General features: G+C 38.4%; 2 protein-coding genes across 9 annotated transcripts; one reads left to right on the forward strand and one right to left on the reverse strand.

Annotated features, from left to right (window-relative positions):
- Window positions 1-18,162: 18,162 nt before the first annotated feature.
- On the reverse strand, window positions 18,163-29,955 carry LOC114287232 (uncharacterized). Its single transcript, XM_082895092.1, has 2 exons — window positions 28,503-29,955; window positions 18,163-18,542 (listed from the first exon to the last, which is right to left on the reverse strand). Exons 1-2 carry the CDS (start codon window positions 29,953-29,955, stop codon window positions 18,163-18,165), a joined length of 1,833 nt encoding a protein of 610 aa, XP_082751218.1.
- A 2,072-nt stretch (window positions 29,956-32,027) lies between these two features.
- LOC114261220 (uncharacterized) lies at window positions 32,028-52,412 on the forward strand. Of its 8 annotated transcripts, XR_014343976.1 has the most exons (5): window positions 32,028-32,368; window positions 43,556-44,333; window positions 44,431-46,325; window positions 51,698-51,762; window positions 51,857-52,412. XR_014343976.1 is itself a non-coding variant. In XM_082894053.1 (4 exons), the coding sequence occupies exons 1-3, from the start codon at window positions 32,222-32,224 to the stop codon at window positions 46,305-46,307; spliced, it is 2,802 nt and encodes a 933-aa protein (XP_082750179.1). In that variant the 5' UTR covers window positions 32,028-32,221; the 3' UTR covers window positions 46,308-46,325; window positions 51,698-52,412. The 8 variants fall into 8 exon arrangements, 7 of the variants coding, with proteins under 7 accessions (XP_082750179.1, XP_082750178.1, XP_082750181.1 ...); XM_082894053.1 differs by having other exon boundaries at window positions 51,698-52,412; XM_082894052.1 differs by lacking the exons at window positions 51,698-51,762; window positions 51,857-52,412 and adding an exon at window positions 46,686-51,569.
- The last annotated feature ends 9,868 nt before the right edge of the window (window positions 52,413-62,280 follow it).

The following is a 62,280-nucleotide window of genomic DNA, read 5'->3' on the forward strand; positions in this document are numbered from 1 at the left end:
CAACTCAACGGGAGCAAGTGTAGTCTCTTCCCTAGCGTCGGGTGGAGGGGACAGATGTTCATTTCGCTCGGCCATGGCTCTCAGATGGTTAGCCATCCTCTCGGCATTTCTCTGCCTGGCCATTTGAGTGAGCGACTCGCCAGCCATGTTGTCAAGACACGAGCCGGGTAGGTCTCCTAAGTCGGTGAAAATGTCTTCAAAGGACACGTCCTCTCGGCCAAAAGTGGATGGAGGATTAAGGTTGGCTTCGTCAAAAGCCAAATTTAGAGTCGCGTCAACCTCTTCCTCTGATCCGTTAGATCTATCCTGGGGTGGTTGATTCGGCTGCTCAGCGACCCCTTCGGCTACTTGTTCGTCCGCCAGCTCTGAGTCTGATGCCTCAAAACCAATCTGTCTAAGGTTCTTGAAGCTCAGAAAAATAAGCGTTGTAAGGTGTTGTTCACCCCTCGGAATCAAAATGTTATCGGCGGCCGAAAAGGTAGTGTAGGTCGGCTCATATCTCAAAAGAATGTGGGCCGCCCTCCCCTGCTTTTGAAGATTCGGATGGCCGAAGAGATGAAGTGCGGCTTTGATCTATGCGAGTATAGCATCGTCGGCAGAAACGAGAATTTTTTTCAAATCATTTCCTACACAAATAAAACGGTAAGTACGTAGAAATTGAACCACGTAAACATTTAATAAAAATGCGTGGGGGATCAAACAGCCACCTGGTTTGCCCCTTCGCCTAGGCACTAGATCTTGACAAACAACGACCATGACATCATCAACACGCTTACCAGAGCTGGCAAGCATTGTCACCAGATGATGGTCGGTGTCCTTGGCCCTGAGGAAATAGCGCCCCTACCAACCAATGGATTCGGCCAAAGCATAACAATGCCAAATGGTAGGGATTCCAAGGTTAAGCCTAAGGCGCCGATTTAGTTCTACAATCCCCATTATTATTCTATAAAAATTCACGTTCAGTTGGGAAGGGATTAAACCCTAATGGTGAAGGACAGCCCTCAAAAGTGGATAAAGGTGGAAACGGACTCCTCCCTCAGCAATTAACAGGAAGGAAAGACGATTGTGCTTTCATCAGTCCTCTCTGTGTTAATCATGTTCTCTGCCAAGAGTGACAGATGGACATCGTCAGGAATCAAAAAATGACGACGGAAACCAGAGACTCGGTCCGCCGAAAAAAGGGCTCTCAAATGTTTCGCCATCATAGCAGGTAAAGTGGACACTCTTAACAGTAAACAAACAAGGAAAAGGAGTCGAAATGGAAGAGAGAGAAACTTACAAGAAGTGAGGACAATGAAGAACGGAAAGAGGTTGCAAAGGGCGTGAAGCGAGGGAGGTGAACTGATAGGCAATGAGAAACCTTGTGCATTCGAAAAAGCATACAAACGAAGAGACAACACGATTTCAAATCGTATTAAATGAATGAGGCGTACGAAGGGGCGGGAAATTGTAATCATGCCTAAAAAGAGTAGGCGTTCTGACGCTTGCATTGGAATAAGGGAAACCGCCGTATTTTTTGACCCTCCAAAACCAAATATGTCGGCTAACTGACAATAGTAGGATGTTTAGGGGGCAATTGTGGTGGCCGAGTAAATTATTACGTAGGTTAGCCGAATAAATTAAAGAAGGAAATCAAATCATGTACAATACGGTTGAGGGTCACAAGCGTCCTACTGGATCCAAAGAGTATTTCCGAACCACCTTCTCCACATTGTGATTTTAAAGCTTGATTAAATGATTGAGTTGGATTAAACTTTGGATTTAACAAAAAGGGACGTTCTACTCACTTGTTATTAAAATGTGAATTAAATCTACATAAAAGAGGAATATTAATGTTGAGAATTTATATATATATATATATATAAAACTAGAGGGAAAGCCCCAAATTTAACTAAAAGCCCTAATTTCCAACTTAGTAGAGAGTAGTATTTCAATTAGAATTTCCTTTAAATTTTGGAATCTTGTGAACAATAAAGGATAAAAGATGTGAATTTTGTGATGACAATGAAATTGTGGCTTGGAGATTAATTCTTCTTGAGTGTGGTGTTGTGTTTCATCTCGTATTGTGTTGAAGACTTGTTGAATAAATGAAAATTTGGCAAGTTAAACATGAGTCCCGGGTTAAGAGTCAGTTTTGATGTAATGGTGCGAGTGTTGGTACCCGTGTGGGGAGTCAAGGTACCCAATTGCCTTATCTTGAGCTTATCGCCAGATGAATGTGGGAAAAATGTTTTTGGTATCCATTGGTCCAGTCGTATTATAGTTGGTAAAAGTGGAAAAATGGATAATTTTGGGTGCCCATGTCCTGCCTTATAATAGTCGATAAATGTGGGGTTGGTTTTTTTTTTAAATAGAAATGACTTGTATTTTGTTTATATGGACTCTTAAGGGGGACCATTGGTGCGTTTTCCTTTCCAATATGATGATGTTTTGGTATGAGATAGAAATGTGATTTTTCAACTGGGCATTAGTTACTTAATTAACTATGCTTATAAATGTTTGTTAATTACTCACCTTGTCTTGTCTCAATGGTGTCATGGACTTATTCAAATGATTAGTTACTAGAGATACAGCTCACCCTTATTTATTTTACTAGAGATAATGACATACTACTTTAGAAATGACTTGGACATAGTAGTGGTTCAATTTGGACTTGATAAATCAAGAACTTTTTGGTTGTTAAGACTTAGAATTTTATATTAAGACTTTAAAAACTTACTTTGTTGTACCAGGCAAGTACTTTGGAATGTTACATGCCCTTGCGGGCCTTTCTCTTTTGTAATATCGTCTAGATCATTAAACTTGGAGATGAGTTCAAGGTATTTTGGAAATATAAACTTTGTAATTGTAACCTCTTGAATCTTAGTTCAATGAGAAAGATGGCTATTATGTATATTACTGTGCTTGTGGTGGTGTATTCTAGTATAAATTTGCAGGGCGTTACAGTTGCCAAGCCGATTTTGCTTGCCAACTTTCAGCGAAAAACTGATAATTTGTTCAGTTGCAGAGAATTATAACCAAGTAGTGGACACAGTCCAGGGGCAATCCATTTAGCCTAGGTCACTGCTTTGCCTTTGTAAGTTAAGGCAGGACCCCAAACTAGGGGGAAGTTATAGGGTCGATCTCAATAGCTTGATATTTGTTCATACTGCACGGTCAACATCATGCATCGTTTGTCCGGCTAACACTTGCATGAAGTTTACAAGGTTGACATCCAACCTCCGTTTGCCCAGTAGACATCCAAGCACTGTTTGCTCGATCCAACTTGTTAAAAGTCCGTTTGCATGGCCCATTTGCAAGGTCGCTAGTGTTAAGCCTAGCAAAGTTCGTTTGCAAGGTCGCCAGAGTTAAGCCTATCAAAGTTCGTTTGCAAGGTCCGTTTGCATAGTTTGTTTGCAAGGTCGCCAAAGTTAAGCCTAGTAAAGTTCGTTTGCATGGTCCATTTGCAAGGTACATTTGCATGGTCTGTTTGCAAGATCCGTTTGCAAAGCCGCTAGAGTTAAGCCTAGCAAAGTCTGTTTGTAAGGTCCGTTTACATGGTCCGTTTGCAAGGTCGCCAGAGTTAAGCCTAGTAAAGTTCGTTTGCATGGTCCGTTTGTAAGGTTCGTTTGCATGGTCCATTTGCAAGGTCCGTTTGTAAGGCCGCTAGAGTTAAGCCTAGCAAAGTCCATTTGTAAGGTCCGTTTGCATGGTCCGTTTGCAAGGTTGCTAGAGTTAAGCCTAGCAAAGGCGAGCCCATGGCATTAAGTGTCAGGCCAAAGTGGTTCATGACTAAGCAATAACTCGTGACCGAGATGGTGACGAAGCAAATCAAATTAATGCCAACTGAGTTATGAGATCGCTAATTGCAACCAGTCGAGCTAAAGAGTAAAAGAGTTAGAATAAGCTCTGCATGCATAACTCTATCGACCAATCACTAAGATTAAGATACATAGTCACCCATTCTACTCTTGGCCCAAGCAAGGCACGACATAACCGAGCTGGTCTTAACACAAGTTGGGTTCGAGCGATAAAGAGATAGAGCCAACCAACCTCAGAAGCTCTCAAGACTGACCAAGATAGGCCATCACAAATCTACAAAGACCAAATCTAGACACGCTTGAGGATAACTAAGCTAAAGTTGTCTGTCATATGTCATTGGCTGAGCAAGGATGGGTCCATAACTAATGTGTCCAAATGAGGTAGGCCAAACTCAATAATAGCCTAATAGTTGATAATGTTCATCCTGAATATCGCTAAGCCTCGCACGGGTTAGGCCAATGAGTTCTCTAGCTAAGCTCGAAGCTCGAACGAATTGTGTAGTGAGTTCAGAACAAACTAATTTATGATTAACCAAGCTACCGAGTCCGGCACATTGGAACGATCAAGGTGATTTAGATTGGACAAATGACGGAATCAGGTAGAGGTTAGCTCGGCAAAGAAATATAATCTCAGTCATGCTAAAGTAGAGGGGATTAAGGGGCAATTAAGAGGGAAATTTGTGCCAAACAAATGGGCTGAGCTAAACCCACTGGCCTTAATGTTAAACTGAGCCAAATCTACACCAACCTTAATGTTAGGCCGTGCTAAGTCCTTGCAGGTCTTGATATTGGGTCGTGCCAAGATGGAACCGAACCAACTCAAGTCTTTGGACCAGCTGAGCTAGGCAGGGTTTGGCTCGCGAGCACAGATCAGACAATATGTGGGCCTAAACTATACTAAAGAACCATGCCTAGGTGATGAGCCGAGCTGGCTTGAGAGCGAAACTATAACTAAGTACCAAGCTGAAGGTCTACAGGCGGACTGAAAATCAATGCTGTAAGGATCTTGGATGAGATAAGAAGATGTTCATGAGGCTGACCTAAATTAGCTCGATATATGAACTTGCGGAGCTAGCACACTAAAGGATTTTAAAAGTGATTGCTTGGTTAGAGCATTCCACGTGGCCCAATGGAGTATGGCGAGGAATTCACTAGAAGTACACATCAATATCGTTTGGTAATTTGGCCAATATTGTTTGGCGGTATTGACGCACACACATGTAAGGAAAAAAGAGGGCAGTACAGCCACGCGTCCAGAGAAGGGCAACGAAAGTGATGCATGTATAATCTTGGGTTGCATGACCAACCTAGATAAAAGGCGTGACCAAACTTTGAGAAAGGTAAGCAAACTTTAGTAAACCTCTCTCTGCATTCCTTCTTCTTTATAAAGTGAACTAACTTGACCATCAGAGGAGTTTGACAGCAAACCACCTGACAGCAAACCAACTAACTTGACCATCAGATGAGTTTGACAGCAAACCACCATTGTTTTGTTTGTAGTAAACGAGACGCCGTTCGGAGCAACAAAAGCTTGGTAGCAAAGTGTACAGGCGACAATGAATATTTCTCCCTCGTACATATATATTTATACAATTGTTCAACACTAATGATAGAGGATTATTTTTAGCATTTTTTATAATAATGACTAATTTTTTTAAGAAAATTACAAAATATTTTGAGCAACAGTACAATCTCAAGAAAAAAAAAAAAAAAAACAAATGCAAATTATGTGAATGAGATTAATTCTGAACGTGGCCCACAATATAACAACTCTTCATGTATACCACCCACTTATTTTTGGACAATTTTCATAATTGATAAACCTAGAACAATAGCATACCTAAATGGTGTAACTTATTTTAGAGTCCAACCATTACTCTTTATTTTTATAAACTATAATAGTGTCACATCTATATATTATATAAGAAAAATGGGTTTTTAAGGAGAAGCCTTGTAAGAGCTCCAAACCCTCATTCTAAAATTATTGAATTTTTTTAATTTTAAACAATTAAGAAAATTCTCATTAACTAACTTCTATTTATCTTTTATTTTACAATCCTACATCAGAAAAACATAGAAAAAGTGAATTGTTTCATTTATATAAAGTGAATCTTATACTCCCATTTATATAAGCAAAAGTAGATTTTTAGTGAGGGGGTTTTGGGGAGAAGCCTTCTAGGAGCTCCAAACCCTCATTCTAAAATTATTGAATTTTCTTAATTTTAAACAATTAAGAAAATTTCTATTGGTTAGCTTCCCTTTATGTTTTATTTTATAATCTCACGTCGGGAAAAGAAAGAAAAAGTGAATTGTTTCACTTACATAAAATGAATCTTATACTCCCATTTATATAACAAAAATAGATTTTTACTGAGAAGCCTCATGATTAATATCTCATACTAATTTTTTTGATATTTTTAATTTTAAATAATTAAAAAAATCTTTATTGGCTAGCTTCCATTTAACTTTTATTTTACAATCCCACATAGAGGTTTTGATTTTAAAAATAATTTTGTATGATATTTTGAAAGTCTCATAATATCTCTCCTTAAAAGTATTCTTTTGTAACTGTGGGAGCCGAATAATGGCAAAATCAGAAGGTGCGTACCTTAGAAAACTGATATTAATCGACTGTATCCTATAAGAATGGGAAGCCGAATATAATATATGTGCCAAATAAGTGTAGATCCTTAGAGCCAAATAAAAGAAAGGACAATGATTAAAAAGTAGGCCTTGGCCCCGAGGATCAAAAGGAACAGGTATAAATACAGAAACAATGGATTGAGAAAGATATGTAACAATTACTTTTTGCTTAACTTAGAAGACAAGCTATTTTGAGTACAAGAACTAACTTGTCCATCGGAGTGCTAATTTCGGCACCCCCGACCGGAGTGTTTGTGTCTTTTCAGGTGACTAGTTGAGGATCACTAGCGTCTCCCAAGATCTGAAGAGTATTTCCAAAACCAAATCTCCACAATTGGTGCCGTCTGTGGGAATACTCAAATACATCCATGGCAGGCGTGACTGAAAATCCTCCGATAGCCACCGACGAGACCACACAAAGAGATGACCTCACTCCAGCAAATATGCTCGGAAAGGAAACCATCGCTGTAAGACGCGCCTTGAACTTCGATTCACCAACGACTTCAGAACAAGAGACAATGCAAGCAATCATGGAACAAGCAAAGCAGAATGAACAAAGGTTGGAGAACATGATCGCTGAAAATGAACGTCTCTGTCAAGACTTGGCCCTAGAAGTGGCAAAATCCAGAGAAGCCGTACGCCAAGATCCCGAACATCCTCCGAAAGCAGGTGGACAACGACCTCGAGCCCAACCAAGGGATACCGATAGTGACTCCAACTCACTGTCCTCGGAGCTAAACAAGAGGGGATGATCCGAAATTTCTAGCTCCTCCAAAAAGAGTCTTCGTATAAGGAACAAGCGCAGAAGAAGTAGTTCAAACGAAGATGACCAGCATGATCCCTTTGTCCAACGGATTGCAAGGGCGGCCCTACCCAAGAAGTTCAAAGCTCCGTCATTCACTCTCTACGATGGAAAATCAGACCCCACTGATCATATCCGTCACTACAAGCAAGCTATGACATTGCATGCAGACAACGAGGCCCTCATGTGCCGAATATTCCCCAACAGCCTGGGGCCATTAGCTGTCAGGTGGTATTATAAGCTGGAGCCGGCTTCAATCAAAAGCTTCCATCAAATACAGAAATCCTCCAGGGCCAGGTTCATCACCAATGAGGTACAACCGAAACAGGCCGACTCTCTCTGGGCTATGCAGATCCAGTCAGGAGAAATGCTCAGAGCATACTCGGCGCGCTATTGGGAGTGCTTCAATCTTGTTGACGACGCTTGCAACGACTCCATGGCCATTACCGCCTTCAAAATGGAACTACACCCTGATAGCACTCTTCGCAGTTCCCTGACCAGAAGACCCCCCAAAACAGTCTGGGTGTTGATCAAGAAAGTTGAGGAGTACTGCAAAGTCAAAGACGATGCCTTGAGAATTAAAGCCGGACAAACATCCAACAAAACAGCACTCCCTGAAATTGTTCAACCAATAAGTTTCGTGCCACCTCCGAGCCCTGAGTCACGGCAATGCACTAAAAGAGACAAAAGGTGGGACTCTCACCGATCAAGCAATGAATGCTCCCACCGGACGAATGAACAACTGCAAGTCGACAGCAGGCGCTTGAGGCGTGCCGACAAGAAGTACACAGAATTGTCCGAACCAATCACTGCGATAATGACCAAGGTCCAACACCTTCCATTCTTCAAATGGCAGTCGAAGATGGTGGGACCACCCGACACACGAAGAAGGGATAGGTGGTGCGAGTATCACAAAGATCACGGCCACGAGACTAAGAATTGTTATGCATTAAAGGATCACCAGGAAGAACTGGTGCAAGACGGCCGACTGCAACAGTACGTGAAAAACGACAAGCCAATCAAGGCACTAGCCTTGAGGCAGGACTCACCCCCACTTGGCGTGATCCATATAATCTACAGCCTGCCAGCGCCCCCAACCGTGCACACAATCTAATCGCATCCAATCTCCCAAAAGCAACATATTCTGACCGAATGGCCCAGAGAAGCTCCGACAATCACTTTCAATGACTCCAATCTTAGCGGCGCAACAGTCTCCCACGTCGATCCGTTGGTCATCAGATTACACGTAAATCGGTTCACCATTGAACGCATTCTCATAGACCTAGGGAGTACTTCAGAGGTTATGTATCACAAGACTTTCATCAAACTCAGCTTCAACAAGTCAGATCTGTCTCCAGCTCCTCACCCATTGTTCGGCTTTAACACGAACCCTGAGTACCCGTTAGGAAAGATCACACTACCTGTTCGAGCGGGCTCCAGAACGGTCGAAGTAGAATTCCTGGTCGTAAAGCTCTCTTTGCCGTATAATTTCATCATAGGGCGAACCTGGTTACATATTATGAAGGCCATTCCAAGCACTTATCATCAGCTTGTACGCTTTCCGATAGCCCACGGCATTGAAGAAATCTGTGGCTCCCTGCAATCGGCACAAGCAGAGATTTTATGAAAACCTTATCACTGACCCGACCTGTGGGCTTTGATACTTGTATACATTTCACTTCTACAATGCAAACCATTTTTCTTCATCGCTCAAATTCATTTCCCAACTCCCATTGTAGCGTTCGTCATATCGCCGATTTAAAGCCCCCCTTTTTGGTGCATGACACCTTAGGGCCGATTAAAGTCTCCGGATTCGGAGCGCCCTTCGTGGATATCACGATTGGCCAAACTAAGCCTCCGAATTCGGAGACCCCTTTTGGTGCATGACACCTTAGGGCCGATTAAAGTCTCTGGGTTCGGAGCCCCCTTTGGTGCATGACACCTTAGGGCCGACTAAGACTTCAGATTCGGAGCGCCCTTCGTGGATATCACGATTGGCCAAACTAAGTCTTCGGATTTGAAGCCCCTTTGGTGCATGACACCTTAGGGCCGACTAAGACTCCGGATTCAGAGCGCCCTTCGTAGATATCACTATTGGCCAAACAAAGTCTCTGGATTCGGAGCCCCCCCTTTTGGTGCTTGACACCTTAGGACCGATTAAAATCTCCGGATTTGGAGCGCCCTTCGTGGATATCACGATTGGCCAAACTAAGTCTCCGGATTTGGAGCCCCCTTTTAGTGCATGACACCTTAGGGCCGATTAAAGTCTCCAGATTCGGAGCCCCCTTTGGTGCATGACACCTTAGGGCCGACTAAAACTCTGGATTCGGAGCGCCCATCATGGATATCACGATTGGCCAAACTAAGTCTCCGGATTCGGAGCCCCCTTTTGGTGCATGACACCTTAGGGCCAATTAAAGTCTCCGAATTCAGAGCCCCCTTTGGTGCATGACACCTTAGGGCCGACTAAGACTCCGGATTCGAGGCACCCTTCGTAGATATCACGATTGGCCAAACTAAGTCTCCGGATTTGGAGCCCCCTTTTGGTGCATGACACCTTGGGGCCGATTAAAGTCTCCAGATTTGGAGCCCCCTTTGGTGCATGACACCTTAGGGCCGACTAAGACTTCGGATTCGGAGCGCCCTTCGTGGATATCACGATTGGCCAAACTAAGTCTTCAGATTCGGAGCCCCTTTGGTGCATAACACCTTAGGGCCGACTAAGACTCCGGATTCGGAGCGCCCTTCGTGGATATCACGATTGGCCAAACAAAGTCTCCGGATTCGGAGCCCCCCCTTTTGGTGCATGACACCTTAGAGCCAATTAAAATCTCCGCGTTCGGAGCGCCCTTCGTGGATATCACGATTGATCAAACTAAGTCTCCGGATTCGGAGCCCCCTTTTGGTGCATGACACCTTAAAGCTGATTAAAGTCTCCGGATTCGGAGCCCCCTTTGGTGCATGACACCTTAGGGCCGACTAAGACTCCGGATTCGGAGCGCCCTTCGTGGATATCGCGATTGGCCAAACTAAGTCTCCGGATTTGGAGCCCCCTTTTGGTGCATGACACCTTAGGGCTGATTAAAGTCTCCGGATTCGGAGCCCCCTTTGGTGCATGACACCTTAGGGCCGACTAAGACTCCGGATTTTGTGTGACGCCCCGATTCTACACTCTAGGTTGCAGTCAAGGGAGAGTCACTAATGAGTCCTATGGTCAATAACCAGTAAGATCCCAGATCGCCGGAGGAGTCAAATTAGCCTCCCTTCTATGTCCAGCTTTCTTAGGCAGCGCACTACCCTTTTGACAGATCTTAACCGATATTGACACAAGGTCTCATAAGCAACGATAAGGTGTGTACATATAAATAATAGAATATAAGTACATAACAACCACGAATACTTAACTCAAAAAGCTTGTTCCATTACATTACATCCCAAAAGTAAGTTTAAATCTTCACATGAGTCTTACAAAATATCAAAAGAACATCTAACTTTTCTAAGATAACCAAAAGTCTTCGAAGGTTTCAGGCTCGTCGTCTCCAGCTATAAACTCCTCTTCGGCACCTGGCATGATACGCCGTGAGCTTTGAATGCCCAGTAAACACACACACACCCTGTCCCTTTTTCCCAAATCCAACACACAATCACAGGTATAACATAAAGCATGATACTCAAATGAATAAATAAAAGGTTAAGTTAGATGTCAATAAACTAGAAATCCCCCAAAGAGATTTCGTCCTCCCAACCACAAGAATCGGACGCGGATTATTCGGTATGCCCCCTCTTTTGCTGCTTTGTTGCAGACCTAACCTCGGATGCCTACCAACAGTTATATACCGTGTAGCGCCAACCGCAGGGCCTCAAAAGAGACGGTAAAACAGGGCCTTGCCCGAATCCCTCCTCACACCAAACCACCTAGGGTCTGAATACAACCACTCCGTTCAAGGGTTTCGAAAACCACTTGCGCAAGACTTTAACTTCCAAATAGGGAACGCATCCCAACAAACCATATATCACAGATTCTCATCTTTTCATTCCTCAAGTGCTTGAAAACCCAACACCCTCCCCATTAGGTTTCCCGTTGAATTAAATATTTTACAACAAGGTTAGTCCAACTTATAAGTCAACGATATCCATATAAGCATGCATTCTTAAGATGAGAAAGGCAAATAACATAACCACAATACATATAATATGATGCCAAGATATGATCATAAGCTAATAAGCAATCTCATGAACTCAAGGGTATAAAACATCCACACATAATAAAATTTCCAGATTTAAAGATTAACATGAAAGGTCTATTTTAGATCCTTTACTGGACTTGGCCTTCCTATGGTTCGTAGGGAATTTGATCTAGTTTCTAGAACATTTTTCGGAAATGGGATTGATTTTTTTCCAGATTTTAAGTTATTTAGAAAATATTCAAGCGCTATCCAGAATCTGTCCAGATCCGTCGACCGTTACGAAAATTTGTTTTTCTTGCAAACCGCTTGATGTTTTTCGATGAAACCAATTTTATTTGAAAGCTAACATCTCAAGGAAGGTTTTGACATAAAATAGAGGTCCATAATAATTTTGTACATTTTTATAGAATTTCTGGAAGTGGGCTGCAAAAACAGATTCTAAGGTACTTTGCCCAAAACAAGAAGATTTATGAAAAAGGTATTCCACCAAGGGAAAGTTTCATTTCTTTTGTGAAGAAAATATGCTAACTATCATATATTTAACTCAGAAAATTTGTTTGAAGGAGTGCCTTTGCAAAGTTGAGAGATTGGTATAAAAAAAGATGGTTTTGGACCAAAATGGGGAAAATACAAGAGAGATGGAATCCATACTCAACCCTTAGCACTTTTAACATAAGAACTTAGTAATATCAGTTCTAAAAACATTATTTAGAACCTTTAGAAACATATATTTGAAAAAGGAAAATGAAAGAGAAGGTTGTGTTGTGGCTTACCTACTAAGCTTTGTACAAGAAAGCTCTCTTCTTTCTTCTTCTTCTTCTAGACTTCTCTCTCTTGCTCTCCTCCCTCTCTCTAGCTGAATGTGTGTGTGTGGGTGTGGTGTTTGTGCTTGCCAAGCAAGGGGGGGTGATATATATATATAGGCAATTTGGTATACAAGGACAAAAAGGCCCATTAGTTGAAAATGGATGGAAAAGTTGGGATTTTGCTTGGTGTCAAATGGGATAGGAGTAACTAAGGTGCTAAATCATAGGATTGGGCATCATTTAGTTGGTTCTTGGTTGAAAGGTAACTAGTATGGAGATTAGCATCCTAGGTCTAGGGTACTAGGTTTGTAGTTTCCTAGAATTTCATAATCATGATTCTTGAAAATTGGCTCCTCTCTCTTCCCTAGGAGTGTGATGGGTTATTATTTTATTTGTTTTAGTCCTAGAGCACACTCTTCAAGGTGTATATATATATATATATATATCTTACAAGATTGATGGTACTAATAATATTAGGGTACATGTACTAGTTTTTGTGGTTTATTTTGAATTTAATGAAGAAGCAAGGTCTTGGTGTTAAATACATGTAATTTATGTAGAATTAAATTAGGTTAGGGAACCTAATCCGGCTAGGGTAATTCTTGTTTCGATAAAATAAATAAATAAATAAAATAGTAATGCTAACCGACAAGATTCGAATTTATTCAAGTAACCGAGGGGCTTTAAGAAAATAATTCAACCTTAGGGTTTTTAAAGAGAACACATTTTTCAGGGGCCTCACATTCTGAGCGCCCTTCGTGGATATCACGATTGGCTAAACTAAGTCTCCGAATTCGGAGTCCCCCTTTTGGTGCATGACAACTTAGGGCCGATTAAAGTCTCCAGATTCGGAGCCCCCTTTGGTGCATGACACCTTAGGGCCGACTAAGACTTCGGATTCAGAGTGCCCTTCGTGGATATCATAATTGGCCAAACTAAGTCTCTGGATTCGGAGCCCCCTTTGGTGCATGACACCTTAGGGCCGACTAAGACTCCGGTTTCGGAGCGCCATTCGTGGATATCTCGATTGGCTAAACTAAGTCTCTGGATTCGAAGCCCCATTTGGTGCATGACACCTTAGGGCTGACTAAGACTCGGGATTCGGAACGCCCTTTGTGGATATCACGATTTGCCAAACTAAGTCTCCGGATTCAGAGCCCCCTTTGGTGCATGACACCTTAGGGCCGACTAAGACTCCGGATTTGAAGCGCCGTTCGTGGATATCACGATTGGCCAAACTAAGTCTCTGGATTCGGAGCCCCCTTTGGTGCATGACACCTTAAGGCCGACTAAGACTCCGAATTCGGAGCGCCCTTCGTGGATATCACGATTGGCCAAACTAAGTCTCCAGATTCGGAGCCCCCTTTTCGGTGCATGACACCTTAGGGCCGAGTAAAGTCTCCGCATCAAAACGCCGATTACGGAGCCCCATCGGCACAAGATGTCTTTGGGCTGATTGAGACTCCGAATTCGCAGCGCCTCTGACGCGTAACACCCTAGGGCAGATCATACCTCCGAATTCAGAGCACCCTTCGGCACGAACAAAACGAAACAAAACATGCCAACATTCGAAATAAGGTGCTTAGCTAAACAAAACATGCCAACATTCGAAATAAGGTGCTTAGCTAAGCATATAAAAAATCCAGAGTAAGACGCAAATGTTTGAAATAAAACTTTTTATTTGATCAAATAGTTGTTACATAGACGTAATCCGCATTCAAACAATACAATATCTATCTTTAACTTCTAAGGCGAAAAGGGGAATTAATCACGTTGATACAACAGAGGCCCCGAATCAATGCACGTCGTTTGGAAAGCCTCCGCGGCTCAAAATGCCTTGATCGAACCGCGCCCAAATTAGCGTATCTCTGGACCTCCCTCTGATACCATCAACAATGTCAAGGCTAAGATCCAAGACAAGGAAGGTTAAGGGCAACAGTCGTTGTGTCTCCTTTCGGGGCGATCTACTTCGACGACTTGGAGGCTGCCGCGCCTCCCGTTTCTTTTTTAACGACCTACCTCCCACACCAGAGAATTCTCCGCTGCGATCCATTGCGGCATCAAGCTCGGCCAAAGTTCGAGTTTGGCTGATTAAAGAAACTCTGTTTTATATCCACAATATTATATAACCCCACACAACAAATGGCGTTATATTAATGAGGTCACTGGCACGAAGAGTCCATTCCATTTATTTTTAAATACTGGCAGTGACCCCAAGGCAATTTCATTAACGCCAAAACCCCAAGAGACGAACATCGACTGACATTCACCACGGCCTAGGTACCCAAACGGCTTCTTGGAACACATGCACTGACTGGGACAGGGGCAACGTTATCAATCCAACCAGCCAAGCATTTAGACCGCACGCCGACTGGAATTTGCCACAGCTACTCCACGTACTGGCTTTTGGCCTCTTGAAATTACGGTGGCCACATTCAAGAATAAACGGCCATTATGATTAGGCCGACCCCGCCTATAAGCCGGAGTATCACTATACGATCAATGTTTGTACATTCATTCAAACATCCATGTAATAAAACGAAACACGTATATGCCAAATACGATCTACGATGAAATATTTATAATAGAATGTTTTTATTCAATCCAACAATAAATTACATAGTTTTTATTATGTTTCAACCTTACAATGCGTATTCTTATACGGCGTCACCCTCATCCTCACTCTTCTCGACTTCAAAAGCGAAAAATGAAAAATGTTTACTATGGTAGAGTAGCGATGCTGAATCAATGTCTGATGCTCGAAGAGCTTCCGCAGCTTGAGATGCCTTGATCCAACCGTGCCTAAATCCACGATTTTCACATCGGCAAACTTCTTCGGCAAGTTTCTCCTTGGTCTTTTCGATTCCAACTTTTCGGCCTCCATGAAAACCTTTTTCATAGGCCCTCCCCTTTGTAGTCTCTATTGCGAACATACTCACTGTCTCACAATCGGCGAGCGCGGTACTGATGAGCCGACTGGTAACCCTTTCTTCCACGATTGGATTTCCCTGCCCTGTGGGTTGTGCCTGAGCCGCCTTGGTCTTCCTTAACTCGCGCTCAGCCGCCTCCGCGCGAGCCTCCAAACTTCGAATACGTTCCTCCTTCTTCTCCATTTCTCGGCAGGCAGCGCGCAGCCGCATGCCGATTTCATAGGCAGTGTAAAGCCCCTTCACCACCCCGTGAATGCCTTCACGAAATACTTCGTAGTCCTGTCAACCTACCATTGATTGCTGAACCTCAAGAGAAAAAATTTGTCGAGCAAACTCGACCGCTACATTTGGGTCTCGAACGATCGAGTCCGCCTCTGTCATGGGTCTATTCCCCACAAATATCGCAAAGCTTAATGGGCACGGATTCGCGTCAGATCTCCTCTCGACTCGAGGTTGAGGAGATCTGCCCTGCGACTGCTTGTCCCGCTTAGGCAACCTGCTTCGACGTCGAGGAGACTGACGCCTCTCTCGATCCCTGGAACTCCTATTCCCTGTGCGCGAAGGGTTACCACCTCGATTCATGTCTCCACCCAGCTCAGTTAATGTCCTCGCTTCCCCTCTGCTGTTAAAGAAGAGTCTGTTCGACATTCACGATACCTTCAAAAGCTGGAGTCAGTTGCTTACGGTGCTCATAAAAGTTGTACCTTTAATCATTTATCCTTTACAGAGGCAGCACCCTCGAGGAAATCTCATTAATTGTAAAAACCTCAATCGCCCGGCGCTGACTGGATCGACCCACTTGGGGCAAGGGCAAATAGATTTATCAATATATTCGACTCAAGTGCTCCAGCCGGCCCATGAATCGACTTCGAAACTCCTGAGTTTGTCTCATCCGGCGCCCGAATGATCATGCACCGCCTGGGGCAAGGGCAGATTAATCAATCTATTCGGCTTAAGTGCTCCAGCCGGCCCATGAATCGACTTCAAAACTCCTGAGTGATCATGCACCGCCTGGGGCAAGGGCAGATAGATTTATCAATATATTCGGCTCAAGTGCTCCAGTCGGTCCATGAATCGACTTCAAAACTCCTGAGTTCGTCTCATCCGGCGCCCGAATGATCATGCACCGCCTGGGGCAAGGGTAGATTAATCAATCTATTCGGCTTAAGTGCTCCAGGCGGCCCATGAATCGACTTCAAAACTCCTGAGTTCATCTCATCCGGCGCTTGAATGATCATGCACCACCTGGGGCAAGGGCAGATTAATCAATCTATTCGGCTTAAGTGCTCTAGCTGCCCCATGAATCGACTTCAAAACTCCTGAGTGATCATGCACCGCCTGGGGCAAGGGCAGATAGATTTATCAATATATTCGGCTTAGGTGATCGAATATATTCAGCTTAAGTGATCTAGCCAGCCCATGAATCGACTTCAAAACTCCTGAGTTCGTCTCATCCGGTGCCTGAATGATCATGCACCGCCTGGGGCAAGGGCGAATTAATCAACCTATTCGGATTAAGTGCTCCAGCCAGCCCATGAATCGGTTCACCAACGTAATACCCACGAACTATTCGGTATACGAATGATAAGTTAATATTGCCAAGATATTCAATCGTAGAAAGCTCAACAGAGTAATCATTTTATCTAAAGTAGTGAAAGGCAAAAATTCTTCACCAACATAACATCACAAACTGCGCATAAATAGTAATGAAACGACAAGGTAATTTTCATTAATAAATTAAGCACAGACAGTAACCAATTTATACATGAAAACTACTCGGAACCAACAAAAGTCCTTAAAACAAAAACATACATCAAAAGAGAAAGCATTTTATAAAATTCAAATGACTCTCAGATCAATCCTCGGGGTCAGACTCAAGTGGCTCAACGTCCACCTGCTCATAAGGAATTGGCAAGGCCAATGTAACCCCAGTGGCATCAAGGCCCTTAAGCCACCCATGTTTGAATCCCCGATTCTCAAACTTGGGGACTTCATCTACGTATTCCTTGAAGGCGGCGCCTTTTCCTGCTTCGAATGCGGCAGAAGCCACAGATTCTGCCTTTTCCTTGGCCGCCTTCAACTCTGCTATCTCAGTCTCCACCTTGTTAAGCGCCTCCTCGGCTAGCCTAAGCGATTCTTTGCTCGCGTTCTCTCTATCTTCGGCATCAAAACAGAGATGATCGGCAGTCCGAGCCCTTTCTACTTTGGCTTCGGCTCGCGCAGTCTCCATTGCGGCTCTCATCATCTCAAACTCGGCCCTGCTCTTTTGATCACCCACTTCTAACTGCAAACGGTCAATCCTCTCAAGGGCATCGTGTAGGCGATGGCCCAAGTCGGCGATCCTGCCGACCGTCTGCAAAACGAGTTGGGATCGTTAGATGCCATAGGCAACCAAAATCAAAACAAGTCAAGTTCACCTACCAAAAGGGCCGACTGCGCAGATAGGGCTACGGCCACCAAATCCGGCACGGCATGAAAGGATGCCTTATCAGCTAGTAGGGAGACTGAAGCCGCCAGGCTCAAAGCTACCTCTGGGTCGGTAATGATGGATGCGTCAGAGGAAATCGGCGTGTCTCTGATCTTTGGCTGAACAATGAAAGGAACAACCACGTCTGACTCTTCTAAGCGAGGCCTTTTGTCAGCAGGACTATCTTCCAAACCGGTCCATCCCTCGGCGCTATGCTTCTCGCCCCGCTCTTCCGGAATCAACCGTTCTTCAATGTCCGATTGTTCAACCTCTTTCGCCATTTCGACCGCAACAATATGAGCCGGCTCTTCAATAACGGGTTCGAAAGACTCAATCAAGGCAGGTCTAGAACGGCAGGCCTCGGCCTTTTTCTGGGCGGCCATTCGCTCAGTATTTTTCTTTCGAGCCATCTGCGTAAGGTTTTCCCCAGCCATACCTTCAAAAAAATCGCCAGGTAGGTCTCCCAAACTTCCAAAAATATCTCCAGAAGAAAACTCCGACCGATCCGAAGTGGACGGCGAGGTAGGCTAACTAAGTCTGGCTGCCTCAAACGTCGAGTTTAGGGCCTCGTCAACCTCTTCGGCCTCCTCAGCAAACTCTCTGGCTGGTTCGGCGACTACCTCTACCACTGGCTCCACGTCTTGCTCCAAATCAGGAGCTTCGAGACCAACTTGCCTAAGGCTCCTGAAGCTAGGGAAGATAAGAGCCGCAAGGTGTTGATTGTCGGATGGAATCAGAATGTTGTCAGTGGCCGAAAAAGTAGTATAAGTAAGCTCGTATTGAAGAAGTATGTGGGCCGCTCTCCCTTGCTTTTGTACGTTTGGACAGCCGAAGTATCCGAGTGCAGTCGCAATCTGCGCAAGGACTGCGTCGTCAGTAGAAACCAAAATCTTCTTCAATTTACTACCTGCAAAGACAAAGGGTTAAACATGGAGAGAAGGCCGAGTGAGAGAAAAGTTCAATAAACGCAAGGAGACACACGGCAACCTGGTTCACCCCTCCGTCTGGGAATAGGGTCTAGGCGACCCTCGCCTTCGCCAAATTCCCAGTTCCCTCAGACATTGACCATTACGTCATCCACACGCTTACCAGAACTGGCAAGCATGGTTACCAAATGATGGTCAGTATCCTTGGCCCTAAGAAAGTGCTGCCCAAGCCGACCGGAAGATTTGGCTAAAGCATAGCAGTGCTGAATGGCCGGAATGCCAAGATCAATCCTGAGGCGCCAGTTCAACTCTACGATCCCCATTACGATTCGAAAAAAGTTCACGTTGGGCTGAGAAGGAATCAGACCCCAATGGCGGAGGACGGCCCTAAGGAATGGATGTAGGGGAAAACGGACCCTGCCCTCTGCAATGGATAGGAGAGGAAAGACGATTGAATTTTGATCCTCTCTCTCCATATCCAGAGTATTGTCCGTCACTAGAGACAAATAAACATCGTCGGGGATGGAAAAGTGTCACCGGAATCCGGAAACACAACCCTCAGAAAGGAGGTCTTTCAGCTGTTTAGCCATTTTCACGGGAAATCAAGGGTTCGCCAAAATTAAAATAACAAACAGAAAGTAGGATTGCAAAGAAAAGAGAAAAAGACTTACGAGGAGCAAGGGGGACGAGGGTAGACGGAGAAGAGTTGTAGAAAATGCGAGTCAGAGAAGGGATACCCGCTGGCGGTCCAAGAGTCTCGAATACTCGACGAAATGTGTACTCGAAAGGACTGAAATTTCAAATCACAATAAATGCGAGACGCACGAATGAGGTGGGAAAGTGTAATGATGACCGAAAAGGTGTGCGCATTCTGACATCTGTATTGGGGTACGCGAAGCCGCCTGACCTATTTTGACTTTTCCCATTCAAGACCAAACACGCCGATTAATTACCGTCAATGGGGAGTTCGGAGGGCAATTGTGGGAGCCGAATAATGGCAAAATCAGAAGGTACGTACCTTAGAAGACTGATATTAATCGGCTGTATCCTATGAGAATGGGAAGCCGAATATAATATATGTGCCGAATAAGTGTAGATCCTTAGAGCCGAATAAGAGAAAGGACAATGATTAAAAAGTAGGTGTAGACACCCCATTTTTGACCGACCTTGAGACTCAGACGTCACCAGTTGAGCACTTGGTGATATTGCATGTTGTGCTTGTTCAGAAGTCTCAGAGTCGCGGCTACGAGCCCTGCCTCCGGACTTCCGAACCCTCTTCTGTGCCTTGTCTCGGTTTGCGAACCAGACTCGGTTTTCTCGGTTTCTTTTCCTGAGGGAAGGGAGAGGTCCCGTAGACCATCTCTCAATGTCCGTAGGCTACATTTTGTGGCCGTAGGCCATTTTTCCCATTTCGGAGTCCGGTTTCCGGTTTTTCGGGACCGTTGGCCGTGTGCCTCGGTTCGGGACCGCTTAACCATCTCCATTTGCTCTGATTTTTGGCATACATCTTATTTTCTCCCTTTTGAGGGACACTGGGGTCTGAGAAACCCACTTCGTGGCCGAATGCCACTTTCGGTGCTTAACAGCCCATTTTTGGGACCCCGAACTGCGCGTTCTAGCCCCCGAACATTCGTTTTGCAACGGTTTTTTGTTCATTTTTGGCAGGTACCTCTGTTTTATCACTGGGAAGGCCGTAGAAGGGTGGGAGGCTAGTAATTATCTTGGCAACCAGTTATGTTCCATTTTCGCCCTCCGACACCCGTTTTTCGCACTTCCGGGCTAATGTTGAACACCTTGGAGCCACTTTCTTGAACTTTGGACCACATATTTGTGTTGTACATACATGGGAAGACCCTAAAAGTTCATGGCCGGCCACTAATGTTTCTTGACCCTTTTGAACCCCTCCTTCCGAGCCAATGTTGAACACCCTTGGGCCACTTTCTTGAACTTTGAACCACATATTTGTGATGTACACACATGGGAGGACCCTAAAAGTTTATGGCCGGCCATTAATTCCATTTGAACCTTTTGAACCCCTCGTCAAAATGGCTTGTTCTCTCTCCTGTTTTAGAGTTTCCAAATTCGAACCACAGGGTTGTGAAGAGGGACCTGGGAGGCCACCAATATGTGGTGGCCGGCCACTAAAGCCACTTGGCCTTTTTGACCCTTGGCCGGCCGGCTAGGGGTGGTGGCCGGCCGGCCACCTGCAACAAAAATAATGGGCCGGCCATGTTCCTCTCTCTGCACACTTTACAGCTGTACAGCTGTTTCCCCTAGAAAATATCTATATCCGGGGGATATTTTTTGGGGGAACAAGAGCCTCAATTCCCTCCACTTTGGCCTAAGGGTCTTCTCTCCCTCTCTTGCATAGATTGCTGGCCTCCCAACTCAAGAAAGAGGGTTAGAAGGATTGGTTGGAGCATATACATACATATCACCCCATTTCCTTCAAGTTTGGGGCTCCATTTCTTCATCATCTTCAAGCTCTACCATCACCACTCCATTTTAGCAGCAAGGGGAGGAACTCCAGCAGCTTAAAGTCATCAAAGTTGGTCCAAGAAGCAACAAAAGCATTGGTCTTCAAGGGTGAGTAGCATCTCCCCCCTTTTTGGTCCATTTCTTGCACCTTTTGTAAGCCATACATGCTTATTGATTTGAGCTCCGACCAAAACTGAAAAGGTCATTTTTTTGAGCTCATTTTCTTGTTTCATTAAGGGCTCAACCCGGTTTGAGCCCTCCATATTGCACTTGCTTCAATATCCTCCTTGAATGCCATTTTCTTGCATGCTTTGGAAGCCTATCATGCTTCTGTTTTTGGTCTTTTTACAGGCCTAGAAATAGTCTTATTTTGACCTTCTCAACATGTTTCATTAAGGGTCTTTGGCTGTTTGGTGAATGCTTTGCATACTTTGTGTTATAGCCACCTTTTGAGCCTCATTTTGCATTGCATTTTTAGCATGTTTGTATACTGTTTTTGGAGTTTTTACAGTTCTTTAAATATGCTTATTTTTGGTCCCTATTCAATGTTGTAGAAGGGAATTTTTCAGTTTGGGTTTTGCATATACCACTTGCCTCTTTGGCCACCTTTTGGCCCTTTTTCTTGCATAAGAGCTTAGCTATATCTATGTTTGTTTTTAGGGTTTTTACAGTTCTTTAAATGTGCATATTTTGGGCCCCTCTTCAATGTTGTTGAAGGGCCCTAACCTGTTTGAGGTCAGCAGATGTAAGTTACTTCATAACCTCATGTTTACGGCCATTTTTGCATGCCATTGTTGCCCTATCTTTGTTTGCTGTTTGGCCATGCTTTGAACTGGAAAAGTGCTTATTTTGGGGCTGCCTTGCTTCTGTCTATTCATTGCACGTCCATATTGTGCATATTTGGTATAGCTATAGGCCATTTCGGGTGCCAAAAGTCCATGTTTCGGGACTATTCCATGCATCGGGTGTGTTTTCGCCTCATTTCGGGGCTGTTTTCCCCCACATTTCAGTGCTGAAATCCCGTTAGCATGTTTGCATATCATTTTCATGCCATTGCATTGCGTATGCCATTGCCTCGATTTGCGTGCCCGTGTGCACGCATTTCGAGGCACTTCATTTTCATCCATCGGCCTCTTATGTGAGTGTGGCTGAGGCTCTCTCATGTTAGTATAAGTCCATGTTGCGTCCTGTATGCCATTTTAGCCATATTGCATTGCGTATGTTATTGCCTCGGTTTGCGTGCCCGTGTGCACGCATTTCGAGGCACTTCATTTTCATCCATCGGCCTCTTATGTGAGTGTGGCTGAGGCTCTCTCATATTAGTGTAAGCCCATATCACATTTCCATGTCATTTACATTGCATATGCCATTGTCTCGGTTTGCGTGCCCGTGTGCACGCATTTCGAGGCATCTCATTTTTACAGCATAGTGCATACTAGGTTGTACCTTAGATCGCATTCTGTTATTTTTTCGGTTTGCGTGCCCGTGTGCACGTATTTCGAGGCATGTCATTCCATAGCATTGTGTATGTTAGGATTGTATCTTAGTTGCATTTCATGCATGTCATGCATATTGCATCGTGTTCGGAATAGGAGTTAGCCCAGGCACGGGAAACGAGGTGCGTTTCGTACTCCGAGTGACGGAACGTGTCTCAATTCCCCAGTCACCGACACTCCGGATCATCCATGATGGAGTTAGGTCTTGTTGTGTTTTCATGTGCATTCATTCTATATTGAGTTGTGCAATTCGACTCCTCGGCCATCATGCCTCGGTATGCGTGATTGGTGGCACGAGGATCGAGGCATGCATATATTTGTGAAAATACATTGCTATGCCCCTTTCCTGCTCTCTGTTGCAGCAAAATGAAGAATCAACAACTTTTCGGAGCTCGGCACGCTTTCCAAGAATAACTGCCAAACAGAGGCTAATTGGGGCATCCCGGTGGATTTCCGCGCAAAGCAGCCTAACATACATCATTCATCAGAAGCGAGGCAGTCCCTGGCTTGCACGCCAGTTTTACAGCTTTCTTAGTTAATTTGTTAAATTAATTAAGAATTTGTATATTATTTGGACTGGCAAAGCATTTAGGTGGCGACTCTGTATCTAGCAAAGCAGTCCATGTTTGGCACTTCTTTCAAAAAAATCTGTTTTTCTCAAAACGATTTGCCGGATTTGGACTCTTTGGTTCAGACTTAGAACCGTGACTACGAATTGAGTCCGAACTGTAGCGAGGTCCCCCGCGGGCTGGTTACAGTAGGCCCCGGCCCCGAGGATCAAAAGGAACAGATATAAATACAGGAACAATGGATTGAGAAAGGTATGTAACAATTACTTTTTGCTTAACTTAGAAGACAAGCTATTTTGAGTACAAGAACTGACTTGTCCGTCGGAGTGCTAATTCCGGCACCCCCGACTGGAGTGTTTGTGTCTTTTCAGGTGACTAGCTGAGGATCACTAGCGTCTCCCAGGATCTGAAGAATATTTCCAAAACCAAATCTCCACAGTAACATATATAGATATATTGTTAATCTCAATATCATTCTTGGTGCTCCTTAATACAAAGATTATGAGATAATTATGATAATTTTAAATTTATATTTAAAACTTATAAATCATGGAATAGATTATTATAATTTTAAATTTATATTGTGTTAATTTAAATTTAAATTAATGGATTGCTTTCCATCTTTAATGACAGTTTTAATTTTAATAAAATAAAATTTAAAAGTTTTAATTAATTAATTTTTGTGTAAGCTGGTTGGTATTTTGACCTAACTAATTAAGTTACTTTTTTTTGCTTTGAATGATTTACTGGTTTAACCATAGTTTTCGCGGTTTTACCAAAATATATAGGTTAGTTGTTTGATTCGAAATAAACTAAAAAACTAAGATTGATTGATTAGAAATAAACTTATCTCCCAAACAATTATTAATTTTTATTTTATAATCCCACATCATGGGGGAAAACAAAAAGTAAATTGTTTTACTTATATAAAATGAATCTTATAAATGGGATTTTGAAGGAGAAGCCTTTTAGAAACTTCAAGCTTTCATTCTAAAATTATTGAATTTTCTTAATTTTAAACAATTAAGAAAATTTCCATTAGTTAGCTTTTATTTACTTTTTATTTTACAATCCCACATTAGGGGAAAAAAAGAAAAAGACAAATTGTTTCACTTAAATAAAGTGAATTTTATGTTTCCATTTGTATAAATTATTAAATTTTCTTAATTTTAAACAATTAAGAAAATCCCCATTAGCTAGCTTCCATTTAACTTTTATTTTACAGTCCTACACCGAGAAAAGAAGGAAAAAGTGAATTATTTCACTTACATAAAGTGAATCTTATACTCCCATTTATATAAGCAAAATGAGATTTTTAGTGAAAAATCCTTTGATCAAATATCATGCAATTTTTTTTTTCTTCTTAATTTTAAACAATTAACAAAATCTCCATTGGTTAACTTTCATTTACCTTTTATTTTACAATCCCACATTGAGTTTTTATTTTAAAAATAATTTTGTATGATATTTTAAAATTCTCATAATGTTTAACTTTAAGATAATTACAATCCCACATCGAGACAAGAAAGAAAAAGTGAGTTGTTTCACTTATATAATGTGAATCTTATACTCCCATTTAATATTGCAGTATTGTGTATGTTTTAGTTCAAAATGGTTTAAATTTTAAAATAAAATTTTAAAGTTTTAATTAATTGATTTGTTGTAAATTGGTTGGTCTTTTAACTTAGCCGATTAGGCTGAATTGTTTTCAGTTTGACTGATTCACTAATTTAACAACAGTTTTGGCTATTCTATCAAAATATATTGCCTAGATTTGTTTAATTTGAAATAAACTAAGATTGATCTTATTAAAAATTAAATGACTGAGATTGCTTGATTAAAAATGAATCCGTCCAAACAACTATTAACTTTTATTTTACAATCTCACATCAAGAAAATGAGGAAAAAAATTAGTTGTTTCACTATATAAATCTTACATTTCCATTTAATATTGTAGTGTTATATATGTATCAATTCAAGACAGCTTAAATATTAAAATTAAAATAAAATTTAAAAGTTTTAATTAATTAATTTTTGTATAACTTGATTGGCCTTTTGACCTAGCCGATAGGATGAACCGTTTTTGGTTTGACTGATTCGCCGATTTAACCTCGATTTTAGCGATTTTATCAAAATATATTGGTTAGATTTGTTTGATTCGAAATAAATTAAAGATTGACCTAATTAAAGATTAAACAACTGAGATTACTTGATTCGAAATAAACTTCCCGCCCAAACAATTGTTAACTTTTATTTTACAAAATCTCACATCGGAAAAAGAAAAAAAAAGTGAGTTATTTCACTTATATTATATAAGGAAAAATGGGTTTTCAGAGAAAAGATTTTTAAGAGCTCCAAACTCTCATTATAAAATTAATAAATTTTCTTAATTTTAAACAATTAAGAAATTTTTCTTTGGCTAGCTTCCATTTAAGTTGTATTTTACAATCCCACATCAGAAAAAGAAGGAAAAAGTAAATTGTTTTACTCACATAAAGTGAATCTTATGCTTTCGTTTATATAAATAATTGAATTTTCTTAATTTTAAACAATTCAGAAAATTCCCATGAACTAACTTCCATTTAAATTTTATTTTACAATCCCACATCGAGAAAAGAAGGAAAAAGTGAATTATTTCACTTACATAAAGTGAATCTTATACTCCCATTTATATAAGCAAAATGAGATTTTTAGTGAGAAGCTTTATAATCAATATCTCATACTATTTTTTTTTTATTTTCTTAATTTTAAACAATTAAGAAAATCTCGATTGACTAACTTCTATTCAACTTTTATTTTACAATCTCACTTAGAGGTTTCGATTTTAAAAAAATTTGTTTGAGATTTTGAAATTCTCATAATATCTTTCCTTCAAAGTATTCTTTTTTAAAATATATAGATATATTGATAATCTCAATTCATTCTTACTGCTCCTTAATACAAAAATTATGAAATAATTATGATAATTTTAAATTTGTATTTGAAACTTATAAATTATGGGATAGATTATTATAATTTTAAATTATATTGTGTCAATTTTAAATTTAAATTAATAGAGTATGTTCTATATTTAGTGACAGTTTAAATTTTAATAAAATAAAATTTAAAAATTTTAATTAAGTGTAAGCTAGTTGGTCTTTTGACTTAACTGATTAAGTTAAACCATTTTTTGTTTGAATGATTTGTTATTTTAACCGTGATTTTAGTAATTTTACATGTTACGGTGATTCTTTCTTACTCATTAAGTTTTTAAATTTTTTTTAATTATTTCCCTTTCAAAAACCAATATGACAATTTTTTAAAATTAACATATTTTTATTCTAAAATAATGAAATATTATAACCATATCATTTTTTTTTATAACAAAGTATAATTTTAATTATTAATTGTCAAAACAACAATTTTAATCTATCTATACTACATGTTATAGTAAAGGAACATTTAAAACAAGGGAATGACTTCCCTCTAGTCTGTGATTGAATTAGAGGGTACTGTTGGGCTCGTATGGGCTCATCATGAATCCCGTTTCGATAATCCGAACCGTTAATGTGTAGAACTCGTTGAGTATTATACGCTTGTAAAAAATCACGTTGATCGAATATCGATAGCTATGTGATCAAATCAGATTTTTGTAAACCATTTATTTTTCACCGTTCATTTTTTTCATACAAAAACTGATTTGATCACATGGCTATTTATATCCGATCAATGTGATTTTTAATAGATATATAGTACTCGATGAGTTATACACATTAAACGGTTCAGATTATCTAAACGGGACCCTTAGTGGGCCTCCACAGGCCTAACAGTACCTTCTAGTCCGTGATTGGACTGAAGACCTTAAACAAAACCCTTATAAAATTTTATTTACGAGAAACAAAATATAAAAAAATTAAATATATTTATTATATTTTAATAAAAATATATTATTTTATCTTGTGTATAACGGGTGATAGGTTAAAAAAAAGGGCAAATTACATATACCCCTTGAGGTTTGGTTAAATTACAGATACCCCTGAGATTTCAGAAATTACATCCCGCCCCCTAAGGTTTATATTCACGTAACAATTTGACCCCTGCCGTGAACTAAACCGTTACAATAGTGTGCTGACATCACCAAAATGTATGTTGATGGACCATATTACCCCTATGACCTTTCAAAGTGCCAACACAACCCCCTTTATTTATTTATTAATTTTTAAACACAACCAGACAACCTGTGCCAAAGCACAAACAACTTTTTATTTTTTGTTTTTTATCTTATTATCGTTGAACACAACCCTTTGGTTTGTTGTTTAAAAAAAATTTCAAACTTTTTATTAAAAAAAATAAAAACTAATCTAATAAAAATAAATATGAAGAAATATATTTAATTTTTAAAAAATTAAAGGGTCACAGGTTGAAATCTCATAAAAGATAAAATTATATAAAAATGATAATTATTTTTTATTTTTTTATTTCTTAACCAAATTAATTATCGAAAACAAATTTCTAAAAATCAAACCATACATAGCCTAAAAATCTTTTGATAAATCATTTCGTACGTTAGTAACTTATTTAATTATTTATTAATTTTACGACATTTTTAACATTTGATAAATGTTTTTCCATTTTAATTTTGCATTCCATAAATTATTAAATTAATTAATTTTGTATTCACAACTTATTCAGTTAATTTATTATTTTTTGAGTTTTTTTTTTTGGGTGAATAGTTATTTTTTGGGTAATAAATAAATACCATGGAATCCTCTTCAACATGGAAGGAATGAAAAAAGAGCACTCAAGTAGCTTGAAATTGAAATATTACCTTAAAAATTCAGATACACAAGTCTAAAATATTAACTTAATTACATATTCATGTCCAACAAAATTAATTACAAGTCTGAAACATTCATGTCCACCAAAATACAAGTCTGAAATATTAACTTAATTACATTACATATTCAGATACAAATTCTTGTCCAACAAAAACTTTGCAAGTCAATAAAAGAGTAGTAGCCCACCCAACTCAAAAACCTGTGGTTAGCAAGGATGCATGCCTTCTGATATGTAGTAATATGAAGACATTGTTAGAAAAGTATACCCACTAATTACACAAAAAAAGTATACCCTAGTCTTTAGTTCCTTCCAGCATCCCCTATACAAAAAGCAATTCCTGTACAAAAAACATCACCTGAAAAATAACAAAACAAAGAACAACAAATTAATAAACACAAATGAATATATTTTAAGTGTTATGCATGATGCAATTACATCCATACCTATGGTTCAAGTCATGCTCCACTGAGTTGGAAGCACCCCATCTTGTCGTTGATCCTAAAAAATGAATTGGATTAGTTGGCCTCAAATTTCATGTGGAAAAATAAAATAAAATAACATAATCATTTGTCATTCATACTTACATCAACAGTGCTCCTCTTAGTAGCTGTGAACCTTCCAATTGTGCTCCTTTCAACAACAGTACCAATTCCTCTCTGAGCAAACTCATTTGTTCCCATTTCCCTACCCCTAATAGGTGCCCTCTGGCATGTCCTCTTATTGTGCCCAATCCCTTTGCAAATGATGCACTTCACAGTGCATGATCTTTTTGATGGTGCAGCCTCATCAACTTCCCTTCTCCTACTTTTTCTAGGTCTTCCAGGCATCCTCTTAAGAGGTGGAGGCTTCAACTCATCTCCAAGAACTAGACCCCATAAACTCTCATCATGCATTGGATGTATAATTTCCCCATACGCCTTAAAATAAATGTGTTTGTAGTACATTGTGTCACAATAGTTCTCCAAGTTCATCCTCTTATGAGTAATGCAAGCTGTTGCATGCTTGCAAGGGACTCCACTTATGTCCCATATCCTGCAACAACATGACCTTCTTTGTAGGTTTACAATATAAGACTCCACACCTTCAGCCACTTGATACTCTTCTTGTCCTGCAAAAGTCACTTTACAAAGCCTAGATTGAAGAACCACTTCATCCAATTTCTTCTTAATGTTAGGGGTTATCAAAGATTGCCATGAAGCTGCCTCTTCAAACCTCTTATGTAACTTGTTCATCAGTTTCAATTTGATATTTTCTAACAATGTCAAGATAGGTTTACCCCTAACATTACCAATCCAATTATTAAATGACTCCACCATGTTGCTAGTAACATGTTCAGTTTTCACCCTATGATCAAATGTGTGTCTTGCCCATATTTCAACTGGAAATTTAGAAAGCCAGCTATGTGCTTCAGAAGATAACTCCAACATCTGTCCCATTGCAATGTTAAAATCCTTGACAGTGTAAGCTTTAGCTGCAGCCCAAAAGGCTCTTTTCATCTTTAAACCAGGGAATTTGCCCTTCAACTTGCTGAAAATGTGTCTACAGCACCTCCTATGTGTTGCTTGGGGTATTACTTGTCTCATGGCTGGCTCAATGCCCTTTTGACCATCAGACATGATTGTCAATGGCATGCTTTGGGGGCCATTACCAAAAATGGTGTTCAAGTGGTAAAGGAAAAAGGCCCAACTATCTTTACATTCACTCTCCACCACACCAATTGCAATAGGATAAAGACCATTATTTCCATTAAGACCAACTGCAGCTAACAATATGCCCCCAAATGGTCCTTTCAAATGACACCCATCCATAGCTATGAAAGGTCTGCAACCTTCTTTAAAGCCATGTTGTATGGCTGCAAATGAAAGAAAAATTCTTTTGAATGTTGGTAAGGGAGGAGGTAAGTTTGGCTTAGATGGTGGCTTTCTTTCCCTTTCAAGTTTGACCAAACTACCAGGATTGGTCCTCAACACTTTTGCAGCATACATTGGAAGTTTGGTGTAAGCCTTTGCATGATTACCCTCAATTGCCTCCATGGCTTTCCTCTTCCTCTGTACAGTTGCATCCTTGTAGTCTCCAATCCATAATTTTCTACTATTTCATCATGCATTGCCTCTAAAGTGATCCCAGGATTCCCTCTAAGAGTTTTTTCAAACTTCTTAGCAATCTAAGATGATGTTGCTTCAGTATTCCTTTCTACTCTAACGCATGTATGGTCGGGGTCCAACGTCTTAATCTTATATGTCACCCCATCAGGTAATGGAGAAGCATGAATTCTTCATTCACACATCGAGGAAGCACATATGCAAGTCACTCTTTTCTTGACATTTTTTATTTTAATCAATTTAACACCTCTTTCAATTGCAAATTCCTGGAGCACAGTCCTGAAATGATACACATCATCAAATATCATTCCCTCCTCCAATGTTATTTTCTCCCCTTTCTCTATTTCAAACATTTTCCCCCTCATATATCTGTCAACATTAACACCTTGCACATCTTCTTTATCAGTCGAATATTTCCCTCCTATATCATCAGATTCATAGTCTGATAGCCCCTCATCATTAGCCTCAATTGGTTTATTTGACCCATTACTACCCTCATCATTATCTGAAGTGTCCTCATTATCTTCATCACTAATGATATAAGCATTTTCTTCATCAGCATCTGCTTCACTAAATTCAAAATCCCTTAGCTCAGTCCAATCAACATCATTGTAGTCATCCACATTGCTAAATAAATCATCAAATACTATTGATCTATTTCCAATGTTACTACCCACACCACCTCTTGTACTTGTGCTGCTACTACTCACGTGTCCCTCTCCACTAGTAGGATTATCAGTTACGACAAATGAAAGTAAAAGTTGATCAAGTTCCAGAAAAATATTAATCACCTTAGTACCATAATTTGAACTAAACATTTCAATGACATCCTGATCAGATTTAACCTCCATATTATTCTTAGTGTGTGTGTTTGTAAAGTACAAATTTAATCCCACACCAAAATTCCCAGGTACATTAGTGAGTTCAGCTTCACAAGCATCAACCAACAATTGTATGTAGTCATACTTGTAAGGATTAACATTCAAAATGTGACTTACAGAACCATTAAAGTGTACTAGTATGTCATGAAGCATGAGATCAACCATTGTCCTAAATACAAAAAAAAGCCATCACAAAATTCATGAATATCAGAAGGCATCTACACAACAAGCTTACATTACAACATCAAAATTTTAGTAAATAAAAGAGTAGAAAATAAACCCAAAAAAACCACTTAAACCCAAATTTTAGAAAAAGAAAGAGTAGAAAACAAACCAAATAAATTCCCAAAAATACTAATTGAAACAGACCCAAAATTTTAGTAAAAGTAAGAGTAGAAAACAAATATAAAAAAAATAATAAATTTCCCTAAAATACTAATTGAAAACAAACCCTGTAACCCAAAATTTTAATTAAAAAAAAAGGTAGAAAGAAATCCAAAAAAAAAAAACCTAAAATAGATTGAAAGCAAACCTTTAAACCCTAATTTTTTTTTAACAGGGTAAAATACAAATCGATTAAAGACAAACTCACAAAATTTCGTAAGCAAATAATCCTAAAACAAATTTTATAAAAAAAAATCATGAACAAAGAATCCTAAACCCTTAAATTTCAATGCTTAGTATGAGAGAGTAAAAATGGATCACTTATAGTGTTTCAAAGCAATATAGACATATAAATTTCAGATTTTTGTTCAATCAACGATCTAAACTTCTTTGTGTTGTCTCTTCTTCTTTTAGATCTATGCATCCAACAATAAACAACAATACCCTCACTTTCCCCTTTGCAATGCCTTTTCCGTCTCTCTCTCAGATAAAGAAATGAAAAAAGTGAAGTTTACCTGCTTAAAAAAAAAAAAAGTTTACTTGAACCTATATAAAAAGCAAGTATTGACTTGACATGAGCGCATTTCAGTCAATTTATTGTCTGGGTTAACGGAGTTAATTGTCGGGAGCAGAATATAATTTCTGAAACCTGAGAGTGTATCTATAATTTAACCAAACCTCATGTAATTTGCCCCGCCTAAAAAAAGAAAAAGAAAAAAAAGTGTCATATATTCTTCCAAGCCTCTGGGACCATGCAGCCAACGTGACTAAACCTCCTTGCCAAATTATGCGCAAGAATAATAATAAAAATCCCTAAAAATCCCGACATTGATGGACTTCCCCTCCTCCAAATCCAATCCACTTCACCTCCGTCTCCTCATTCACTCCCAAAACCCTTCCACCGCCACCACCGAAACTTGCCTCGGCGAGCCATGGAGAACTTCAGGGCTCTCGCCGTGCAATTGGCCTCTTCAGACCCGGACAGACCACTGACGGAATCCCGAAAGGCGCTCATCGAGAAACGCCTCCGTGATTTCTTCCCCGACTTTCACACCCCCAATCATCCTACCTATGCCTCTGTAACTACTATTTCTCATTCTCATCGTCTTCATCTTTTTATACATATATGTCTCTGTTTCTATGTGCATTCATTGATATATATATACACATTTGGCTTTCACTCTATTCATTGTGGGTGTTTAGGTAGTTACTATTTTAGTAGGTTATTTTAGTTTTGGCTATTTTAGTAGGTTAAAATTTGTATGCGAGAAAATAGTTGGATTTTTTTTTATAGTTGGATGAGATGTTTGTGAGAGAAAACGTGAAATGATTATAGGTTTAATGTGACATTTTATCTTATTGGTTATTTTAGCCTATTTTGTCTTTTTTGTGAATTTTAGTTCAAAAAGCCAAAAAAGGCTCTTGCCAAACACCTCCATTGTGTGTGTGTTATCAACCATATGCAAAAGAAGCCTATTCAATTGATTGTTTAGGCCATATTTTGCTATACATTGTAATTTTGTCTCCACATTACCTTGTGTTTGGTTAAAAGATTTGGGAAGAGATTTGGAAAGGAAAAGAGAAAGAATGTAGGTGTATTTACATTTCACCGTCATTTTCCCTTTCCCTTTCTAAATTCCTCCCTAAATCCTTCCACCAAACACAGCCTTATTGTGATATTTTCAAGTAAGCCCCTTTTTTGGAAGTGAATTTTTATTACCAAAATAGGAGAGATCTACAACAAAGCTCCAAAAACTTGCCTCTCAAAGGCAGGGAAAAAACAAAATAAAGCCTACTCAAAGAGGCCTTGCGTGTTGTTGGTCTCTTGTGTTTGACTGTCCAAAACACCATAGTTGTTTTGTGTGGGCTCGCAAGCCCTAATGTTAATTAGACTGTCTACAGTATATTGATTTAATTGTATACATTATTATATACTTCTATGCATGTATAAAATGATTGGTGTGCTTGTGTCTCAATGTGTATATCTGCATTGCATATCCAACAGTGATCTGATTTGCGAAATGTTGACTCAGAAACTATTTTCCAAGAAATCCACTTGATCTTTCTCAGAATCTATTGCTGCCAAAAATTAAAAAAATAAAATATAAAAAATTCTGATAAGCTTGGCCTAGTCTCTGCTGAACTTTGTTTGGTTGAAATTTAATTTTCTTTCATGTAAAGCATTGGCGATAAATAGTAATGGGAGCCTTAATAAAAATATGCCATGTTTGTTTCACACAACAAGGGCATGAGATAGGATTCCTAATCCTGACCTGGCCTTTATCTCGTGTTTGGTTATGCTTTAGGGCTTGGATAGTTGTGCAAACCAAATAAAAATCCCACATATAGCGGATAAGTTAGTCTTGTTGGTAGGGGTGGAATGGGAGTGTTGCGATTCATAGTCCGGGATTAGGAAGGGGTTGGGATTAGCAATGAAATTATCAATATGCCACGTTTGCGATATAAAAACAAAGGACAGACTTTTTTGGGATATTCTCTCTCTCTCTCTCTCTCTCTCTCTCTCTCTCTCTCTCTCTCTCTCATTTCTCTCTCATCCTGGCCGACCCAAACCAGCTCATGTAGTTTTTGAAGGTAAGCAGGTTTGGTTGGGTGCAGGGTAGATGAAAAAAATTGATAGGTTGGTTGGCTTGTGGTTAAAGTTGTAAAAGGGGTTCCAGTTTTTCTTTTATCCCATGGTTATTAAAATCGCAATCTGGATCGTAGGATCCTACGATCCTACATTGCCAAAACGATCCAGATCGTTGATCATGCAGGATCATATGGGATCGTAGTAGGATTGTAAATTTTGTGATTTTTCACTTTATTTTTAACATGTATCATTCTAATTTGTATTTTTATCTTTTTTTAATAGAAAGTAGAATCTTACGATCCTCGATCCAATCCTACGATCCGATCCCCGAGACCTTCTCACCGATCCTACCTAGGATCCTGATTTTAACAACCTTGTTTTATCCAAAGATTATAAAGTTGTCTATGATGTTTAGGGCTTTTCTTGATCTTTAATTTCTTGTATAGGACATCCCGTCCTCCTATTTGTGTTTGTTCATGCTTTTTTTTAGCAGTAAAATTTTCTTTTGTTGCTGATAAAAATAAAGAAAAGTTTGTCGCCCTCCCGCATACAAATTGACCCAATTTGCTTATATGTAAAATTACTCTACACTTGCCCACACAATATTATATCCCTAATCCTAATGCCATTAATGAGATGAAATATGGTCTTCAATAGCATCATGCATTTGATTAATTTGTGGATTTTATGTTTAGATGTAGAATAAATCATAATTTTTTTATTTGATATTGTAAAAAATATAAGGTTGTATGTTCATTGATATTCTTTCCCATTTCCCATTTCCCATTTCATATTGCTTATATTTTATTTTTATTTTTTTTATTACCAACAAAAAGATTTCATTTAAAAATGGAAAATGGTACAAGCAAGGACAAGAAGCCCTCTAAAGAAAATGAAAAAAGCAAAGAAAATCCACTAACAAAGCAAAAAAGGGCCTCAAGGAATACAAGCAACCCTCCAATCATTGAAAATAAAAAAAAAAGTGGACCCTCTTTAAAAGGGGCAGACATGTGCCCAAAACGAAGCCAAATGACCCACTTTATCCCATAGTGAATCCAAATCCGCAACCTTATCTTCAAAAATCCTTTTGTTCCTTTCCATCCAAATGACCCAAAAGATAGCAATGACAACACAAGGCCACAATGTATTTTTCGAGTAGTTTTGGCTATCGATCTAGTAATATAGCATAAAGTATTGGTTGAATCAAGGTAAAAAATTAGAACACTCAAATAGAATCTTTTGATATAAGGGTATTAGAGCCCACATCCCCTATAGATTTAAAATTCAATCTAACCCCTTCCGGTTCGAAAGCCTAACCCGCCTAAATTGCTCAAACTGTTGGTTTGAAACTTTCAAATATTAAACCAACGTATTGATTTTGATTATGGGTAGGTTGGTGGCTGGTTGAAAAATACTTAATTCGTTGAGGGTGATTCATAAGTCCCCTCTTGTGCCTACACCCAATGAAAGTATGAAACTATAATCGCGTCATTCTTCAATGGCAGTTCACCATCCATTCACCTCCAATAGTTGGGTACACCTCTTGTCTCCATAGGATTAATCTATCTCGACAATCGATGTCCTCATTAACTATTGTGTTTCTTCCATTGTGAGTCTCGCCTTTGTTTTGATCCATCTTCACCTCTCAACTGTGAGTTAAATATATATAGGTTTGGGTATGTAGTGTGGAGGCAATGATTGAATGTTTTTGGGTGTTGGTATAAAATATATATATATATATATATGATTTTGCCATTTGTTTTTTGGTTTCCATACCATATACATATCATTTATGTGCATTTTTTTTTAAAAGAAGCTTTGCCTTTTTATATGATATCAACTATTTTTTGAGTGTTGATATAACAGACTCTGTGTTTTGTTTCTGACTTTTACTATTTGTTTTTTAATTTATCTACCATATTCATATCATGGCTTTGCAATTTTTATTTTATTTAGGTAAATTACATTTACCTCCCCTGAGGTTTAACATAATTACAGGTACCTCCCTTGTAGTTTGAAAAATTATTCTAACCTCCCTTACTTTTGAAACTAATATCAAGATTTCCCCTTGGGTTAACTTTGGCTCAAACAATATTGATAATAAAATGACTAATTTACCCTCGGTTCTTCTTCATTTATTTTGCAGCCACAATTTTTTTTATTTTTTTTAAACATAATTCAGCAACCATAGATCACTACCCATCTTCTCTCTCTTTTTTCTTCTATAGCTATAGCCAGAATTGTAACTGATCAACTCAAAGACTAAAAAGCCCCAAAATTTACTCTAAGAATGGGGGAATTTATTTGTGTGTATATATATGTGTGTTGAATTGTTGATGAGGTCTGGAGAATTTATTTGACAATGGGATTGGATTATGCATTGGTTGTTATCAATAACCCTACCTATGAATTGTTGAGGAGAAAGAGTGTAGAAAGAGTTTCAATAAAGAGAGATAGTGTAGAAAAACATATGAAAAAAAAAAGAAAAAGAAAAAGAAAAATAGAATATATATATGTAGTCATTTAGCTTTAAAAGTTAACACACACACACACACACACACACACACATATATATATAGGATCATATGTCCCAATTATGACATTTGTGATATTTGGTTATGACTTATTGTGGTGTTAATTATAGCTTGGTTATGACTCATTATGGTGTTAGTTATGACTCATTGTGATGTTGGTTATCATCTATTGTAATTATTATTTTGGTTATGATCCCAAAGGTCTTTAATTATACTTTATGTGGCATTTAATTATGACTAAAAAAGATTTAGTTATGAACACCACTAATGTCATAACTTGCATATGGTACACTATTTTGAGAATGCGTATTATAACATGATTCATATATATATACTAGATATTTATATGTGCATATATAGGTATGTATGTGTTTATATATATATGCAGGGGAGGTAAGTGTAATTTATTTCAATATGCTAAGTAGCTGAAGGGTAGTATTGGGATTTGTAGAATAATTATGGATGACATTAGCATAATCTATTTGATTTTGGACGGATGGGTAATAGAAGGGGGTGTTTATATATTAGTTTCAAAAGTAAGAGAGATTAGAGTAATTTCTCAAACTACAAGGGAGGTTCCTACAATTATGCTAAACCTCAGGGGAGGTAAGTGTAATTTACCCTTTTTATTTTTGTAATTTAATCGACCTTACCTTTGTCTTGTATGGTATGGCATCAATAATCTGAGCACTATCTTTAAATTTTATGTTGTAGAAATTGAATGTATAAAAAAAGAAATAGAGAATTGTATTATTGATTGATATTGATTAATGTTGTATTTTTTACAATGATTCATGATTCCTATATATAGAAGAGGGTGAGTGTGTAGTAGGTAAGGAGTAGGTGAAGTGGAGGTGGTAGTGGTGTAGTGGGTTAGGTTTAGTGGAGTAGGTTTAAGTGGGTGAAGTAGGTGATAGGTTTTAACAGCCCCCCGCAAACTCAAGGGGGATAGGAACTAGCCAACTTGAGTTTGGAGAGAGTAACAAAACAAGAAAATAGACGAATACATAAAAGAAAAGAGGATAGGAGACACTGTATGGTCGTGTCAGACCGATGGTGAAGACACTGTATGGTGGTGTCATAACGTTGTAGAGGACACTGTATGGGGGTGTCATAACGTTGTAGAGGACACTCGATGGCGGTGTAAGACCGATGTAGAAGACAGTTTATGGGGTCATGTCGGACCGTTGTAGAAGACAGTTTATGGGGTCATGTCGGACCGTTGTAGCAGACAATGTTGTGACAGTTGTTGTGACAGTTTACGGAGTCTTGCTGGACCCTTGTAGAAACTAACCGGAATCAATGTCGGGACAGTTTACAGAGTCTTGTCGGACCCTTGTAGAAACTAACCGGAATCTATGTCGGGACAGTTTACAGAGTCTTGTCGGACCCATAAAGGAGCTAACCGGAATCACTGTCGGGACAGTTTACAGAGTCTTGTCGGACCCTTAAAAAATACACTGTATGATGGTGTATATAGGCTGCCCAAATATATATATATATATGGATATATATAGTGAGCCCTCAAAAGTCGCGCCCTCAAAAGACGCGTCCACTTCATCAAAAGGCGTGCCCGACAGAAAGCGTCGAGCCATCAAAAGGTGAGCCGGAGACGCGGCGAGGCACGTGAGCGACAGAGTGGCGTGTCGGCCGCGTCGTCAGTGTCGATATAAACCAATGCGGAGGCTGTGGAAACCAAACCAGGCTGAAACCTCTGAACTTTGTCAGACTGAAACACTCTGAAAATACTCTGGATCCAACCCTTCTCTAAAAAACTCTGCGTTTTCGGAAAGAGAAACTTTGTAACACTTTATAGCCCAGAAAATGGCCTCTTCTTCCCGGAGTCTGCTCACTCTCTTTCCAGACCTCAATGAGTCAACAAGAGAGACAACTGGTGCGGTGGCCAGTGAACCTCAACCAAACACCTCTGGTTTTGCTCCGTTGAACTTTCCGATGCGGTCGGTGGAGCAAAAAATGGCGGTGCAAACTGATATTGAGGCCAATCAGTATACTCTGAAGTCATGTGTGGAAACCATGACTGCGGTCACAAACTTGTCGCACCGGCTGCAGAGCAGGACAAATGAGGTGCAATAGTTAAACTCCCAGCTGGCTCTGCTCCAACGCATGTATAAGGATGCGCGAGCAGAGATAAGTGTGCTAAAGGCGGAAAACAAGGAGCTGAAGCGGAAGTCCACCGTTATGTTCCGATTTGGAGGGCCGCCATATGCTGTAGTGGAGGAGCAGGGGGGAGTGAACGTGCTCGGCGGCGTGGGAAACACGGAGGCAGCACCGTCAAGGGCCGCGCAGGACGGAGGCAAGAAGAAGAGACTGGCGGAATAGGCGAAGAAGTGAGGTCGGTGGGTGGCCGTCGGCAGAAAAGAAAACAAATCTTTGGGTGTTTGTGTTTGTGTTTTTTTTTTTTTTTTTTTTTTTGTGTAAAATTGTGATCGGGGTTGATCCCTGAGATGAATAAAATATGGTTTGGTGTGCAAAGCTATATATATATATATATATTTTTTTTATTGTGAAAAATGGAACACAAAAAAAAAGATAAGATAAATAAATAAAAATTCTATTTTGTGGTGAGGGAGTCGGTGAGGGAGGTGCAAAAGGTGATTAAAAGAAATAAATAAAGAAAGAGTGTGATGATGGATATGGGTATAGATGTAATAAAGGAATGAAAAGAAAGAAATAAATAAAGAAAGAAAAGAAGAAAAGAAAATGGGTTTGTGAATCTGTGCAATATGTTATAATAAACATATATATATATATATATATAGATATATATTAAAATAAAAGAAAGTTGAGTGGGTTGATTTAAAAAAAGGATTGTGGGTTTGAAAGTGGAAAATAAAGAAAAGAAAAGAAAGGGGATCATGTGGTGAAAGAAAAAGGAGCTGTGGGTTTGAAAAAGTAAAGTGAGAGAGAGGAATTTCGTTGCAAGTTTTCTGACTCTTCTCAAAAACAACACAGCAGTGTTAAACTCCACAAATGCCTTCTCTGGATCTTGATTCCTCAGAAAATTCTTTCCAGATTTCAAATGGGAAATCAATTCATGCTTCCTTGGATCAACAATTACTTCATTTTCTTGTATTCTACCACTAACAGGAGCATAACTCAGAGTGGGGGCATAAGACTCGATCTTTGCTTGCCTTCTTAGTGCTGCATTGATCTGGCGCAACTGCTCATTCAGCCGTTCCAATTCTCCTCTCCTGTGTCTTGCAAGCAGTCCTCCAACTGTGGCCCCTACAAGGGCTACAAATAGCAGTAAGGGCATGTCGAAAGCAGATCTATCAGCCTCACATGTTTCTGCCAGAGCTTCAAAAGGCATACGCAACATCAAGGCATTAGTGACAATAAGTGCCACGGCTGGGGATCTTTGTTAATCTCTGTGATTTAATTTTATGGCTTTTTTGTTCATAATTTCATTTTCATATTCCTTGTGAAATGTTACTTTGATGTGATTTTTTTTATGTTGTGGGTTTTTTATTTTATTTTACTTATTTCTTATATGATGTATTAAAGTTATTAGCTTTTATTTTGCCATTTTTTTTAAAATTTCTCATTTCATGAAGTTTGGGTTTACTTGCTGTATTGGTTTCTCATTTTATTCAAGTTGTTAGATGGTAGTTGTCAAATCGATAATCAAATTGTGAATCAAAAACCTAATTTTTGGAAATTGTTAATCGAATCGAGAATTGTATGATTAAGCACAAACTATAAAAATGATGTTAAACAATTGTATATATGAAAATAAAATAAAATAAATTGTTTTTGGCATATGTTATACAATAGTTTTTATACAAGGACATGATTGCAGTGGTCCCGTTTGTACCACTTATAAATTAACTTTTGTGATTATAGCTTTTTAGATTATTGGCTTAAAAGATTTAAAATAAGTTATAAATTTGTTTGATGCAACTTTTCATAATTTGTATAAAGAGTTGAACCTGTTTAGTTAAATAAGTTGTTACATAGCTTTATTGTTGTTCAAATGTCCAAAATGCCCTCAAAAGTTTTAATTAGGGCAAAAGAAATGAGACTCTTTTATCCATATATGTATTTAAGGTTTTCAAATAAGCTAAAAAAAAAAAAAAAAAAAGCTACAAATTGTAGCTTAAGAATTTTATTAGTTATTTATTTATTTATTTGGTGCTAAACAAGCTAAAATAGTTAAAAAAGCTATAATCTAAAATTGATTCCGGTTAGCTCCTTCATGGGTCCGACAAGACTCTGTAAACTGTCCCGACATTGATTCCGGTTAGCTCCTTTATGGGTCCGACAAGACTCTATAAACTGGCCCTCGTTGAATCTGTTTGGCTAAATCAAGATTTGTTTTCTTTTCTGCAGACGGCCACCCACCGACCTCACTTTTTCGCCTATTCCGCCGGTCTTTTCTTCTTGCCTCCGTCCTGGGCGGTCCTTGACGGTGTTGCCTCCGTGTTTCCCACTCCACTGGGCACGATCACTACTCCCTGCTCCTCCACTGCAGCATATGGCGGCCCTCCAAATCGGAACATCACGGTGGCCTTCCGCTTCAGCTCCTTGTTTTCTGCCTTTAGCACACTTATCTCTGCTCGCGCATCCTTATACATGCGTTGGAGCAGAGCCAGCTGGGAGTTTAACTGTTGCACCTCATTTGTCCTGCTCTGCAGCCGGTGCGACAAGTTTGTGACTGCCGTCATCGTCTCCACACAGGACTTCAAAGTATACTGATTGGCTTCAATGTCAGTTTGCACTGCCATTTTTTGCTCCACAGACCGCATAGGAAAGTTCAACGGAGCAAACCCTGGGGCGCTTGGTTGAGGTTCACTGGCCCCCGCACCAGTTATCTCTCTTGTTGACTCGTTAAGGTCTGGAAAGAGAGTGAGCAGACCACGGGAAGACGAAGCCATTTTCTGGACAACAGAGTGTTACAGAGTATCTCTCTCAGAAATCTCTCTCAGAAAACAGAATGTTACAGAGTATCTCTTTCAGAAATCTCTCTCAGAAAACGAAGAGTTTTTCAGAGTTTTTTCTAGCAGTTTTTTGTCTCTGCTTCCAAGCCTCAGCCTCCGCTTCGGTTTATAAAGACCATGACAAAGAGGCCGACACGCGTTCTGTCGATCACGTGCATCGCCGCGTGTCTGGCGCACCTTTTGATGGCACGCCTTTTTATGGATTGGGCACGCCTTTTGATGGCACGCCTTTTATGGATTGGGCACGCCTTTTGATGGCACGCCTTTTTGATAGATTGGGCACACCTTTTGAGGGTGCGACTTTTTAAGGGTCCGACAAGAGGCAAATGAGCATGGAGGAGAAGCATAGATTGAGTGTTGGGTTGCAGAGTTTGCCCCAGGAAAAGATGCCACAGTTAGTGCAGATTATGAAGAAGAGGAATTCACATTGGCCTCAAGAGAGAGGATTTAGGCAGTGATGGGAAGGTATGTGTAGAAACTAACCGGAATCAATGTCGGGACAGTTTATAGAGTCTTGTCGGACCCATAAAGGAGCTAACCGGAATCAATGTCGGGACAGTTTACAGAGTCTTGTCGGACCCATGAAGGAGCTAACCGGAATCAATGTCGGGACAGTTTACAGAGTCTTGTCGGACCCATGTAGAAGACAGTTTATGGGGTCATGTCGGTTAGTTTTTACAACGGTCCGACATGACCCCATAAACTGTCTTCTACATGGGTCCGACAAGACTCTGTAAACTGTCCCGACATTGATTCCGGTTAGCTCCTTCATGGGTCCGACAAGACTCTGTAAACTGTCCCGACATTGATTCCGGTTAGCTCCTTTATGGGTCCGACAAGACTCTATAAACTGTCCCGACATTGATTCCGGTTAGTTTCTACAAGGGTCCAGCAAGACTCCGTAAACTGTCACAACAACCGTCACAACATTGTCTGCTACAACGGTCCGACATGACCCCATAAACTGTCTTCTACATCGGTCTGACACCACCATCCAGTGTCCTCTACACCGTTATGACACCACCATACAGTGTCCTCTACAACATAATGAAACACCATTAGTCAACTTTTCTTAGTCAGCTAAATAAATTGACTTATAAATGCTACCAAACTGGGCTAATGTCTAATTGGGAAGACATGGTCTTCATGGCAAGAGATATAGGTTCAAATCACACACATCGTAAATTTTTTTAAAAACTATAATATATTGACTTTGAAATTTTAAAATGGAACTATAAACCTTAAATAGAGTAGAATAAGAAGAAAGACTAAAACATTTAATCGACCTTACCTTTGTCCTTTATTTTAACAATCTAAAACATTTTAAAAAGTACGTATGCTTATTATTAAAAAAAAAAAAAAAGAAGGTAAAAAAAAAAAACAATTGTGGAACCGTTGGGTGTGATTGACCTTACCCATGTGATCCTAAACTAAGTTTATTTCATCAAAATAACAATAGATAATTCATGGGTGCAACCATGCAAGTAGCTTTAGCCTTAAACAAAGATCAATTATGACATTTTTTTAAAGGAAAAAAAATGAGCAAAAAGTAAGTTTTATTTCATGACCAAAGCATAACTAATCTTCGGGACTAGTTATCCCTGGACTTTAAGTTCGGGAATTCCTTATCTGGGCTATCCAATTTGGGCAAACAAATGGGGCCAAAGTGTTTAGTGATCTCATTTGCTTCTAGTTTGGTTGCAAAGCTCAAGCAGCATCAGACTACAATTTGTGTTCAGAAAGAGGATGCTAAGAATGTTATTTTGGAAGGGATCACAGAAATGGTAATTCATTCTGCAATCAGACCTTAATCTCCATCATATCCATTTCTCGTATTGAGAACAATGCTCACTTTTATGCTTTCAAAGCATTCATGGAAGGCGGGGGTTAATGGAGTTCTAACTGTGGCTTCTCAGTGAGCTATGAATTTGTCAGGATCTCTGGATCGTGATTGTCTTCAACAGCCATTCAGAGAAGCTCTCTTTTGGACTCCCTAGCTTCAATTGTTCTAGTTGTTTTTCCGTATGTGTTTTGATTTAGTTTTACATTTTTGTGGCTGCTTTCTGCTGTTTGTGCTGCTTTTCAGGCTCTCTCTTTTGCTTAGCAATGGTTGAGGGTTAAAAAATATGTACATGCACATTAATTTGGTGAAGATTCAGCTTTTTGTGGTGCTTTGTAATGCAGATGATATATAGGGCAATAATGGAGTTGAAGGAACCAGAGGGTTCTACTGAGGAGTCCATATCAGAGTTCATTAGGAAGCGGTATGATGATTTGCCTTGGGCTCATTTCACTTTACTAAAGCATCATCTGCAGAAGCTTTGTGAGAGTGGTGAGATTGTTGTGACAAGTAACGAATGTTATTTGGTTGCTGATGGAATCACCAGCCTTAATTCTGGCCCTTATTCTAGTCGTGAGAGAGAGATAATGCAGCAGATGCGGAAGCGACGGGAGAACAAATTAAGGGGCCGAGCTAGGCGGCGTAGAAAGGTTCAGATTAAAGAAAACAATCAACCAGCAGGAGAACAGATGGAAGGACAAGACCAAGTGGAAGAACAACATAATCAATTGATTGAAGAGCAGAATGTAACAGAAGAACCACGCAGTGATCTCATTGAAGAATTAAATGTGCTATGTGCTCGAGAGCAAGAGCAACAAAGTGTTCTGATTGAAGAACAAAATCAGCTAGAAGGGCAAGTTATGGATTCAGAGCATCTAGAACAGAACCAACCCAAGTCTCCAAGCCTTGAAAGGCCTCCAGGTTTTAATTTAGTGAAAGTTAAGGAATTGTCCGGCTTACAGGAGCAGCAACTTCCAGAAGGGTCTCCACTTTCTTCTTGTCAACAGAAGAATCCCAAACTCCAACTGGAAAGAGTGACAACATCCTTTGGTTTGCCTATGAGTGTACTGCAGCTTCAGGTGGAGCAGCAACATGAGTATCCATATCCATTGGAGCCTCCAGGTACAACGATGACATTGTTGCCTCTTCTTTTATTCAAAATATTTAATGTATTTTTTTTTTTTTCCACATGCAATATCAGTAACATTTGTAAAATTAGCTGCAGACCCACAATTGGTTGAGCAAGAGCAGCAATCAAAATTATGCAATTCAGGAAGGCCTCTAGAACTCTGTGCCCAAGAAAAGACATGCAAGCCCCTTCCAATGACATCAACTTCTCTTGCCTTACCCCTGAATTCAGAGCCACCTGAGCAGTGTAAACTGGATCTTCCAAATTCTGGAAGAATTTTGGATGTCCAAATGACAACCAAGGGGGGAGTTGGTGAATTTTCTCCCACACTGCAGCAGATATTGGAGGAGCAGAGGCAACTACGGCATCAAAATCAAAGGCAATCTGAACACAAACAACTAACGACGGAAGCCATGATGCAGCAGCGGCAAGGTAAGAAGCGTGGTCAAAAAAAGCAGTCCAAATCCAGGCCAGAGGCAATTATAACTCAAGATGTACCCATGAATTCCAGTCGGCAACTAGAGTTTCCAAACACAGGGAGGTCTTCAGGGCCAGAAACATTGACAGCTTCTCTTGATCTGCCCGACTGGTCTGAGAAGCAACCAGATTGTTCAGTTCCAGAAAAGCCTATGGTTCTGGATTTGGTAACAATGGAACAATCATCTCAAACAGAGTTGTTCCAGCGAGTAAAGCAGCATGGTGAAAGAAAGATGACCAGATCCGAATCCGAAACGGCGAGAACACAGGATCTACCCATGAATTCAGAGCAGCTAGCAGAGCTTCCAAATTCAGTACAGTGTCAACGGCTAGAAATTAGAACAGTGGAGACAATTTCCAGGGCAGAGAAGCAGCAAGCAGTGACAGCTGCTCTTGATGTACCAAAATATCCTGAGCAGCAACCAGATGCTTCAGTTCCAGGGAGACCCATAGAGCTGAATCTGGCAACAATGGATCAATCATCTCAAACTGAGAGGATGCGGAGGCAACTACAGCGTTGGTGTCAAAGTACATCCAAGTCTAAACCACCAACTACATCCATTACGGAATTGTTGCCCTCAGAGTTTCAATATCAGGAGCCTGAGCTTCAAATTGAAGAAAGTCCTCCAGAGATAAAACATACACAAGTAGAGGAATCAACTCAAACAACAGAGCAACAAGCAAATCTCTCTGGTGGGCAAAAGCAGATCAAGTCCCAGCCAAAGATAATAACAGATTTTAATATGCCCATTGCTCCGCAGAAGTTGGAGCAGAAGCAGCCACCAGAGCTTCCAAATGCAGAAAGGGCACAGAAGCTGAAGTGCAAGCAGAAACAAGAGAAGCCACAGCATAGACAATTACGGCCTCGGCCTCCAAAACCTGAACAAGCTACAGCAAAACTTCCGAATATGGGTACTCTGCAGGAGTTAAAACAGAAACCATCAGAGGAATTAATTCAACGAGGGCAGAAGAAACCAAAACCCAGTGGTCTGCAGATGCTATCTGAGCAAAAAACGCGAACAGATTCTCTTGATTCACTCTTGGCTTTACTGTGGAAGCCAGAACAGCAACCAGTGTTTCCAAGTCCTAAAAGAGCAAAGAAGCAGCAGGACAAACAGGCACAGGAGAATCCACAACATATGAAATTACGGACTCGGTGCCCCAAATCTGAAGCAACTACAGATACAACTACAGCACAATCAGAGCCTGTGCAAGATCAGCATGAGGAGCAGCAACAACTGGATTGCCAAGATGGAGGGAGACCTCTTGAAAGAAAATCTGATATGACTTCAACTGTAGTGGAATCATCACCATCAGATCATCAGAATCAACATGAACACCAGCAGCCAGCTCCACGTGGTCGTGGGAGACCTCGTAAGTACATACCTGATGATACAACAATGCAAAATGTGTTTCCTTCAGAAAAGAAGCTGCAGCAAGCCAAGCGCCAAGGTCAGGGAAGACCACGAAAGTTGAATAAAGGAAAATAAGGTCAGCAACCCTGGTAGGTGAGCATTCTTATGTTTTCTGGTGGCACCAATATGATATTGATGGCAGTATAATTTTCAAACAAGTAACATTTCTTTTGTGGATTAGAGAATTTAGTTAAGTTGTTTCAAAGCATTTATGCCTAAAGGTTTGATATGATAGTAGTAGCACAGTTGCTCTTTTACTAGACCTTTTAAGGATCAAGTTTTTACCCTGCCAGTGGAGCTCTCAACATTTTATGTCCCCGTCTCAAGAATGCCTGAACTAGATATAGAGTGAAAGTATCTGTATCCAGTAAAGTTATCAGAATAGTCCTTATGGCAATTACGTCTAATAGAGAAATGATTGTGATTTCCTTTTGTTTTTCTTTTTCTTGCCAGAGGAGGTACACTTACAGCATAAGAACAAACATTTTCCCTGCCAATGTGAGTAATACCGGCACTTCACATAGTTTCTATAAGAAGGTCCAACATCAATACAAGTAGACTGCAAGACAGTTGAAACGCTAGTAGTATGGTTTGCCTTTTCCTAGAATGATTGTGAGAATCAACTTTGTCTTGCTTTGACTAATTCCAAATACTTCAGGGCCATAATGTTAGCGAAGAATCTCATAGGGCCATGATGTTAGCGAAGAATCTCATATGGCTAAATGCACATTATGAAAACATTTTGTTGCGATTTGCATGATCTCTTCAGGAACCAACTTTAGGCTCCATTGATCCTTGTTTGTCATATAGGTGGTGAAAGCATCTCATGAGGCCCAGAGAAGCCTTGGTTAGTGAATTCTGCACAATTTTAAAAAACTATAGACCAGCATTCACTCCTTTTTACAATCCCTATTGATGGCTTACCTGCTAAAGCATGTTTTGCTCAGTTTGTGAGAACACTTTACTATCATTCAACTCTTTAATTTCTGGTCTTGTTTATCTGAGATCTAAAGACCTTCACTTTATTCCCTTGTTTGCAATACTAAACTATTTTCTATTGTTATGTATTGTTTGTTGTACAACTGTCAGCCTTTCAGTTAATCCATGTCCATTATGCGCACTTCATATTTAAACAAATAAAAATAAATTAACTAACATGTTCAGTTAATACCACAATTTGTACTGTAACTTTCAAATTTCCAGATGCAAAGCTATAGGCAAGCCGAGTTAGAATTGTTTATTAAATTCCATATGGCATCGATCACATCTGCATCATCTTTTTTCTGGAAATCTTCAGTCTCATAAAGTGGAACTGTTTATTAAGTTCCATATGCATTGATCACATCCGCATCTTCATTTTTCTGGCAAACTTCAGTCTCATAAAGTGAATATTGTCACCAACCAAAGTATTACATTAACATTACCTTTCCTTTCTGTTTTGGTTAACAGATGGTTGTATTAAGAGTAAGAGTATTCACAAGACATAAGAAATGGCTTCAATTGTTTGAGCTTGTATTCATATAACCAGACAAAAAAATAAAATAAAATAAATTCACATGTTTTCCTGTGTATTAGTAATAGTATAAACGCTCCCTTCACCTTTCAATGATTGTTTGGGATAAGAAAATTAATTTATATAACTAGACAAAAATAAAATAAATTCACTAGTTTTCCTATGTATTAGTAATAGTAAGAAGATGAAATCGAATTAAGGCTTTAGGACCCGCTGATACCCCTATTGAAGCTTGGAAATAGTTGGGTAAGAAGGGTTGCTTGGTTGATTAGGTTATTTAGCAAGATTTTGTTGACTAGGACAATGCCAGAGGAGTGGAGAGATAGTATTTTAGTGCTAATCTATAATAATAAAGGAGATGTCCAAAACTGCAACAATTATAAAAAATTAAGCTAATGTGTCATATAATGAAAGTGTGGGAGAGAATGATGGAAACAGAGGTGTCAGAGAAGCAATTTGGGTTTAAGCCTGGTAGGTCAACAATGGAAGTGATCTATCTTTTGAGGAGAGTAATAGAAAAGCATAGAGCAAAGAAAAGAGACATTCATATGGTTTTTATTGATCTTGAAAAGTATACGATAGAGTGTCTCGAGATATAATCTGGTAGAAAAGGTTACATTAATGTGATTAGGGATATGTATGAAGGTATGGTGACCATTGTTAGATTGCTCTTTGGAGAGATAAGTGAATTTCCAATTGCTGTAGGGTTACACCAAGGATCAACCTTAAGTCCTTATCTTTTTTGCTTTAGTTATGGATGAGTTGACGAAAAATATTCAGGATGATGGGCCATGGTGTATGCTTTTTGCAGATGATATCGTGTTAGTGAATGAAACTAAAGAAGGAGTTAACACTAAGTTGGAGACTTGGAGAGAAATATTTGAATCTAAAGGATTTAGGATAAGCAAAACTAAGACAGAGTACATGGAGTGTAATTTTAGTAACAGTAACAATGGAAGCATAAGAGAAGAGAAGTGAAGATTGAGAACCAAGAATTACTTAAGAGTGAACATTTTCGTTATTTAGGATCGATTATTACAACAGCTGAGGAGATTGGAGCAAATGTGATTCATAGAATTAAGGCGGGGTGGCTTTAGTGGCGGAGTGCATCTGGGGTACTGTGCAATAAGCGAGTACCCACTAGGCTAAAAGGAAAGTTCTATAGAACGGTTATTGGAACAGTGATGTTGTATGGGTCGAAATGTTAGGCAACAAAGAAACATGTTAATAAGATGAGTATTGCTGAGATGAGGATGCTAAGATGGATGTATGGCAAGACTAGAAAAGATAGAGTTAGGTATGAGTATATTTGAGAATGGGTAGGAGTAGTACTGATAGAAGGTAAGTTGAGAGAGAATAGATTGGGATGGTTTTTGGTCTTATATAACGGAAACCAACAGAGGCAATAATGAAGAGATGCGATACAGTGATGGTAGATGGTAGTGTTAGGGGAAAGGGCAGACTTAGGTTGAAGTGGGTTAGTGTAGTAAATAGAGAGATGAACCTCCTTAATTTGACTAACAAAATGGCCTTGGATAGAGTCGAGTAGAGAAATATGATTCATGTAACTGACCTCATTTGATGGGACTTAAGGTTTGGTTAGGTTTAGTTATAAACCGCTCCCTTCACCTTTCAATGATTGTTTGGGATGAGAAAGTTAATTGTTTCTGATTCTGTATATTACAATATATGATCTTTATTAAAATAGGTCTTGAATTGGTTGCAATCCAATGAAGTGATTTGCTTTTTAATTAAATATCCTAACAGAACATTGTTGTCGTATTTCTTTTATCTTCTTGCCTCGTTGGAATATTCATTTCTGCTTTGTTTTGAAAGTTTGATTCCCTCCTCGCCTTTTTTCTAACTGTCAGAGTGTTTTTTTTGTTTTTTTCATATTATGATGAGGGCATGTTAAATCTTGTACCGTTTTAATATAAATACATGTTAAGGAGAAGGAATGTGATTAAGCCGTAAACCTATTTATGTAATATTTCACTGCCTCTTCTCTTCTTACCCAACCATGATTTTCGTACTTTACAATTTAACTTGGTATCAGCGCAATACGATCCAACCCTAGGTGTCAAAAGTGTCTGAAAATTATCACAGGGTGCTAATGACCTGCTAATGCTAATGTCATCAACCGTACAATTATGTTAGCATATGTACGAATGCCGAGGTTTGACAACTACTTGACCTAATTTGTCTATCTTGATTATTATGGTGATTTTCTCAGATTTTGAATCCATTGATGTTAGCTTTCTATTTATATATATTTTTTCAATTTTTTTGGTCTTTGTTTTTTGATCTACGATTTGGAGCATTATCCATAGTTTTCATTGGTTGGAAACGACTCTATGAGTGTCAAAATTCTAGTGCAAAGATTGGATTGAGGTTTTTTGCAGATCCACTGAGGTGCATGAAGTTTTTTGTATTCAGCTGCTCAGTTATGACCTTATTTTGGTTTCTCTTTGTTTGAATTACCTTTTGATTGACTTCTTTTTTGGTGATTTTGGTTCTGTTTTGTTTCGGTTCGGTTCGGTTCTTGCTCTAGTATTGCATTTGTTTGGTTGAGGTTTTGACTTCGTTTGGCTTGGATTCATCTGCCATGGCCAAGGGAAAACCCCCTAGTGCTTGATGGCCGATCCAGACAATTGGTGAGCAAGGAGTAAACAAAAGCAAAGAAAATAAGATAAAGGCCAAGCATAAGAAACAAAAGAATGCTAAATCTCTTAACTCAGCTATATTTTCAATATCCAAGGCATCTATCAATGATAATAACTCTAGTATTTATAAGTTAACCACACGCTTCGTAATATGGACATGGAAATCAAATCCCAGAGTAAACAAGTCACATAATTATTCTTAAATTCATGCCTAAGTCGAATAAAATCTTAATCTTCAAAATTTCTCATTCAATTCCTTTTCGTTCCCCATCACCCCTACCACTCAAGGATGATGATTTGTATAGATCAATTACCTCATATAGGTTGAATGGTCTAAATTTTCTAGCCTGGGATCTGGCCGCACACAGTGAAAGTTTTCCTTCAAGAAGCAAAGACTAAAATATATAATAGATCCTCCTCCATTAGGGGATTCAATAATTGAAGATTGAATGAGTGAGGATTCGATTGTTATAGGATAACTGTGGTTAGTTTAGAACCCCATGTTGCTACTGCTGTTGAATTTTGTGATTCTTCAAAGAAAATTTAGGTCGCTCTTACATGATCTTTTTCACATCAAAGTAATGTCTTTTAGGATTATGAGCTTTATGAGAAGATTTTCACCACTAAAATACTTACCAAATTAATATGGCACTGTCAAGAATTTATGGGGCCAATTACTGTAACATAGGCATTGTTTAACTAATTTGGAGCAACAGAAGCAATCCATGCTTTTAGGTTTTAACCCAAGGCAACATTGTTTTAAAGATCAGATTCTTGCTAGTAAGACCTTACCTATTACTGGTAATATCTATTATTGATTGTTGCTCTCATCATTGAGATAGTGTCCCATTGTGATTGGTTCTCGTTCTTCTTTCCTAAGTCCTTTCCCTTAGTTTTCATCAACGGAGGCCAGATAGATCTCGTGGTGGATTTCGCAGATACCTGTGATTTTCATTGTGATGGCCGTACTGGCAATCGTGGTGATAGTAAGTGTGATTATTGTGGTGGCATCAGCCATACTGAACCTTTTTGTTGGGCAAAGAATGGAAAGTTAGATTCATTTGCTAGTTTATTGCTGGCCCATTTTTGTATTTTGCATCATCTTGATGCTGCTTTAATAAAGTTTGTTTATTTATCCAAATAAAAAAAAGAAAAGAAAAAGAGAATGGAATGTTAGATCATACACATCAAATTAGCGATGGTACTAGACAACAACAATTGAATTCTACTCTATCCAGACATGTAACCCCTGCTTCTGGTTTTTGTGATGCTCTCATGACTCGGATTAGGGAGCTAGCTCAGACATTGTGCACTACTCTTCCCTTATCTTCCATTGCTACACTAGCTCATTCAGGTAATATGTCATGGCTAGTTCACCATTCTTCTTATTCTTCTTTTTTAATTTTTTAATTTTTATTTTTATCATGATTTGAATTATGTCTGTTCAGTATCATACTATTGTAGCTGATGGTTCTTCCCATACTGTTCTTGGGAAAGATGTTCTTCATCCTACTAATTCATTATCCTTACCCCCTAGTCTTTGTTGTTGACTTTCCTTTTAATTTACTTTTTGTTAGTCAATTAACTAAATCATACAATATTTTATAACCTTTTCTTGCTACTTTATGTACCTCAAGACCAAGAAGAGGATTGGTTCGGAGTATGAAAACCTGTATTATCTGGATTCTGATGGGTTTTCCTCGTTTACTTCATCTGCCTTGAGTGCTACCATCTCTCCTCTTTTAGTGGCATTTTCATTTGGGTCCTTCATCTTTGCCAAACTCAAGTTAGCTATTACATTGAATCAAGTGTCTAGTTTATAATGTAAGGTTTGTTGGCTTGGAAGCATGTAGTTCTTTTCCAACCAGTAGTCATAGTAATTTGTACTTGTCTTTTGATGTAATTCACTCTTATATGGGGTCCTTCCAGTATCCGTAGTGTGAATGGGCTCTTTACTTTGTTATATTTGGTGATAATTATTCTTGAATGACATGTTTGTTTCTATGAAAGAGAGATATGAGTTACGGGGTGTTTTGGGAAGATAGTTAAAAGCTGTTTTTTTGGCTTTTTTGTGAGAGAGGGAAGTGGGTTAAAAATTGGAAAGTGGCTTTTAACCCACTTCCCAAAATAGCCTGTCATATTCCTTTTAACAATGAATTTTTTAATTATTCTTGAATGATGTTTTTTTTTTTTTTTTTTTTTTTTGAGAACTCGAATAATACGTTTGGGATTGAGAATCCTAGCATTTCTTCATCTCAACTGAAATGTGTTTGATCTTTTGTTTGAGACTGGTTGTTGGGCTCTTGTCCTATTGATACTCGGATTCTACGGTTAAATTGGAGGGTGAGCAAGGGGAATTGTTTAATGATGTTGGTAATTATCGGTAATTAGTTGGAAAGGTGATCCATATTACCATTACTTGTCTAGACATTACTTATGTCATTGGTGTGGTTAGTCAGTATATGCATGCATCACGCCAACTTCATTTTTGACACTGTTTGTTGTATTACGTGTAATTTGAAGAGTGCACTTGGATCTGGGTGGTTGTACTGTGATAGGTTCTAGTGATGTTAATTGGGTTGGTAGTTGATTTGGCAGGTGATCCATCTTTGGTTATTGTTAATCACGTTGTTTATTTTTGATGATATCTAAAATATTAATTAAAAAAATTGTGATTTTTTTAATATATATATTTTATATTGACACAAAATATTATTAGTTTAAAATGTATGATGTATGATATATTTGTTATAAATGAAAATATTTTGAAAACTTTACTATTCTTATTTTGAAAAATTCGTCTGATCACTATTCATCTTTTGACAAATTTGATATTGATTGGTCGTATTATTTTGACAAATTTGATGAGTTGTCTTTTTTTGACAAATTGGTATATCTATATGGGGTGATGGGTTATTTTTAAAGTATATTTAAAATCTCCACAAAAACTATAAAAATTTTAATAGGATATAAATTTTCATATTTGATATAATTGGTATACAGAAACATAGCCATGTGTACGATTAGACTTTTGATTAAGTTCATATTTTATCATGTTACATGTATGCATGATGGCATGTGTGAAGGTACACATGACAAACATTTCATAGCAAACACTTCATAATATATTAAATAAAATGTTAGTATCGGTGGAATTTGTATATTATATATATATATAGAGAAAGAGATGGCACACATCATTTCAAACCTTGACCTTATTTCAAGGCATATCTCTTTCATGAGTTGTCTAGAGCGCCGCGTGAAGGGAGCTGCTGTTCTATTGAGGAGCGTCTCATCTCCCAATAGAAAATTTTTTTGGTATAAATGAAAGTGTTTTGTGTTAAATTAAAAAAAGAAAAAGAAAAAAAGAATCAAGTTAGAACTTGAAAAGACAAAATCTGTGTGCTCCAAAATTTTGGTGTATTTTGTACTCTGCTCTTTCATTTTCAAATCTAAGTGTTGTCTTTGTTCTTACACTTTCATATCTACTCTTTGTGAGAAAATTATTGTAAAAAATGGTTAAAATACCTCTTATGTTTATTCATTATTTTGGCCCTGTTTGGTAGGGCTTATTTTTAGCTTATTTCAGCTTTTAGCTTAATTTAAGCTATTTTGATATATTTAGTTTAGCTTAGGCCTCGTTTGGGAACAGGCTAATTTAGTAACTTTTTGGCTATTTGGCTAAAAAGGTAGGTAAAAGAAACTTGTATGTTTGGGATGACTTTTTGGCTAATTACGAAAAGATATGCAAAAAGTAGAGAGAAAAGAGAATCTTTGACTTTTTGGTATAGGTTGTTGGCTTTTTGGCTAATTTAGTAACTTTTTGGCTAATTGGCTAAAATAGCCTCTTGCCAAACGAGGCCTAAGAATACAGCTTATAGCTTTTTGTAAGTCAAAAATCAACTTATTCTTTGAGTGGGGGAGGAGAAGCTTAATTTATAAGTAAAAAATCAGCTTATGTTCACAGTTATAAGGTATAAGCTGTAAGCCTATAAGTTGTAATCACTTTCCCATAACTCTACCAAACGGGGCCTTTGTGAGAAAATTTTGTAAGGGTGGGCATTTATTATTGAGTGAGGCTCAATAGATAAAAATAAGACCTGTGTAAAATCCACAAGCTTGGTGAAGCCTTGGTGGTATATTGATTCATTTTGATAGTGAAGAAATTTTTAAAGAGGTTCCTTAGGGAGTAGACGTAGACTTAGCGTGCCGAACCATTATAAATATCAATATTTGATTTTCTCTCCCTATCTCTCTTTTATATTGATAATTATTGTTCTGCTTTTTATTTGTTAAAATTTGAATATTGTGTTTATTATTTTTTAATATTGAAAAAATTATTTGTAATAACTCAATTCAACCCTTTTTGGGTTGACTACCTGGGATAACAGTTATTGTACCCATGTTGGGAGTAATCTTGTTACATGTCACAATAAAAAGAAGACAGTTGTCCGTTTTAGTGTTAAGGTAGAATATAAAACTATGGTTCATGTTAATTCTGATATGTTATAGGTTCCTCTATTTCAAACCTTGGTGTTGATAATTTGTTGTGACGATCAAGCCGCTATCTTTATTGTCAATAATTCTATTTTCCATGAGCGCACCAGACAAACTGTCATTGTATTTGATATTTATTATTGAGGAAACAGATTGTCACTCCTTATGTTCGCTTTGATGATCTCTTGATTAATATTCTCATGAAGCCACTTCTTTCCTATGTTTGTTTTCCAATCTAGGTATGTTTGATTTGTATGCTCCTGCTTGAAGGGAAGTGTTACAGTATAATTTCCATATTATGATTTTTGTCTTCTTTTTTTTAAAAGTAGTGTGTCCATGTCCGACACTTGTTGGACACTTTCGACACTTATTAGACTCGTCTGATATTTCCCGACACTCATCAAACACTTGTCTAAACATGTTCTATTAATAATAATAATAATAATAATAATAACAACAACAATAACAAATAAAAAGACTCGGGACAAGATTCAGACACTTTGGAAATGCACGTCTCCATTGTGTAGACACAGATGAAGCACATTACGATCTTGAGCAAAATAACTATCTAATGGCCAAAAAAAATTGTAGATTTATACCTACTAATAACTGTAACGCCCTCAAAATAAATCCATAAATCGTGCATTCATTACATCCATAAACTTAAGAGAGAAAGACATAATGCCATTCATCAGAGTATTCTTACAAAAGATATTACATGTTGACAACAAAAGTAAATGCTCTATAGGCTTACAACTTTCCAAGTCAACACTTAGGTTTAACAAAAATAGAGTTCTAACTCTTTACACAAAATAAGCCCATGGCTTGATATACATGTAATATACAAAAGAGACAACAAAAAGAGCTATCAGTCTCAAGCCTCCCAAGCTACTTCCTTGGAGGTGGTATATCACCTGAACCTAAAAATAATGTCCCATATAGGGTGAGCCAACGCCCAATAGAGATATACTAAACATAATATGAGCGATAACTAAAACATTAGCATTTGATAAATGTTTAACCAATATAAACCAACATACAACGTCACCCAATTTTATAACAGGTATGTTCATGTCTCATACCATTTTTCCTTTACTTAACAATTTCAATTTATAAACATGGCTCAGAACCTGGCCAAACAATTTCCATGAGACTACGGCTCATGTAAAAACTTTTCCAATATTAACAATTTAAATGAGATCATAACTAATAATAAAACACTTCCATAATTCACAATTCACATGAGATAACAACTCATATTAAACACTTCCATACTTCACAAATGATAAACAGATTTGCTGTATCAATAGAGTTCATCCCCTATCTCCTCCCAAACCGTGGAGTACATCCCCTATCTCCTCCCACACAATACAATATATATAAACAATTATCATATACACAATCAATCAATACACAAATTCGATGTATTATTCCAACCGTCATATTCAATGACATATTCAACCGATTAGTTTTAATTCACCTAATCATCATGCAGTGTCTACAACAATCAAGACTATCCTCCACCGATAGCCCAAAGCAATTATTTCTAAACAGATAATAATGCCTCAACTGATAAATTACTAACATTTTCAAAGGTGGGTGATTAATAAATTCAACTCCACCATTCCGTCTCATAATAAGCCAATTTCATTATTTTCAACTCAAATTCATATTTCCATGACTTTCCAAATTAATTATGCAAATTAATTTATATCATAAAACTAGAGCTTTCCTCCCTATTTTTTGAATATTGACCCAAAGGCTCAAATATTAACAACAACATCAATAAGCTCATTTTAAGACTCAAGATATACATATATTGGTCAAAATAGCAAAACCCCTCTTTATTCATGTTGAAACCCTAACACCCAAAATCACCCAACTTCAACATTAAATCAAAATGACCAAAAGTTCATGTCAAAGATCATAAAAGTGAGTAGTTATCCCTACCTCAAAAGCTGAGACCAAATGGAGAAGATGATGAATTTCGAAATGCTCCACAACCCAAGATTTTCGGATGGATATGTAGCCCAAGCCAAGCTTTACACTTCATACAAAGGGACCAAGGTAGGGGATCACTCAAACTAGATCAAACCCTAGAGAGAAGTTGAAGTTTAGAGTGAGGAGCTCTCCAATGGAGGTTTTGAAAAGTTAGAGAGAGAAAAAGTCAAAGAAAAGTGATCCAAAAAGTCACTTTTCGGACTGATATAAAGTCGCCCCGCTCGAGTGTGGAACTCCCCGCTCGAGCGTCAGACACAGACTCACGCTCGAGAGTCAAAAGCGCCGCTCGAGCGCCGGATGCACACCTCCAGAAGTTTTGCAGTCGATGGTCCCCGTTCGAGCGTGAAAGTGGACGCTCGAGCGTCCAATGACCTGGAGAAAAAATACTGAGAGATGGAAAATTCACGCTCGAGCGTCAAAATGCCCGCTCGAGCGGAGAAGCAAAATCAAAGGGCCCGCTCGAGCGTCAAAATCCCCGCTCGAGCGTAAAGGCAAAATTTTGGGCATCAACTCTAGGTTTCTAAACACAACCAACCTGTTTTAAACCTGCCCAACACAACCCAAGACTCACATACAAAGAGTGAAGGACGGAAATGAGAATACGACAACAACACATCCACGGAACTAAGTCCGGAATACAGCAAACAAGGAAGGAAAAACTGGGATCGCTATAATAACTATCTAATTATGATTATGTATTTTATTGAATTATTGATATAATTTTAAGATCATAGCTCTCCAAACAAACATGGGCTCAAACAAATAAATGATCTCAGATTAGTAATGGTGGTGGACTAGGGATGTGTTATGGGAGAATTATTCAATAATTGATATTGTTTATGTAGTAATACAAAATTTTATAAATGAAACTATTTGAAACCAATTTGGTCGAGGAATTGAAAGATAATGAACGACTTGCTTGTTATGGTTTTTGAGTATTCATTTTTTGGGAACAAATGGTAGTCTGATCGTTGTTTAACCTTCTGCCGCCGCTTCAATGTTGAAGGCAATGTCTTTGAAGATGAAAACCACCACAGCTAGGGTTTAGAACTCAAACCCAATTGGACCGCCCATGGTGGCATGATCTAAGATCCATTGAGAGACCCTTATTAGGACTTATTTTGAATCACTTTGTCCTGGGGGTAAGTGCATATAATTCACTGTCTCATATCTTAAGGAGATAGCGTTGTGTGTGGTTATAACTCTCCTACATAATATACATATTATATTTGGGGGAGTGAGAATTTAACTGTATGGATGATCTACTAGTCTCTCTCGTAGTCTCCTCTCTTCCTTTTCTCTCTTTGTGAAAACACAGAACTATGCCTTTATACTGTGAATAGTGTTGGTAGTTCTCTAGTAGTTCTGCTCCACTGCTGGGAATTATTCGAAGACATCAATGGAGGCACGTGATTCACTAGCATGATTCATGGATTCAATTTGAGCATAAAAGGTGTGCCCAAATCTATTTATTTTTGTTGTGTATTATTTCTTATTTTTCCTACATTGGTATCAGAGCCATTGTTGAGTGTTTTCGTGTTATTTGTACATGAATATATGTAGAGACATGATTTGTACATAAAAATTGATGTTTTTCGCACCATCTCTGATCGTCTTGAATTTCATATATGTTGTAGTCCATATAATATAGAGCATATTTGCAAAGTTTTGCAAAAATTAGACAGTCGGATTTTAAGAAAAATGGAAATTATATTTGATTTTCGTAACTTAGATTGCATGTTGTTTTTACATGCTTTGTTTTCATGTTATGAAAATTATATATTTGAAATTCTTGTTTCGAGACCTTCGAAACGATATATTGGCGCTGTTTGGCAACCCCAGTTTGAGGCTAAAATAGCCTCAAAAACTAAAAAAGACAAATAGCCTTAAATAGTACCTAAATCAATAATTTATATTTTTTCAAAAAATAAAAAAAGAAAAGCAGATGGGCAATCGGCAGCCTACACTGTCAACGTGGCAGTGTAGGTACTGCACAGTGACAGCTAGTCCCACAGCTAGTAAATTACAATTTTGCCCCTTTAGATTAATTTTGAAAAATGTAAGGTTAGGGACAAATTTGTCATTTTAATTTCAGATATCATTTCAACACATTTTTTAATACAACAACTCAAATAAAAATTCATCCCATCTTCCCAAACACAAAAAAGCCTCTAAAATAGCTATTTCCCAAACACCTACATTATGAGCCTGATTCCGACTTACGGTTGAAGAGAAAACTCAAACCCTAGTTTTGGGTGAGAGTTGAAACAATTGGAAGCTTGAAGAAGATGAAATTGATGCTGACATGTGCTGATGTCACTGACACGCGATGACATCATTATTACACGTGAGTCTTGAAGCTGTTGCGAGCGCTGATGGTGGCTGCTCATCGGCAAGGGCCAGTTGGCTTTCCTGAAATTCAAAACTATGTTAATTGATTATAGAATATTCGTTATAATTCAATTTTGAGGCTAACTTATACCACTGGACTCGTAATTCATTTTTCTACAATATGTTAAAGTTTTAGAATTATTTGAAAAATAAAATATTTTTCATCAATAAATAATTCAATATTTTTATATTAAATTGTTCTTGGGGGAGCATGACTTGGATTTTGGACTTGAAATTTTTACAGTAGACAACTTCTATGTGATCTTATTTACTGGTATAATTTTTGTATTTTTTTAGATTTTTTAATATTTAATTCTGATTTTTTGTATAATTATTAATTACTTATAATTCTAGAAAATTTCAAAAAATTGCAAAAATTATAGAAATATGTTATGACATTATGTAAATATTGTATACAACATTTTAAGTTCTTTTAAATGATTAGAACTTGTAATATATTGTTATTTTAAATAGCATGATTTATTTATATTGGTGAATTTTAATCATGATTAAATATTCTAGCATGCTTTCTTTTATAAATTACATTGAGATGTTATCACGTGGAATTAATATTTTATCATGTTTTAGACATGTCATAGTTAGTGAAATGTTGTTCGGTTGAGAGAAATTTTTGTAGATTTACTCCCGAAAATCAATATTTTTGCGTATGAATTAAATTAAATTTTGGATAACTGTCACTTGTGGCACAAGAGATGATTACGAGCATAGCAGATTTTCGATCTTGCTACTTGTGTAATATTGTCACTATTTAGTTCAGATTTTTGCGGCAAAATTATATTATGATATGCTAATCAAATTAATCTCAATGCACATTTTTTCTTCTAATTGACTTAGCTTATGAAAATTAATTTGGTTGACCTAGACTTACTAGAAATGTTCAAATGTAAACAAGGTAATCCTATTTTTTAGATGAGCATAAAGTCTTGGAGACTTTAAGTCCTCCCTTAATTGAGCCAAAGTAAGGAAACATGATTCAACGTCGCCGTGGTTTTGTTACCTTGTTTGGTGCAATAAAAACTGATGTGTGCGCTATGATTAGTGGCATGTTAAGTAGCTTTGATTGACAAGTTTGGAGTTGTGAAATTAGTATGCCCTTAATAGATCTAGATATAATCCTGACTACTGAGCTGTGCGGATTGACTTTACAATTTGACTTGTAATAATGTTGCATCAATGGATGAAGCAACATTCAAGAGTCACGTCATCCAAGAAATGCGAGCTTAAATGAGTTAATCATTAAGTGTAAGATGAGTAGCCAGTATGAGCAGTATTTTGCTCTCTACCCAACTGATGGGAGTGGATGGAGTAAAATTTCGCACACTATGATAATGTGCGTTGAAGTATCACTTGGAGTTGAAAGATTAGCGCTTAGAAGTTGCAAAATCTATTAACACTAAGTGAGAAGATTAGCGCCTAATAACTGCAAAATCTATTAACACTAAGTGAGAAAATTAGCGCATAGTGGCTGCAAAATCTATTAGCACTGCCAACTTGACTAAGTCTGGACATTTACTGTCTCCACACTTGTGTGTAAGACATGACTAGGTGTTTTTTTATATGATTCCTTAGCTAGGTTAGCGCTTTTGAATGGCGTTTATTACTAGGCACAAAAGTTACAGCATAATAATAAAAAGGTCAAAGTTGGCAAGGTTGTTATGATTCTAAGAATTTAACGCATCGCTCTTGAGAGCATTGTGTTGAATTCAACTCTTTAGCCTAATTCGCGCTTAAGTTGCTTCAGGAACTATCATAGATTGATAGCATATTCTTGTTCATGTGGATAGTAGAATTAATTGCAACTAACTATGAAGCGAGAAATAGAGATGGTAGGAGAAGTATTGCCATGTTTCAACTAGATGCAATAAAGTATATGGAGAATAAAATTGACTTGAAGGTGTATGAGATTAGCACTTACTAGTTAAATTTGTGACTTAGGTGCACTTGATATCTCCATGACATCCTTTTATGATCTAGTGAATATTAGTTAGTCATGAATCATTACCTAGTTCGGCCTAAGCTTTTACACTTGTCTTTGAGAACTTACACATTAGGATGATTGGAATTAGTTTATGATATTGGCAATAAACTGGTGGCTTGTTATACTTAATCACATTAATGAGAAGATAACATAGATGGTTTGAGTAGGTCCTCTCGGGCCCATTCGCTTGTGGCATTTTGTTCTCACGTGAATGTGTAACTTTGTTTGCAATGGTTGCGCATAAGTAAGTAGGAAAGCCGCAGAAGGGAATCTGTATTGGCGCATTTAATCCACTATGACATTTGTGATTGGATATGTGTAAGGGTATGATAGCTTAGTCAAGACTATTTGATCTCCTATAAATTAAAAGTTTTGAGATGATTTTTGACATTGCACATTTGAGGTCAAGATCAATTAGATAAGAGATTTCGTTCTTTTAATTTTGACTGAGGTGGTGAGTGTCTATTTGAGTTATGTTTTAGAAAGCTCTGTGAAGAGAAATTGATGTTTAGAAAATTAATTATGCCTAATACTCAGCAACACAATGGTGTAGTAGAGATAATGAATTAAGTATTGTTTATGTTAGGTGGATGATAGCACAATATGTTTCCCAATTGAGAATTGCACTTTAGTTTGTTACTTATGTCCCTAAGTGCCCTCCATATCAGATTTTACACTCCATTTGAGTAATGGGTTAGTGGAGAGCCATTTGTGGGCGATCTGTAACCATTAAGCAGCTTATCTTTATTTTACTTCTCATAAGGTTGCGAAGTTAAGACCTAGAATTCTGTGGCACATTATTGTATGTTGTCTTGTAAACACTTAGGGTCATGTTGTACATTATTGTATGTTGTCATGTAAACCTTCCGGATCATGTGCTTATAGGTGAGCAGCTTTGTGGGAGTGTAACTAAGTCACATAAGTTTTCTTAGTAAAGGTGACGTGAATAGAGTTTTGGAACTCTATAAGATAGAGAATTTTAAG

This window comes from Camellia sinensis, chromosome 11, assembly GCF_055761805.1.
Source record: "Camellia sinensis isolate YWXY chromosome 11, ASM5576180v1, whole genome shotgun sequence".
Classification (NCBI taxonomy): Eukaryota; Viridiplantae; Streptophyta; class Magnoliopsida; order Ericales; family Theaceae; genus Camellia; species Camellia sinensis.

Coding starts and splice junctions, on each gene's coding strand:
- LOC114287232 (XM_082895092.1), bottom strand. CDS start 29,955: ATGGAGGCAATTGAGGGTAATCATGCAAAGGCTTACACCAAACTTCCA. Junction 18,543..28,502: donor GAGGAGCACTGTTGATGTAA/GTATGAATGACA, acceptor TTGTCTTTGCAG/GTAGTAAATTGAAGAAGATT.
- LOC114261220 (XM_082894053.1), top strand. CDS start 32,222: ATGGAGAACTTCAGGGCTCTCGCCGTGCAATTGGCCTCTTCAGACCCG. Junction 32,369..43,555: donor ATCATCCTACCTATGCCTCT/GTAACTACTATT, acceptor TTTGTAATGCAG/ATGATATATAGGGCAATAAT. Junction 44,334..44,430: donor ATATCCATTGGAGCCTCCAG/GTACAACGATGA, acceptor TTGTAAAATTAG/CTGCAGACCCACAATTGGTT.